The sequence below is a fragment of the Glandiceps talaboti genome, chromosome 14 (assembly GCF_964340395.1).
Source record: "Glandiceps talaboti chromosome 14, keGlaTala1.1, whole genome shotgun sequence".
NCBI classification, from domain to species: Eukaryota; Metazoa; Hemichordata; class Enteropneusta; family Spengelidae; genus Glandiceps; species Glandiceps talaboti.
The window spans coordinates 4,051,110-4,123,198 of record NC_135562.1 but is presented as its reverse complement, the minus strand read 5'-3'; the positions used below and the strand labels follow the sequence as shown (position 1 = coordinate 4,123,198).

The 72,089-nt window shown below is 34.4% G+C and overlaps 3 protein-coding genes across 3 annotated transcripts; 1 reads left to right on the top strand and 2 right to left on the bottom strand.

Annotated features, from left to right (window-relative positions):
• Nucleotides 1–15,263: 15,263 nt before the first annotated feature.
• On the bottom strand, nucleotides 15,264–20,962 carry LOC144445837 (ectonucleotide pyrophosphatase/phosphodiesterase family member 7-like). Its single transcript, XM_078135480.1, has 7 exons — nucleotides 20,924–20,962; nucleotides 19,857–19,934; nucleotides 19,307–19,478; nucleotides 17,712–18,319; nucleotides 17,008–17,148; nucleotides 16,715–16,837; nucleotides 15,264–15,452 (listed from the first exon to the last, which is right to left on the bottom strand). The coding sequence occupies exons 2-7, from the start codon at nucleotides 19,917–19,919 to the stop codon at nucleotides 15,264–15,266; spliced, it is 1,296 nt and encodes a 431-aa protein (XP_077991606.1). The 5' UTR covers nucleotides 19,920–19,934; nucleotides 20,924–20,962.
• A 5,132-nt stretch (nucleotides 20,963–26,094) lies between these two features.
• LOC144445836 (uncharacterized) lies at nucleotides 26,095–62,789 on the bottom strand. The gene is made up of 24 exons (XM_078135479.1): nucleotides 62,767–62,789; nucleotides 60,855–61,181; nucleotides 54,786–54,790; nucleotides 50,104–50,324; nucleotides 48,834–48,984; nucleotides 48,343–48,504; nucleotides 47,887–47,996; nucleotides 47,177–47,267; nucleotides 46,582–46,613; nucleotides 46,054–46,145; nucleotides 45,265–45,394; nucleotides 44,865–44,942; nucleotides 44,035–44,174; nucleotides 43,523–43,719; nucleotides 43,272–43,355; nucleotides 42,604–42,719; nucleotides 41,360–41,475; nucleotides 38,241–38,445; nucleotides 32,926–33,133; nucleotides 30,053–30,209; nucleotides 29,569–29,742; nucleotides 28,599–28,776; nucleotides 28,033–28,140; nucleotides 26,095–27,426 (listed from the first exon to the last, which is right to left on the bottom strand). The coding sequence occupies exons 2-24, from the start codon at nucleotides 61,157–61,159 to the stop codon at nucleotides 27,391–27,393; spliced, it is 3,096 nt and encodes a 1,031-aa protein (XP_077991605.1). The 5' UTR covers nucleotides 61,160–61,181; nucleotides 62,767–62,789; the 3' UTR covers nucleotides 26,095–27,390.
• Nucleotides 62,790–63,121: 332 nt separating this feature from the next.
• On the top strand, nucleotides 63,122–69,870 carry LOC144445953 (uncharacterized protein C6orf62 homolog). The gene is made up of 7 exons (XM_078135609.1): nucleotides 63,122–63,497; nucleotides 65,533–65,619; nucleotides 66,033–66,122; nucleotides 66,888–67,010; nucleotides 68,322–68,456; nucleotides 69,154–69,213; nucleotides 69,528–69,870. Exons 1-7 carry the CDS (start codon nucleotides 63,369–63,371, stop codon nucleotides 69,594–69,596), a joined length of 693 nt encoding a protein of 230 aa, XP_077991735.1. The 5' UTR covers nucleotides 63,122–63,368; the 3' UTR covers nucleotides 69,597–69,870.
• The last annotated feature ends 2,219 nt before the right edge of the window (nucleotides 69,871–72,089 follow it).

The window sequence follows — 72,089 nt, the reverse complement described above, 5'->3', positions numbered from 1 at the left end:
AATGTGGGCTCCATATGTTGCTACAACGTACATATAACCGCAAAGTTTATCTTTATAACTTTCGTTATGTAAGTCTCTAGTTCACAACTATTGCAAGATACGTAGAGCACAATATTCCAGCTCAATAATGCAAATTATTGTCACCATGGAAACAGGTCTAAATACAGCTTTAGGCTAAGAAAGAAAAAAGTATAGATTTTGGTTTTTAGTTTTCCGCCCCTGCAGGGACCCGGGACGACGCCACGCTGAGATAATCCATTTGCAGCTTGCCGTCCATAGTATGAAGATCTAACTTGTCTAGCCATTATGCCTGAAAGCTTCTAGGCAGACGCGATTATTGTCAGTATAATTTCATTAGCTATCTTCGTTGTTGACAACGCTTATGGGGAAATTATTAAATGTCATCAGAAAAGATAAACCGCACAGAATTTATCAATATTTCAAAAATGTATTACTCTTCTGGTGTTTACTGAATACGGATCCTATAATAATTATAAATTTGCAGCAGCTGAAAACTTATAAATATCAATATATTTAAAATTACAAAAAAAGAAATGTAATTTTCTATATTAATATTTTGGGATACCATTTACTCTTACTGTTGATCGACATCTGTTCAATTTCACACTTTCACGGAGGTACAACATGTCTCACTTAATGTGTTTGCTTGTCAGCTGGCCGATACCATATACATAAGAGGTGGTGCAAATTTGAATATATTTGAATATGTTTAGGACATAATTTTTGCTGCATATTCAAAAGGCACTCGTAGTATTCCACTTATACCTGAGCCTCGCCTTTTGCAATTGACTGAACTAAAACCTGGTATAACGATACGATGACGAATTTTTTATTCGGGTGTAAATAAAGTGTCGAGGAAATCCATTCTATGATCAATCAACTGTTGTAGCAATGCAATAAGACCATTGTACAGGCATTGAAGGTATGCATTGATGTAAAAATTATACTAGAATAGTTTAATTCAGGTTTTATATTTTAACTTGACTAAAAGGAAGTTGATAAAGTCAGCTTGTGCCACTTCAGTGGTTCGATTTATTTGAAGACATACTATGACAGCTTAACAGTATCAGATCATTACATACTGCCATTTCAAACAAATACTATTCACAAGTTAATGTTGTTATTTTGCATACCCTTTCTACATGGACCATTCAGTTGATTAGACGTATGCTACACAGAGGAAATGGTAGCACTACCGTGTCATACATACTACTGTATATTGCAGTTGAGTGCTAACTTTTCATTTAATCACAAATGCAAGTATCAAGATTAGATGCTGTAAGTTTCAATTGCCACTGATCCTAAAAGAGCGTTTGAAATTTTGACTTGTGTCTATTGACCGTTTTATCTTGTTCATTGAGTTCACGTTATTAATCCTACAGAGTGTCAAAAGTTCAATATAGATTTATACATACACGAGTCAGGGGTGACTAGGCCCCCCATTAGTCAACCCTGTACAACCGTTAACGTAGACAGACGAATGTTCGCACGTGTCAGACTTCAACGCGATGGAGTGTTAAAACTTACTGTGATGATGTCTGAAAAGCGTAAAATGGAAAATATCTCGCCACATCGACATGTTAATAGTTCAAGTAATTACTTTTGTGAAACTCATGATTCTTTAAATTCGATTAAAAGTTCAAGAGCGGTCAGACATGATTCGAGCGATGGTACAAAATGAACTTAGGCAGCCTTCATGCACCATTACCCTGTGTGGATTTCATTAACCCTTGGGATTTTGTAAATATAACATTTTGTTTGTCATCGGTATACGGAGTGACTGTATTATATTCATTGATGTAAAACTTATAACACACAATAACATTATAAAAATTAGAGAACATTCGTTATTGTTGGTGTCTCTGTATTTAAAAAAAAAATTGAGCTCGGTAACGTCATTACACCACCATTCTAGGTCCAAATTCGGACAACTTCTACATTTGGAAATCGACTTAAATCATCTATGTACAGTCTTTTGAGAGATTTTCGCTGTCATCATCGCGTATGCTTCACCGGGAACGGTCCAGCCTTTGGGGACCGTAGATAACATTATCAGCACACACATCCCTCTGAAATGTCAAACTTAAAACTTCACTACATTTGAGTGCAATGGGAGTTTAATAGACAGCGGTGTTTTCACTTTGCTGTTCGCCAGATTGAATTACAGTTAATGTAGATCTCACCTCAGGGTAACTCTACCGTGTGTGCTTTCTAAATGGAACACGTATATAGATCTGGGCATTCTCGGACCATATACATCTGATCGATAGTTAAATGGACATAGGCCAGACAGGACAACTGATTTATGTTGACTGATAATCATAAACATACATTTAATTTTCTCCAATATAACCCTTGGGAAATAAAATCCGCATCATTAAAAATTGAATTTGGTAGTAGATTGTGAACTTAGAAAAGTGAGATCGACTTATCTTATAGTTACTTGGAAAATTGCAATGGATAGGCAGGCTTTTATTTGGTTTCCTTAGTAATTAGAAGTAGTGCTACACTTACTCACGTCTCTAGTTTACAAGTGACTCTTCGTGATGAAAACCATGATAGGAATCCGTATAAGGGTCGTGGGTTTGTCTTTTAACATTTACGTTTTCATGGGAAAATGATGAGTAAAAGCTTATGAGTGAAAATGTACATATGTTGAAAGTATACGTATTCTTTCTTCATAAAGGGTATGATTGTATGTTATCTGATCTCAAGAAACACTTTGATAAGTTTTCTAGACAAAAACTAGCAAAAATGCTATGCAAGCATACATGCATACATACATACATACATACATACATACATACATACATACATACATACATACATACATACATACATACATGTATACATACATACATACATACATGCATGTACATGCATACAGGCAGACAGGCAGGCAGACAGAGAAACAGACAGACAGACAGACAGACAGACAGACAGACAGACGGACGGACGGACGGACGGACGGACAGACAGACAAACATTTAATTGGTGATAGCAGCTTTAAACAAATGTTTAAAACTCACACCTGCTAACTAAGCAATATCTCATTATAGTGTAATAATCTGTATAATCACTGAAGTGTTATCAATTTCCTCAATAATTGTTTCTAAACAACTAAATTAAACAACTTAAATTGTTATGAGAAAGTTTGCTTTTCTAAATCTGTTTAATTTTGTCTGTGTTATGCCTATGAGAAGGTTTGTTTTTCTAAATCTGTCTGTCTGTCTGTCTGTCTGTCTGTCTGTCTGTCTCTCTGTCTCTCTGTCTGTCTGTGTGTGTGTGTGTGTGTGTGTGTGTGTGTGTGTTTGTGTGAAAACCAGGTCACCTTTTGTAAGTGTAATTTGTAAAGTCAATTATTATTTGTCGATTGACGTAAATCATTTCATAACAGCAAAGATCTTTACTCCATAAGCAACGACTTCACTCTGAAGTATCTTGTTTTATTTATGCTACTAATGTATACATTGTATAGTACAGATATCTTCTAATTATTCACGCATCATTTATAAACGGTTGACTAGAGAAACGATTTCCGTTAGCTTTGGATTGTCGTTCATCAATTAGGAGGTAATGAGATTCTTGCCAATGGAGTAATCTGTGTCTAAATGACCAAAACGAGGCACGTCTTAAACTGTAGCCCGTTTTGTGGTCCAAATATGTTACATATGAGTGTCTAATGTACACCCCTCTTGTTCTGTATTTTACTAAATGATTATTCAGCCAATTAGTCTCAATGGTATTGTGCTCAAACTAGCCCTACAGGGCCACAGTGGATGTACCAGCTATGTGTAAAATTTTCCCGTAATAGCCCCGTAATAGCCCTGGCCTACACACAGCTGTAAGATACCTAGATTCAGGTGTGACTGGTATGCCAATGTCCATGCAACAGATGTGACAAACATAAATGCAATATATGTTTTTATACATTCATGCACAGGAGATTTTTCCCCACAGCCACGGTCAAGCTGTGTGAGCCTTGCTGATTGGATGCTCAGACCACTATATAGTCTATAGTGGTCTGAGTTAGATGTGAACAAAACGGCTGCCTCAGGGTATGCGTCCAATATAGCTGGTACATGGATGTGCACAACTGTGTGGTAAGTGTGCCGTTTACTTCTCCCGCAAGGGGGTGGGGGGGAGGTACTCCCATAGAAAAGTGTACGGTTATATGCCGCTCAATGGATCATTATAACCCAGGTTATGGACGACTAGAAAATTAACAGTGAGTAATCGTATAACGTATATATAATTGCCTTTAATACATTAAACATGTAAGGTTGGCAACACATTAAATATGCAACTAGGTTTATATTCTGTTTATCTTTGATCTGGGATTCAACAAGCTGAAAATGCTATAAAACATGCATTTCATTGTTAAATTGTTATTTTTGCTGCACCCATCAAAGAGGGGAAGAATCAATGAAGATAACTTTGAAGTTGATATTCAAGGTTCAAAGGTCAAGACATTTGAGATGGCAAGCCTAATTTGATATCCTGTTTGTGAATGCAATTTTCTTACTCAAACTTTCCACCCGCTCTTCCATCTTTAAAACAAGATTGATACATTGTTTATACCCAATGGACTTAGGCTGTCTCAAAGTCGTTTGAGGAATCAAAACTGGAATGAAAAGCAACTCCCTTAGGATCAGTTTATCTTTCCTACTCCTAACTATATGTATTGCAAAAAAGTTATTAGCATTCTGTCAACCTCAGGGTTATATGAAACCACTCTTATAGAAATGTATGTACCATCGCAGGATATGGAGGTGTGTGGTTTACAATAACCCATTGGCTATATCTCTCACCATTTGTTTGTTCATTTTTGTTACATATAATTGATTCATGACTGAACGAAGTGAACCCCCTAGGCTACTTAAATTATTGAAATTGCATGATCATGCTATTGTGTACTAAATGAGAAATCGATAAATTATTGAGAATTGTCGCTATAGGGATTTCTCAAATCACCATGTTTTATTGATGTCCTACATTTCATTAACCGCAAAATGTTTTAAAGATGTAAAAGGGATCTGATTTCAAATAAGCCCCTCAAAGACAATCTTGTACAGATAACGAAAGCTTGGCCCTAGGCACAGTAAATATAATCAAGTGTCTGTATACATGATGAAATTGTTACTGAAAAGTTAATGCAGCTATTTCCACTGGGAGAAAATACACAAACATGTTGGGAGCAATCAACGAAATTCAATTTGACACTTTTCAAGTAAATTTAATAACATTTAATGTATCTCGGAATTGTCGTTCACAATTTTATGATTTCTTTATTAGCATTGTTCATGTTTAATTGATCATTGGAGTTTATGGTCTTACTAGATAGCGGCAAAGATCCAAACATCTCATCAGATTAGATACATTGACTTCAAAAGATCAATTTTGAAAGAGGACAACGCATCGCTTTGCGGCTGTTTAACATATAAATTTCTTGTTTTAAAGCTGATTAAATGTATAGTAATAAGACAAAGCAATTTGTTGTGGCGGAATGAAAAAATGTCAGCGGATGTCATTAACATATTAACTGATAGCACCCTTTATATTGTGACTTACAATGTGCCTCTGTGACAAATTTCTCTGAAAATCGTCAATCGTCTCCAAACTTTGCCATACGAAGGTTTTTCAGGTGGTCATTTCAAAATAATAAATGAATAATGCCTACTCCTTTTCATTTTTTCTTCCGTAAGGAGGAGATATATTTATGGATGGAAGTCTGTGTCTCTGTGTGTCTGTGTCAGTCTGTCTGTCTGTCTGTCTGTCTGTCTGTGTCATCGTTTTCTCCATAAGGGCTTGCTCAATTCAAACGAAATTTTGAAGATGTATTTCTTAGGGTAATGGCAAGACGTGGTTAAGTTTTGGTAAAACTCCCGTGAATATTAATGAGCAATTTACGTACTCAATGATTTTAGGTATTTAGGCTATATCTCAAGAATGCACGCTTCAAATTCATTATAACTTGGTACACACATTTGCGAAACCAAAGCGCACCTGTCCTGAAAATATTACTAATGTAGCTTTTAGTTTTAATAAGTTATTGCCATATTTTCGATTTGCCACAAAAAGAAAAAAATAGTTTCTTGTCAGGAAATGTCGTCTAAAGTGGTGCGACTTTATCGCCATTTTCTAAAACATGACTGGCTCAATTCAAACGAAATTTATTGCATGTGTTCTGTAGGGTAGTGACAAGAAATGATTAGGTTTTGGTAAACATCCCAAGAATATTAACGAGAAATTTACATAATTAATGGTTTTCGGTAATTAGGCTATATCTCAAGAATGCACACTTCAAATTCAATATAATTTGATACATGCATTTGCGTTACCAAAGCACACTTGTTCTGAAAATATTATTGATGTAGGTTTTAGATTTAATAAATTATTGGCATATTTTTGTAGGCCACTAAAAAGGAAAAAATAGTTTTCATAGTTTCTCGTCAGGAAATGTTGTCTAAAGTGGTACGACGATGTGCTTATTTTTTTTTTTTTTTACATTCTCAACAAATGTCACAGTACATGTTGTGGTTGGCCAGGAGATCACTAACAGTAATGAGCAAATAGCAATCAATGAGAAAACATAACTTATTACATATGTTCTGTTGTATTCCAACAATTGTCTGTAGGAACGATAATCTCAAAACATTGCCCTTACGAAAGACATTCAGTTTACATCTGGTCATATATGAAGTATTACATGTTACAATAGGTTGGGTAAATGTGGGTAAATTGTACTTTTCGTGTAGTGTATAATAAGAATGCGACAGATACAGAATATCTCGAAACAAGAAAATGTTTAATATGATATCAAGTTAGTGTCCAGTCAAATGGTATAATTCTCGTTGATAAACAGCATACTTGGTACTTATCTAGTCCAATATATATATCATTCCCCATCATTTATCCTCCGTTCAGCCAAGGCCCTTAGTCACTACTAGCCAAACATGATCAGTGACAAAATCCTTAGGTCACGGAGAATGATGACGATTCTAAAGATTTTGATTCATATTTAACTGTTAGTACCTTACCTTATTGTAGAAAGACTACAGTATAATTTCCATAATTTATATTCGAACTTGCTTAACTTGCAAGCTTGGCTAGCATGTGATATAATGGCAATATATGTTTCTATATAAACTTTACTAAAATTTACAAAGCCATTTCCCAATACTCTCATCTTACATTAGGTTCACACTGATTCGTTTCAGGTATTCCTTTAATTTTGCATATACTTTTGTTGACAGTCTAGGGCAAATAATTACCAAAGTAAGAAGGCCAGTTAAGATTACAAAGAGATTACAATATTTGTCTGTGCATCAGATGCATTCTCAGCACGATTTCTTGGCCTCGATCTTTAATATGTCACTGCATGCTTCAAACTCTGTGTTATGCCATAAGGCACACATGTCAACACTAGCTAATAGCCACAATATGAAACAAACCTGATAAAAGATTTCAAGGAAATGCTAAAACTGAGTTGTTCTCTTGAAGATCTTACTACATTATTTCAGCTATGTCAGCTGAAAGAATATGACAAGTCGGGGTTTATATCAATATTTTACATCAATACTAAAATATACCTAGAGAATTACACAAAGACATAGACAATATTCGTTTTAGATCCATAACATTCCTTTTCTAAATATATAACCTGTATATGCTTTTAGGATTGGTAATGTTTTATGTTCTTCAGTATGTTTAGAATACATTGGGCAAGATTCCAGCAGAACCACAACGTCTAAAACATTATCTAAAAACCAAGTATATGAACAGCTCTGCTAAATCTTCAAATCTTTCCTCGATCTTAATGATTTATCCTATGTCTTGTTATGTGTCTTCTATAATCATACCCTGCCTACATGCTCCATGACTGTATCAAGGATTGTCCCCTCATCCTGACCAGACTGTTGTTTCCACTTATAATATGTACGTACACTTTTAACTGTGGCATGATCAGTCACCTATAGCTACATCGCTTATGTAATTGATAACGAGGCCCCATGCCTTTATTCTCATACTTAGCTGTATTTAGTAATGATGTAATAACACATGTATAATGTAATGAGGAAAAGATTATTGCACACGTTCAAGCCAAAAACCTTTTAGCCTCAGGGTAAAATACATTGTACAAACAATATTCTAATAACCTTAGGTTATTAGAATTGATACATTAATCCTAACTCGAGAGTACGTATAAGATTATATTGTAATCACTGATGCTATAAACACGATTACTTACATGGCTATGTTCCTGACAAGGAAACTACTCAACGATTGTTAAGGGATAATCTTGTCTTGAAGAATTATGCCAACGTGTCGTCAAGATGTTACAGCGCACCAACAATGGCGTCATAATTGACGCAAAGATTAGTCTACGTCTACGAGGGTCAAGTAGATGCCTCTATGGCATTTATAAGACCAACTTTAGGGCTTAAATATTTAAGGATGAGATGCTTGCATTCATTCCATTGATTGCAGTATGTCGCCGTTAATGCTAATAAACTTACCGCGAATTGTTGATTCAGTCTTGTATTGCTGTATGTAAAGCTAGTAACGATGAACCTAAAGCACGCAATTCAATGAGTGGAAGATTTGTTCCATTACTTGTTTCAAGTCCTTTACATCAAGATAGGGTTAAAATGGGTAAAACGATCTAAACGACATTTGAAATCGATTCCAATGAGTAGCTACTATTTTTATAAGACGCGAAATACATGTTTTCTTACATTACACACCGAGTTGTCATCTCTAAGATAATTTTCCTTGTGGTTTAGTTCTATCTATTGGGAATTTTACGTCTAGATGAAACAACAAGACGAATGCTGTCATTTGCTGTAATTTACTAAATAAGCCATGGCGACCAATTTCCATGGAAAACAAAGTGCTTCAAATAATGCCAAATTGTTGTTGTGCCACACATGTAAAAGCTCCTGGTCGTTTTTGAATAATTAAATACATTTGGAAGATCATCGTCTTGTTTTGAAAGAAATGGATAATGTTTATTTACTCATAGAGTTAACCTACAATATTCGTATGCCATATTACATTTTCTTTTCTTTTCCTTTTTTTCTCGATTTTCACTGGCAATGAATGGGTTTGACATTTCTTGAACACAGTAACAGCTCAAGTTTAAGATTTTTCTTACCATATGGCGCATACTCGTATTCCATTAAGGAAAAGAAACTAATGATAAGGGGGAGAACTCAAAAACGTGCTTGTTAGCTTCATTTGATTACTACTCTAACTAGTTTCCGAGGAACGTGAGTTCAAGCAAGGTTTACTTGACTAACTTACTCGTTCCCCAAATCCAATTCACCTCTTCTGGAGTCATGGCAACAGATATAGATGAATACAAAAGATTTTGTCTGACAGTAATTACTGACGAGAACTGTTCTATTTCGGAATACAAGTATTGGTAGAGATACACACTTTTTTCCTGTGTAAAATCGTTCACAACGTGTGTGCATTGAATACATTGAGGTGGCTTTGACACTTTAGATAAGTGGGCTTTATCAATTAGGCGATGAGTATGTATTAATGCAGGTCCTTACAGTGCAAAGATATACCATCAAATAGACGTGATTGCAATGCTGATATCATAACGTGGCACCATGACACCGAACACCTAGAGTGTAAAATGCTCACTAATGCATGCAAGCTGTGATCTGGCTTTCCAACTTCTTGTTTATCACACATAAATGTATAATTTACAATAATTTATCAAAAGATATTGAATTCCAGAGTTTGATGTAAGGTGTTAGATTGGTCTACTAGTCCATGCATGGCGACTACGATGGCATTAAAGGGGCTTTACGTAAGGCTGAACGCATAAACATACTTAGGGGGTTAATGTTATAAATGGCCTCACTGCATATTTTGAGCGATGCTATACATTTGACAGATTCTGATACCCTATTCTCTTACCTGTCATCTTACCAAATGTCAACCTCTAATGTTAAAGATAAACTTCCCAAAAATGGGGATAAAGTTGAAAATCAGGCTCGAAATTGCCAAACTTTCACTACGTAAAACTTAAATGCATGTTGTATATCTTTTTGTCGTGAAAATTTTCTCCTCTGAAGATTTGTAGACGAAACTACAGTAAAACTATAATGGAAGTTTACATAGCCATGTCTAGTCTAATGTTTATGTCTATATAACTATAAACTATAACAAAATATATTCCAACGTCTCCGAGTTCGTCAGTTTTGATGTATTTCATGCTGTTGTTGAAGAATTCGTAGACTTTAGTTTCGTCATATCGATAAACCTGTCTGTGTTGGACGCTAAAAGTAAAATAAATTAGTAAAACTGATGATAATCTTAATCCATGGACAAGTTCTTCGCTATAGGTTTATTTAGCAACAAGATAGAATAACTGTTACAGGGTAAACTCGTTTCCTTTCAAGTACAGAATCACGAGCAAGGCAGCATGCAGTGCTGACCATGGATTCACTAGACAAATCAACCTTGGAAAAATACCCGATACATGAGAGTTTACTGTGACGTCTTATATTGACTGCCATTAGTACATAAGACGCTACTAAAAGTCTTCGTGCTAGCCAATGATTGCTATAAAGCACTTAAGACGCTGCTTTGGGTATTCATGCTAGCCAGTTTTCTTGGGATGCTTAAAATCTAAGCTTAAGAACATTATAATGTTGAAAGAGAAGTCTGACACTGAGCAATTCAATAGGGTCTTCATTATTGTGTGTATACATGCGTATTGAAACCTTTCAGAGAGCGGACTTACGTGTATATGGTGCAAGAAGTTCAATTTGGCAACATGGGGCTTACAGAATGTCAAATACCTTCTTAGTTTGAGATATGAACCATTATGCAGAGAATCTAATGTTCCTTCAGAATCCTAAGATGATGAATACATATCTTAAATATAATATAATGAATTGTCAATAAAACTATGTAAGATTTGTGTTCATGGCGACTGGTTTCACGTATCGTCAAATCTGCTATGCACCTTCGAATAAAACTCTATTGTTAGTAGATGAAATGGAAGCACATTCTTCAATTCCCGACAACTACCCCAAATAATTGAATAAACAGATAAATAATCATATTATTAAATTAATTAATTATCTGTTATTGCCATCAAACAAAGGTACAATAAAAACTATGTGAATTAATACCACGTTGAGAGGAATGCGACTTGAATTGGTTTTAATGAGAGTATTTGTGTATATGGGCATACAAGAGATGGGCATTTTGTTGTATCATGAAAATCATTAAGTCATCGACACTAGGGGAAACGTAGTAGGAAATATAACCATGTACATATGTGCCGCAAAGTATTTCATTTATTTAGACACCAGATAGATACTAGAGAGATGTTGGATCAAAAGGCAGGCAAACTTTAAACCCGAGGGAATACACAGTCGAGCATTCATTCATTCAACAGTCTAACACTCTCAGTATTGATTCTCATTTTCACGCCTCCACCTCTCTTAACACCATCTTCTATATTTTGCCTTTCACATCTAAGCTTACCTATACATTGTTAATGTTGTTCTTACTTTTTCTGACCTGGTGATACGCTGCCAACGAGCGAAAGCTAGTCAAAGTAACCTTTTGAGGTGAATTTCCTTGAAATCATCCAGTTTCGTGCAGTTTGATTTATCTTCTGCAAATATCTGTACGACGAAATCCTTAATTCCATTATTTGATTGTATTAGACACAACTTGAAATTCTGTAGCGTACAATCAATACCAAAAGTGCATTAAGTCATTTTCCCCATACGCAGTCAACTTTGATAAATACTCGTAAGGTGGAAGTAACATATCTATCAAGATTTCGAAGGTATTAGTTACAGCCATAACGCTGTTAGGCAATCGAAGCATTGCAATTGATGAACTCGAAGTAATGACAGGCCTACAATAGATGACAACATGCCATGATCGATAATAATCGGAATTGAGTCAATTACACTGTACAGATTTTCCGGAAGACTTATATTCTCAGTACAAGTATTAAACAGAGCTACGATTGAACGTATTCCGATAATAGTCTGCAAAAGACCAGCCAAGAAATCAACTAAAAATGGTGAAGCGATGATGTCATTCGGACTTTAATTGCAAATTGATCAACCATGAACTGAACACGAAATAAACATTCAATAAAGAGTAATACCGGGGTCTGAACACTTTATATGTAAAGCAAATTGTAAGGAGTACGTTCACTTTTTGCAACCGGAGTTTAAGCTATATAAATGTACATGTATACACGGCTTATACTGCCACGACTATTGAAATATGTATAGAACAGGAATATGTTACACCCCCCCCCCTCTCTCTCTCTCTCTCTCTCTCTCGCTCGCTCGCTCTCTCTCTCTCTCTCTCTCTCTCTCTCTCTCTCTCTCTCTCTCTCTCTCTCTCTCTCTCTCTCTCTCTCTCTCTCTCTCTCTCTCTCTCTCTCTCTCTCTCTCTCTCTCTCTCTCTCTCTCTCTCGTTACAATACCTGGCATATGACCTAACAAACGTACAAAGTAAAATGTCCGTGAAGGGAACTATTCAAACCTCCAAATTGTATAAATCTGCTATTCTGTGATAATGAAAATGGATTCTTCATATCATAAAGTGTCAATTCTTAAAACCTATATCAACTTTTTGTATCATACTTACTACGTAAAACATGTTTTCCTTACATGCAGCAATTCAATCGTACAACTACTTTACCCTAAAACATATAGTTCTGTAGGTTTGGTAGTTTGTAAATATCAACTCTAATAGTATTGCCGATAGTTCTATTCATCTTGCTACACATGATTAATGCATGACTAAAATTTTAACAACACCTTGTTTATGTTTAATTTATTGTTTTCCAGCTGTACAAAATGTACACACTTTACGCAGTTCTACGAACATGTCATTTCTACAGAATAAACTCTACATCACATATGCTCTGAGCAGTGAAGTAATCCTACAAAATTGCATCTAGGTATTGTATTATTTATAGACTGTCGACAAATGGTGGGATTGTATATACGCGTAAGTTTACTATTATTGGGAGTCGAAGTCCCCATAGGTTACAGCATATATCCCTAGTGAATCCAATTCTGCTGTTGCCTGACAGGAGAAATTTACTACTATGACCCACAAACATACAACATTTATCAAAGGCATGAATGGCTTCATTTAACCATAACGCCGGATTACAACACAGTACTGGGGAAATCGTTAACACGTCATCAACTTTGAGCAAAAAGATTTTTCACATGAATTTTTCAATGCTCTCGTAAATGTGGAATATCTTGTAGAGTGACGAAGGATCAGATCAGACTATTAAAGAGAATTTTTTGATCCATTAAACCTGTAAATGTTTATTTATGTTTTTTGTAAGATTAGTTTTATTTCATGTATGAATAATTAGATTTTAAAGTAGATGTTTAGCCAAACGTAATGCAGGTACATCATAGAAATAGCATGGATTGCCAGATATGTATGTTTCATGACGACATTTACTGGTCCTAGCATATAGTGAATACTAATATAACATCATTTTTTCAATGCTAGGGTGGGGGTAAAGAGAAGACGTGTCTGACTTTTACTTTTAATCAAACCATTCAGATAACGCTCCAGTCCTATCTCCCACCAAATACTGTTTGTTTTTCTTCTTAATAACAACACCACAAACAGTAAACGTTAGAGCGTAATCTTAATACCACATACAGGGGATGATAAAACCATTATGTTTGTTTGTTTGTTTGTATGTATGTATGTATGTATGTATGTATGTGTGTGTGTGTGTGTGTGTGTGTGTGTGTCTGTCTGTCTGTCTGTCTGTCTGTCTGTCTGTCTGTCTGTCTGTCTGTCTGTCTGTCTGTCTGTCTGTCTGTCTGTCTGTCTGTCCGTCCGTCCGTCCGTCCGTCCGTCCGTCCGTCCGTCCGTCTGTCTGTCTGATTGACTCTGTATGTCTGTCTGGAAGTCTGTATGTCTGGAAGTCTGTCTGAATAAGATGGTCATTGACACCTGGAAAACAATCATTTTGAGCAAGAAGTGTAGGAAGGCATGACATATAACCGGGTATGTAATAAACCATCATTAAAGAGCGACGGAGGTCGATACAAAGTTCCAAGCACCGCATTTCTCCTTATTACGTTTATGTGTCCCTAAAGTGACGTGTTCTGAAAAGTGTGTCAAGTATTATTTATAATTGACTATTAAAGAATAAAAGCTCACTTTGATGAAATGGTTTACAGTCAAAATAATTGATTTTCATTTGCAGGAGACAGCTAGGGAACATTCCTTGGTTATAAACATGTAATAAAATGGTATTATTAAGAACTATATCAGATGTAGACTTCTTGGCAAATCCATATTTACTCAAAAAATACATAGTGAATAATAGTGTTATGAACTGCTTAGCAATACGTATTCATTTCGAAGCGGATAGTCTTCAGTACATCGTTATTGTAACATTATCCATAGTTTAAACTACCACCCTAACGGTCAAGGTCACAATCACCTTGAAAAAAATGTTTTGAATATATTTACCACTTATGTATTAATAATATAATATCAAATATTTATTGGCTACATATATGATTTATTTTATGTTATCACAAAAAGGTTAGTTCATAATTTGATGACAGTTTTACTTTGGTACGTTTGGTATTTTTATACATGAATTTCACAATACTGTGCAGCTTTTCTGTTTCCCACAACCATACAGAAACCAGCAAGAAACTGTTTATGCCACACTTCAAGAGCAAGATCGCATTTCTAGCTACATTTACTCTAAATGAAATAAACCATTTAAATATATTGCAACTCAATGCAGACATTCGCTCTAATATTGTTCTTAGTATCAAACACCCGGATGAAGAGCACATAAAATGCCCTTTGTGGTGTTCATTTGATGTCTGTATGGTGGCCTGTGTAGTTCATTTCACTTAGACAAAATGTAGCAAGAAACTGTAATGTAATGTACTCATGAATTCAATCTTGTTATCTTAAAGTGTAGCATGTCCAGATTCTTATTATTGGTTTCTGCATGGTTGTATCTAATAGAAAAGCTACACGGTATCATTGTGAAATTCATTTTATATCTGTAATTTCATAATAATATAGATTACATGTTAATTGGTTATCATGTGAGTCAGACTTTACCCTACTTTATTTTCATTTTCTTATAAAAATTTACCCACTGTGGATTACTTTAATCGTAGTATTCTCAACATAGTTCGTCGTACAAGTATTGGCACGTGATCTTATCATTACTGATGAGCGAGTTGTAACGCAGACGCTAACATAAGCAAAAAGCTCGTCGTTTCCACAGCAACTAGTCGTTGCCCGGATGTAACATATTTAACATATTGCACCAGATCTGAGACCACAGAGAGCGAACCATTATTGGGTAAGGGTTCAAGTCCCAGTAGCTCACACAGCAAGGGATAAATGCTGACCTGTGGAAATAATAAGTGAAAAGTAAATTAGAAAGAGATTATGGTGAAGTAATGATTTCATAGTTTGTATAACTCGGCTTGATGTTATCGATAATGACACTAACAAGTACATGACGTCATGCTGTGATCATTATTCATAAAATTAGTTTGACTGACAGCTATGCAGCATGAAAGACATTCTTTCAAATACTTGACTTGAAATTGTCTGTTCCATAGTAACCTTTCTAAGTTTGGTAAATGAAAATAATTTGTTAGTCGTCCGACCTTCTTGGCGCTTTCATAAATGTACAGGAGCGTTATCATTCTTATAATGTGTCATATTTCAACGTTGGGGGCGCAGGTCATACATTTTCTTAATTTTCAAATACGGTATTAAACCCTCTTATCATCGCTGCATCCCTTTTTTCCCTTTTCTAGGGGGTTTCAAGTCAGTGTTCGTATAAGTGGATTCACGCTGACAATTTCACGGATTTTTAAATGGCATATTCACAATCGTACCAACGTAATAAATAAACGTTGTAAATAAAATATCATATAATTACGTAATTGTCAAAAATAAGCATGATTCTCAAAACTAAAAACTACATAAACTACAACGATGAATATCGAATATAATAAAGTTGGCAAGTCATCTGAATCAACGATAAAACTGTAACGTTGAGATGGAATGTGTCTCGCGGATCAAATTACCCTGGAAATCAAAATCTCTCTAATCTTCAACCAGATAAAAACCTATTCCTGATCATTTTGACATAATACAAGCTATGTAGTCAAGCAATCAACATATTTTGTAATCAACAAACTTTTTTTATTTTTCCAAAGATTTAACAATGTGTTCATCGGCCATATTGGATTCTAAAATGGCGTCATTTTGATTTCTCTACTTCAAACACTTTTACCTGATTTTCTCTCTCTTGATTTTAGTATATTAAATTGCATTGCATAAAACAGTAAATGTTGTAAGATTAGTTTTATTTCATTTATGAGTCATTAAATTTCAAAGTAGATGTTTAGCCTGTTATTGTTATTATTACCGATATCGTGATTTAGCCTCAATGGCCAAGTTTGGTTTTATAGAACGCTAACAGAACAAATCACTATACCTGGCGAGCCAGATCGATAACTACTTCCACATGACATTAACTGAAGAAAACACATAGCCGCCACGCGGTCATGTGACTTTGTCACCAAGCAAAGAGAAAGGGATACACGCCTAGCAAACCTTATTTTTTATAACAGTACATGTATATTTGATGTCTTACCTCGTTGAATGGTTGAGCAATGTGTCCAGATTTAAAGCTTGGGCCCTGAGCATAGAAGATACTTCTCATTTCAGGCACAGTGTTAGGATAGCCATGCTGTGTAAACAGGGTACTTTGGTTGCCCTGGTGAAAGTAAACATACACGATATGATAACTCATGGATCATGGATATCCTATAAGGCATTGTGAGTTTATATTTTCTCATGTAGGGCGCCCTCTTGCGATACTTCTTTTGAAAAAACAGCAAGGTGTGCAACAGAAATAAAATGTAAATACATAGGATATCAACCTACCGTAATGATGACATAGGGAGGGTCAGCCATGACGAGAATTGGCAGAACTTTAACATTGTTAGCATAATGAAGGTCATTGGGAAACTCCTCCTTCTTATACACAGTAATATTTGGGTGTGCATTCTTCAGACTCTCATATATCTTTGAACGTGAAAGAAATGAACAAAATATGAAATAATTGTATCACAGTGACAAATTAACAACAAATAGATAGACGATAGAACTTGGAGTAAATAAATGACAAACAGCAATCGCGAAATGTTGTTTTTCAGTAATTGACGTTGGGGGCGCAATATAGTCTGGGGCAATGGTCGTGGGCATTTCAGATTTCAGGAAAATGTGTTGCTTGAAAATGTATCTGTAGGTATCACGTGTTTGAAGTTGGAGGATACTTTTTTGGTAAATTGACGGTAGTGAAAAAATGTCTTCTCAGCGAAATAATGATATTTTAACTTGCATATTATTTGCATAAATTACATATATTTGTACATCAAACTTACATTTCAACTCGGAGTAAACCCCTTTGAACAAAAGCCTCCTATGAAATCTGTAATCTGCTTTTTTCCAACTTTTCACCAGTGAAGATTAATATTAGCTAAGTCTTATATGTTTTGATTAGTGAACAACTACTGAATAATACCCGGTGTTTTCCTAAAATTAAAACTGACTTTTGTGAAAATTAAATTAGATTAGAACTGAAATACCGTTTCCTCCTTCCCATCTTTAGGCAGTATCGGTACAAATGGATAGGTAGACGATGGAACAAGTTCAACGTCATCAGCGTCGATATAATCAAACAACTTCAGTTGTTCAGCAACTTCAAGATGTCCATGGTCAGCTGTCACTATCACATTGGTCGTGTTCAGCAGCTTATTTTCTTTTAATTTCTCAAACAGATAATCGATTCCTTCATCGACTTCCCGAATCTTTGCGGACATTGCCGGAGAACCGATTCCGCCAGCATAATGCAGTGCAAAGTCAAGAGGTATATAATGCAGAAACACGAGGTCCAGGTCATCTTCCGTCAACCACAACATAATGTCGTCAACTCGTTCATTAAAAGAAGTATTCTTCGTTTGTAAAGTTATGTCGAGATTCTTCGACGGAGAAACTCCTTTCACCGGCACACCCCCTCCTGGAAACTGGTACAGCCCAGTCTTTAAACCGTTGCGCTGCGCAGTTACCCATATTGGCTCTACACCGGTGTCATAAAAGGCTGGAATTTTCGCAGTTGAGAAAGGGTCTGAAGTATGTCCACTTTCAATGTCATAGAAGACGTTATACACTGCACCGTGGCTTTCGACATACAGACCTGAAATGCAGAGATTTTTTTTTGATATCAGCAAAATAACCCAGATGGTTGTTTGATACAATATGCGCTTTGGAAATAAAAATATTCAACTTGTGTAGTTTCTTTGTTCAGGAAATTTACTGTCAAATCCAACGATAAAAAAATGAAAGTTCGCGGTCTTGTGTCTGCGGAAGGCGAAAATCGTTTATTTTTGAGGAAATTAACACAAGAACACGTTTTCCTATAGAAAACAAGTTAACTTTGATTTTAAGGGAATTTGATTCTTGAACGTGGCTGCACGTTATACTTAAAGTGTATGATCTATGTTTAACTTATTGTAAGATGGTTCAATTAATTTCACCAGAAAATGTTTTTGTTTAAAGCTTAGCAGTTACGCGATGTCAATGTAATTCATACCAATGTCATGATCATTGGTGTGAACCCAGGCACACCTCAATAGAGTAAGGGGTCCCGATAACAACGATCTTCTAAAGAAATACCTACGGTCGTCAGAAGATCATGTGGTAATGGACTCAGTTTAGTCCGATAGCAGCAGTTCAAATTTTATTATTAAGGAAATGACCGGGATAGATGAGTCTACATCCGTCTATTCAGACCAGTCTCATTTAAGTTGTTTTCCTGCGATGTTCAATACATTTTACTAAAACTACCAGTGGTAAACATTGTAAGTAATGATTCGCACAGTTTATAAAATATTAGCTTAAAAGAGATTTCGAGGAATAGAATTTCAATGTCAATATGACTGTTAGCAATAGTCAGTATCATCAGGCAGTATTATTTTGTGAAAGTGTGCCTGACATGAGATGTAATGCTGTGACTGTGTGTGTATGTATGTATGTATGTATGTATGTATGTATGTGTGTGTGTGTGTGTGTGTGTGTGTGTGTGTGTGTGTGTGTGTGTGTGTGTGTGTGTATGTATGTATGTATGTATGTATGTATGTATGTATGTATGTAATTGACAAGTATGAAATAGTCATTGTCTTACCTGTGGCTATAGAATACATGCTAGGTAATGACAATGAAGGAAAGACTGGGTTGATATATTCTGCCTTTACTCCCTTTATAGCCATACTGTCTAGACTGGACATTGTTGTATTAAATAAATCATAGCGTAGACCATCAATCAAAACCAGGATAACTCTCTGCTTGGTTGCTGCCTACAACATAATAGTGTATTAAATTTGGTGACACAGGCCAACCAACCAACCAGTCAGTCAGTTAGTCAGTCAGTCAGTCAGTCAGTCAGTCAGTCAGCCAACCAACCAACCAACCAACCAACCCCCCCCCCACACACACACACATACATACATACATACATACATACATACATACATACATACATACATACATACATACAAACAAGCAAGCAACCAGCAAATCAACAGACCGACCGACCGACCGACCTACTGATTAATCACCACTAGTGGTATCTAATTTTACAATATTTGATTAACCTTGTCGTCATTGTCTAGGATTTAACAAGTCATTTGCTCAGTGTAATGAATATGTTTATTTCAAACGAGATACAGACATACCTTAGTCTCTGCAATAAGTAATACAGTAATAACCAAGGCAACGCATTTCATCAAACCAGACATTGTGGATCCCAATACCTGTGAAAATTAAAACGCCAAGCAATGATATGCTACCACCAAATTAAATAAACGAATGTCTGACAATTTCGTCCTTTCATTGTTCCTCGTTGAGCAACAAGAACTGAAACAGTTTTTTGGAAAACAAACCAAGTGGTAAATTATCTGTCACGTTAGCCTGACATGATGTGCCATGGTGACCAGTTTAGGTCCCCGTAGCCAATCACAATGAGATTGCCTAGGATCTGTTATATGAATATTAACACCAAAGGCATGACACGATGTCAAAAGTGTATTTTAGAATCGAAATCTCGAACAGTAGCTTCAAAGAGTCTCGGTTCACAATATCTTCTACGTGTGAAGTAGTAATAGATTAATGTTTGTAACATCATTGTTGTTTGAGATTTCAAGGACGAGACATAATACAATGAATGACCTTGTTGAGGTACCTTTTATTTACCAACATAGCATATTATTCCGATACTCACTGGCATTGAATGCATAAGTACTCGCATTGGTCCCAATATGCAACTCAATTGACAATATAGATATACGTAGAGAGATAAGACCCTTGGGGGAGGAGTGACTCTATAGCATGGGGAGGATCCGCGCAGACATCCAAGTAAACCCCAAAATGTTGTCAAACCAGACAAAGAAAGAAACCAGCTGGCTCATAGTAAAACCTAACGTCTGGTAGTATTTTGACGTAGTCATTAAATTTGTTGTTCCATTGGCTGCCTTAGTGTCAGAAACCATTGGCATATAACAATCAAGACTTCACGTATAAGGGAAGAGAGACAGACTGATTCTAATAAATATCATTCAAATAACATTTCTAGTATTCAATACAGATTTTCGAGTTTAGAATCCTGACATGGAGTTCGGCTTGGGTGGTTCTTAAAAACACTTGCATGGATATATGTCACTACATATAAACACGTATCCTGTCATTGTACACTAAAGTCCTTTCCTCTTAGCAATTGACGTCATAATACCAATAGTTACTTTACCTTTGCAGACTTTTGCTGGAGTTCATGAAGCGAAATGTATTATATAAAAGTCTGCATCGCTCTCGCCACACCTTCACGTGGCCTCTCATAAACTTACAAGGAGCGGCATGATTTACGTGCAATGAAAGAGAATCTTTCACAACATGGGGGTAGTCAAACGTACTATATACTCCAAACTCTCATAAATACAAATTTCAAATACAACGAATAACGTGTTTCTTTGAATACATTTTTGTGCAACCATAAAACATATGAAGATTTGACACCAGATAGTAAACATTCACAAAGTTCAAGCCTACCTGTAAGTCACCAGTATAACATGATATGAAATGACACAGTGACGTCAAAGGTGTTCGACCCTCAGAAACACTGTATAGTATGTCTTACCCTGACACTGTTAATAAAGAAAAGCTTGAACTTTGCTAACAGAGGTCTACTCATTCATTGAATCGTAGGTACAAGACGTCTTGTTATGCACTGTGTACATTGTATATAGAGCTAAACACACATTGTTATGTAGTACCACTATGCCAGGTTGCAAGACACACATGTTCACATCTCGAGGAGACCTACTTTTAATCTGAAATATTTCCAAATGTTATAGGATGTACCAATATATATTTTCACATGTATCCATTGATTAAATGAAGTTGGTAACGTGTAACATTGTCACAAAAGAAAAACAAACACTTCCCCATAGCTGAACACCTGTAAAATGTATAAGGCGCCTTGGAAATAAGCTTATAACTCTACTTTCAAGAAAACTCATATTCTTTGTTAAAACCAATTAAAAAACTCAACAGTACCATTTTTTTAAATAGAGGTCAACACGATATCAAAATTAAGTCATTTTAGAATCCAATATGGCCGTCATCCAATATGGCCACCATCCAATATGGCTGCTGAATACTGTGTTAATTCTATGGGAATTAAACAAATTCAAAATTTCCTTGAAAGCAAGAAGATAACCCCATCATTTCAAAAGGACCAGGAAAAAGCTGTCATATGGCTAAAGTTGGAGAGAATTGAAGAAATTTGATTTTCAGTGATTTTTTGTCTCTGCAGCACGTTCAACCATAAGTGTAAGATTTCATGTATTTTGGGGAAATTGCCAATATTACATTTCTTTTCGGAGAAGCTTGGCCAAGCACTTTCAAGATCAATGAGCCTGATCGCAAGGTTTCATATTGAGATACACACAATCATCATATACACAATGTGAACCATTTATTTAGTTATGATATGGACAGTAACTACATGAAAGAAACAGCTCAGTTGGGTGTTGACCATGGATTTTGTTTGACTTCAAGAAATTATACCTCATATCTATTATAATTGTAGTTGAGTGCATGCTGTTAACTGAATAAACAGTTGACACTGTGTAAATGATGTTTCTGTTTTAACTTTATGGTGTCTATCTCAACATGAAACTTTGTGATCAGTCTCACTGTGACTGATCTTGATAGTTTTTTTTTTTTTTTTTTTTTTTTTGGGGGGGGGGGGCAAGCTTCTTCGGAAGAGTCGTAACTTCCTACCATATCTCGAGATCTCATTCCCTCATTAAACTTCATACATGTTTCAACTTGTCTCCCAAACCTACCAAACTCCAACCCTATCAACCTCCTATCGATCATGACACTCCGGTTCAGAGGTCACAGACTCCTTACTTCCCCAATTTGTCTCTAACTGGCTCCGATCCATTATATCTCCAAAAGTCATCTCTTGCCTCCATTGCACCATATTTCATATCAACCCTACTCCTGTCATTGACCACATGAGTGCTGCCCGCAGAAGATTTTACACCTTGTTCATCCATTTATCTAAGAGTCATTCAGATATAAAATACTGAACACTTGTATTATGATAGCTTCATTCACTTTATTTCCCATTTCTCTACATTTATACAAAATCTTGACAATAGTTCTATTTCAATAAAGCATTATTCTGTGTACTTATTTCTCTATCTATACAATATCGCTTAAAATATACATTACAATGGGTCAAAATATATCACTTTACACACTTCAAAATCACTATGTACAATTTTAAAAATATTTACCATCTTGAGTATCTAAGCAAAATTGTCTTTACATCTCAACATCTTCCCTTTTATTTGTGTGATCCTATTCTAATCACTTTATCAAGTAGTGTTCACATGATTCATATCTTAACCAATCAAAATACTTATACATCATGTGACAATCACATGTTGACATGAGTTTAACCAATGAAATTAGTCATTAATCATGTTATGGTCATATGGTACAGACATTAATAAAATCCACCACACAAGGGACATCAGTTAATACATCATGTGATAATCATATGCTTCAACAGTTTTGACCAATGAAATTGCTCAATTACGTGATGGTCATATATATGTGCACAAATACAATATACACCTGATTATTTGCTTTTGATAATTAACAAATCAAAATACTGATACATCATGTGACAATCACATGCTTCAATAATTTTGACCAATGAAAATGCTTACAAATCATGCGATGGTCAATGGTGCAAAATAACAAACCTGTACCTAAGTATCTACTTGTCCAATGTAGCACACACAAAATATAGTCACTACCATAAAGAACTCTTGGAGTGTTTCACTTAATATGCAAATCACTAAAGAATTCAATGTTTAAAAATGAGAAAAAATAAGAAGAAACTATGGAAAACACTAAAAACCCGCAAGAAAACATTTTACAATGTATAGATAAAGTTAACATATACAAAAAAGTGAAAAGAAATCAAATCAGTAAGTAAATATAGCAAAACACATGTGAAATAATACTTAGATGGCTTATAAAATAGTAAACATAAACTGATGAAGAAATATTCAGTAATGCTAGAATGTTAGTAAACTCCAAATTATTATCTGAAGAATAGATATATATATATCACAGATAGTAAAAAGGAATGCTATCGTTCCCTTTTTGATATCCAAATGGTAAACCAAACATATGAAAACTGTAAAACATTCTTTGGAAATCCTTGAGTTAGTACGCAGCCTAGCCAAGTCATATCAATTTTAGTAAATATGCTATGAAAATATTAATTTCATTCAGTGATTTTTGGCAAGTTATCTTCATATGAAAAGATGATATCGTTTTGAATTATAATGTACGATTCTTCGTATCACTACCATTTACTGCTAAAAAAGATTACTTTGTAACATTCTCAGTGTTTGCATTTTGGATAAGCTTTCTCTATTTCCTGTTAAGTTTTTATAACAGTTAGCAACATTTACTTTTCAGTTGCACAGTTGAAATAAAGCTACAAACCAAATAGTCTTTTGTGAGTATATTAGAGCTGTTTATATACATGTAGTCAGTTGTTTGGAAAAATGTACGTACAATACGTGTGTGTGTGTGTGTGTGTGTATGTAAGTATGCATGTATGTGTGTGTGTGTGTATGTATGTATGTATGTACGTACGTACATACTATGTACGTCTGTCTGTATGCATGCATGCATAGATGTATGTGCACGCACACACACACACACACACACACACACACACACACACACACACACACACACACATGCATAGAATGATGACGGACATACATATGCACATATGTATATATATATTTTTGTGTGTGTGTGTATGTTACTTGTATTACTAAAAGATATTATACATGTAAGCACTTTGTTGTAACACAGACCACTACACGCATTAATCAACAACATGTATGAAGTTTTCAAAACTTAAAAACAAGTTACCTAACTAAAATTCACTGCATACTGATATCCTCCAACTAAGTAAAATTTACACATCCATACGAGTAATGTTGAAAATGGAAAAGTTGACTTGATGTTGTTACATCACTTCCTAAGTAATTTGCTTTAAAACTATTATTTCCTCAAAATATTACAAATTTATCAAATTTGGTATCAAAATATTTACAATATACAGTATGAATATACAAAATGCAGTCACCGAAAAATGTGTAACGTAAAATTTGGCATAATGAGACTTTGTATATTTATTGTACTTCTACATTTCTCCTACAATACTAAAGTTCAAGTTTACAAATTTCCAGTCATTGTAAAAGTACACTTCATATTACCATGAGTTGGAAAAAAGTGTTAAAGTATTGACCTAACATGACATATTACACTATTGTTGATGTTTACTTGCAAAGTAAACTATTATTTCACTATTAGCCAGAAATCTAGTTACAACTGTAAGTTGAGCCTTTGGTTTACTAAGATAGATACAAACTAAATCTATTGTTCTTCAATGTAGTAGATTACACAAGTGGATGATAGCGGTTCCTCTGTTGTGTGATTCTAATCACCCTGTGATCAACACAGTGTAAACATTGGAAGTCCCAAAACAGTACACTAAAAGTTCTCTGAGGATGCCTCCCTACTGAGACTATAATTAAACCAATGTCCATTCAATAGCTTATCACTATTGTATCAACATGTTGTGACAATAGTTTTAGTCTGTGTCTATCTTAATAGTAAACTGAAGGCTCAATTACCAGGGTAATACCTCTTGAGCTTCTCTAATTATGTTATCTTTCCTTTTTATAAAGCTGATTGTGTGTTGTGTTCATTTATTACTATCAAAATTTAACTCTCTTTGCACATCAGCTGGACACCTTGAAAAGCAAATAATCCAATTACTAATTCTTCATCATATGAAGCTCTTAAATGCATTTATAAAATCATTCCTATCCTTGCTATTTACATTAAATTCTTTTTACACTGTTGAGTAATTCTGGGGTAAATAATTTTATGTTCACGAAAAAACTGATTTCAGATGGTCACTTATGAATACAAAATATACATATAGTCTTCAATTATTTACAATTGCCATTATTCTACACAATATGCAAATGTGTTAGTTATTCAAAAATAAAGAATTTGTTAACATTTGAATATTTTAATCTTGATTCTGTTTTGGCAAATCACAATCATAGCCATACTGATTGCAGTGCAATATCCTAAATACATTTATCATTATCTATGAACAATTCTGTTTTTGTCAGCTTGGAAGTAGAATTTAATCTTGAATTCAACAAAGATGTGGAATTTTCAATTGCATTGATTTTATTCATAAAATCAAATGACACTGATTTACTAATTTATGCAAATGTCATTGATTTGTACTAATTTGAGCATTGACAATGATTCTACTAATTTATGCAAAATGATGATTCTACTAATTTATGCAAAATGCCATTTATTCCACTAATTTATGCAATGATTCAACTAATTTATGCAAAATGGCAATGATTCTAAATATTTATGCAAATGTCATTGATTTTACTACTTTATGCAAATGAGAATATTTTCTTTACTACCCTGGTAATTGTGAACAATTTTTATCAATAAATAGTAATCCATATGATCTGATAAGACTTGTAAATTGACAAATTCTCTTTTCTGTACAACTTTACTTGTGAATGGGTACATTCTTTGTAAAATAACAGCCTGGATTAGGACTTGTAAGTCTACATATTATCAAGATTCTTTTCTATACAACATTATTTGTGGAGGGATATACTTCCTGTAAAATAACAGACTGGACGGCCATGTGTAAATACTTATTGCCAACACATAATCTAAGGTATTTTGAAGTCTTTCTACATGCATACCTTATTAGTTAGATGGTCTCATTTAGTCTCAAATTTCATCTACATGTACATAACATATTTCCTACACTAAAAAATATGTTACCAGGGGTATCCTTCTCATCCTCTCGCAAATATTTTTGTGGAAAAGGATGATAAGAGCTAAGAAGCCTATTCTGAAGAAGTTCTCTTAGCTCAAAGTTCATTTAAACTTTAACATGGACAATCACTTCTCTGTAGAAATGAGGCTTATTATTCAGTTCTTATGAAATACTATTTATTTATCTACATTTGTATTTCATCAGAGTGGTCCTTAAGTACATTACAATTAATGTTACAGTAGTACTTCTTAAATTCCTATGTTTCAATCCCGGGTCATTCCATTAATATTATATAAAGATTACATGATTCTTTTCTTAGGGACCATTTCTGGACCAGCCCTACCAAACAGCCAGTTTTCACACCTAGATTTCAATACTAATCCTAAGTGGGCCTTTAAAATAAGTACAATTTTAAGATTTTATACCTACGGTATAAAGCACGAGCCAGGTTCAACAAAAAATATGACATACATACTCTGGTCGTTCTACGTCACGACAACATGAGTTTCTGTCATGAAAATGCAATCTGAGTCAAAATGCTTAAAAATGCCATTACTTTCCTCGATCTTTTAAAAACATTACTGGCGATAGTATCATTATATTATTTCCCCAATATATTTCTTCATTCAGCTGGAAAATACTTGTGACTTAAGTGTTGTCACTACAAGTCGCAAGACGAAGGCCCTTAGGTCACTCATATTTTCCTTGGATAAACAAAAACAAATATTGGAGAGTAACATCTATTAGTACTGGACAGATCTTCTCCATTTTCATATCTAGGCTTCTGATGTATCTGGAGTCTCATCTGATAACTGTAATAAACAGAATAAGACAAGAAATATTACTGTTAGTTTTTAATTTCACGTCCTTGTATAAGTCACTCTTAAATGTCCAGTACTCATATGTCTTGGGCTAACTTCATTCAGTTAGTACTTATCATAACATTAGTGTCACACTCACCAAAGATCGGTCATACATGAATATGTATCCTGACATTCACAGGTAACATTGAAGGTAAATGAAAATAACTATGCATAATCTGAATAAATTGTTCCTTACATCAATAATATTGGGTGACATCAGCAATTAATTTGACAAAATAGTGTCAGAAGCCTAGTATGGGGTTTTCAAAAATGACAAATTCACACACCATAAAAATGTTCTACATTTCAGCGTGTGTGATTTTTTATATAAATACCAGATATATACTGTTAAAAATGCCATCAGCATATATTTCTGTCTTATTCTACTGTGTTTATATCTTGTAAATGTATCCTATATATGTTAACAACATCTATTTTCAGTTGCCCATTTTAGAAATCTACAAATCAAGTAGATGGTACCTTGTGAATATATTAGAGTTGTTTATATACATGTAGTCACTTGTCGTGCCGTATAAACATTTTGCCATTACTTACCAATACATTGGGTTTCACAATAATAGATGATGCTAAGTTTTCCCTTGGAGATGATGTACCCATCTCACTCATATGTATTACAAGTTCATCTTGGTCAGTGTATTGTTCCTATGTACAGACACAAATAGACAACCATACAGATTATTACATCACTTCACATGTATACATGCAAACTACCGAAACTGGTGACACAACATATATTCATGTATTGAGGATAAGATATCCCAAATACTGGTACTCTAAAATTATTAATTTTATAGCATGGACAAGCCAAGTTGCATGAGTTCGAACAGAAAATACAGGGTTTATACCTTATTAGTCGTTCTATGCATCTAAGTCATAAGTTTTGCATTTAATACTCAATATGTGTGTGTCAAAGTTTGAATCACCAATAATTCACCAATTTCTAAGGAACACATGACTGTTTGACCTATAATATTCAGTTCCACTAAAATTAGTTATCACAGGTATGCATAGATTGGCCACTGGGGGGCTCTGTTTTGCACTTTGACCTTGCGCTGCCCTACTAAGATTAGATATCAAACATGATATATGCTCAGACTCACCACTGGGGGCTCTGTCCTGTACCTAGTACCATCCTGATCTGAAATGACGCCAGGAAGTTCCATACTTGTCAATCCAGTTATTGGTCTACCTCCTTCTTCTTGTTTACTCTTTAAATATTCCTCTTGACCTCGTCGCTTCTTTCTCTTTATTTCACTATCCTGTCTGTATTTAACCAGTCTGTAAATGAGGTAAAACAAAAACCAATCAGTTCTACTGAATTCTATTCATTCTCTGTAACATCTATGTTTCCTCAGCCTAAGCATTCATTCATAGACAATTAAACAGTACTGTCCAAATTTCAGACTGTGTAAAAACCACTGGATAATTTATTACCCCTGAGATAATTGTACACTCTTTTATACTTTGATCCTTAATTTCTTGGGAGAATGTACACTGTGACGACATTAATATGACAAAACACCATAAACATGAGTGCATGTGTGGTATACTCAGGGTATTTGCATCAGTGACTGTAGTGTTCTCTGTAGCAGAACATTGCAATCATAATGCAAATACCCCTGAATATCCACACTGGCAATCAGGCTTGAAGTGTTTTCTGCTGCACTTTCACTCCATTGCAATCATTCATTCAATACCCTGAGTATGCCCCACTTGTACTCTCATGTCATGGGGTCCTGTCATCTTATTAACATACACATGCAGTCACATTCAAACAAAACCACAGTAGTCAATAGGGAACTTGCAAACCAGACTGAGCATGCTCAGATGCAAAGGACTATGGGATCATCTGTGGTTATTGTAATACCTAATCTGGAGCTACTGATAAAATTAACCTCTCACAATTGTCAGGGTAACTATGAATTGATTATTTATGGTTACAATCAATGTATCAACATTGTTTACAATACTAATTGATTACTATTTATTATCACATTTCCCAACATTCAACATGGTGGGTTTGCAAGTTCCCTATTGTCCGGATTAAGATGGTATAAAACTAATACTCACTGGTCTTTGTAGTCCCCTTCATTAAATGTAGATTTCTTTAATGTACCTGGTCTAGGTGGGGCTTGTGGTGGGAATCCAGCTGTGGCTGTGTAGTCATAATTTGGAGGTATTCCTGTATCCAACAACGGTTGGGAAGCCATCTTGTGTCCTTTACCTTTTCCTCTTACTCTAGAACTACACAGAACCAATAACATATGACAACAACCAAAAACATTGTTTCCTTAATTTATTCTGAAATAATATTTTGTATTAATTCTGAACACAGAGCATAAATAATTACTCTGACTGTATATTTTGGCTAAATCACTTGGCCTTCTTCACTTCAGCAACGCCCGTCACTTAACAGAGACAAGGAGCTGGTATACAATGAGATGGATACTGACAGTGATAGTTTACAAACACAACAACACCTGAATAACCATGCTGACTATTACTAAAAATACATCATTTACTAGTTTGAAATGATATTGTATAAGTAACACACCTGTCAGCCTCCTGAGCAAGTAATAATGCAGTGTAGTCTCTCTGTAAATTAATATCATCTAGTGTCTGTGTAGTCATTGGATATTGACCACCACTATCATCATCAGGGTCATTGCCATGGCCACGACCTAGTTTTCCCCAATTTCCTCCTCTGCCACCTAAAATCAAGAAATTAAAAAATAATAAAAATAAGTAATAAATCTTAGAATTACATAATAATAAATACATTTACAATAGGAATTGTTTGCGAGAAGACTGTACAGAACATAAAGCCGATCATTTGGCAAGTTGAGTTCGTTATTATATTTGCTAGTTACAAGTACTTTTACTGCTTGAACACAGCAGGATTCTGATTGGGAAAACAGTTTTGTTTACGTTAATCTAGCTTTTTAGACCCCCTCAAAAATAACAACCATACTGTGTAAAAGTAGACAGTCAAAGTGCTGGTATATTTCAAGTAAAACAAAATAACTTGCAAATAATCAAGTTTGATGGGAATGCAAACGGTGCTATATAGTTTGTTTTTTTTGGCGAACGCTACCAATTTTAGATAAAATATCTAATATATAATATATTCAAAATAGCATTTTTTTCTGAAAACTGTACCAGATAGAGAGATTACGATTATAAAATATTACAAGCTGTCTATCAATCATTTACTTGCCATTTATTTAGTGTATTGCAGTTGATTAAAAAATCCGGCATACTGAAACCTAATTATGCAGAATTCAGCCTATATTATATTACTAATGATAGACATATTATTAAGATGTATTGTCATTGAATACAACATGAAATACAAACATTAAATTTAGTCAATTTTAATCAATGTAAAATGAGATAAAATTTCACTATAAACTATATGACATTAATGTGACGCCTAATTAAGCAGACAGCAGAATTCAAAATATATTATGATATTGCTAATGATAGGCATATTACGATGCATTGTCAGTGAACACAACAGGAACTAACAACATTTAATTCTGCCAATGTTATCTATCTAATGGTATATGTGTATGCTAATTTCACTAACTAACAAATTGGACATTGACACTAATTAATGAAACAGATCTGATATAAATGCATCATATCAATTTAATGTTATTTTGCTTAACAGCATATGTACATTTCATGAACTAACAAGTTGATAAATTCAAGCCTCATTATGCAGAATTCACTATGTTACAACTGATAGTCAATTAGATGCATCAGTGAACACGTCAGGAAATAAAAAAATATTCAAATTCAACGACTGGTTACCAATTTACAGTATATCAAAATGAAATTTAAAGGAACAGAATTACCTACTTGGAAAGACAGACAACCTGAACTTGACATCTGGAATAACTATTTTGAACTCATCTGAAGATTTCATGATGTTCTGACTACAATAATGCACTACATGTACATGTACAAAACTATCCGTCTACATTGAAATACATCATAGGTTTGAAAATAACATAAAGCTAAGGAGCAAATAAAATACACAGTAGGTCAACAGAGGTTCACATGACAGGGGCAAAGGTCATTAGGGCTGGCGTCAGCTATCTTTTGCGAGGTCATTCTAGACTGTCAGTTTACATGTAGATACACTCTACTGTAGTAGGGAATAGCCTTTATTTTAATTAGGAGAGCCGAAAATATCACTGACCCAACTGCTTGGATTATTGCCATTGGCCCCCTTAACCTACGCACTGTGGACACTACACCACCTACAATGTTTTGTTTAGTTGCTAAGCAACTAGTTAATCTTTATTAAGTACATGCACACCGTAGCTGACACAATAGCTTGCTACATAGATATTGTTTTGCATTATGAATATAGGACAAATATTAAAATTAACATTATAAATAATAAATTGACATGGAATGAGATATTTACTTGGTCTAACAGTCACCTTGCCATAGTAAAGATATGCAGTAATAGTATTGATCACACATTTAACTCAAAATAGTTATTGTATTGTTTTAAAATTGTCATAACCTGGAATTATTTTAAAATGACATTGCATGAGATATTTACTTGATCTAACAGTCACCTTGCCATAGTAAAGATATGTAGTATTGATCACACATTTAACTCAAAATAGTTATTGTATTGTTTTAAAATTGTCATAACCTGGAATTATTTTAAAATGACATTGCATGAGATATTTACTTGGTCTAACAGTCACCTTGCCATAGTAAAGTTATGTAGTACTGATTACAGATATAACTCAAAATGGTTATTGTATTGTTTTAAAACTTGAAATTATAATTAAAATTGACATTGCATGAGATATTTTCTCGGTCTAACAGTCACCATACAACAGATATGAAGTATTGATTACACATATACGTTATAACTGAGCACAATAGTCTACTACATCAATCAAAGCTTCAAGCGATATTGTTTTGTACTAAAATTGTCATAACCAGGTATTCAAATTAAAGTTGACGGTACATGACATATTTACCAAGACTAATTAAGACAGTGAAAACATTGCCCCTTGCAAAAGACATAACTATTTTTTAATTTTATAACATCAATGTTAATGATATCATTTTTCTAGCATCTAATTAATATTTTATTATAAATCATTTTTGAATATCTTATACTCTGTCAGTTGAAGTAAAAGTTTTCATTCGTAAAAAATGTTCTGTTAATGTGTTCCTGGTAAAGTTTCCCGCATATATATAATGAGTCAATGTGATTGGTGTATTAGGTTCACACACAATGTAGTTACACATATAATCATTCATAAAACAAGCTGTGAAATAATAAATGACTTTATGTCAATCGCATGACAGAAAGTGTCTTGATGTCGAATATTTAATGAGCACTACCAGATACAAATGAGAACTTGATCTTTATTTAACCTGTTGTCTTACCTTTGCCTTGTCTTTTTAACATAATTTGTAACAAACTGATCACATTGCCAAAGTCTCGTCTAATGTCTTCAAATGCTTTGTCTTGAGTAGATTTGATCTTATCTATTTCATGTCTAAGACTGTCCATTTCATCTCTAATATTGGATTCTGTTCCACTTGATGTGATTCTACTAGATTTCAAAGCTGCATTCATTTCATCAAGTTCATCCTGAAAACCACGAAAAAGAAATTGGTGAGTTTGAAACTTGGCACTGGTTAAAAGTCAGTATACAACTTTCAATGAACATTTATTCATCAATTCTCATAATCTGAAATAGAGTTTTACCACCTAGGTATGTCACCAAATACCAACAAGTCAATTTTTTTTGGTTGACATCATGACTTCTTCAACATGTGTCCTACACATGCATTATAAGCAAATGTGAAAACAAGTTGGTAATTAGCCCCTTTTGTTTGAGGTAAAATGCTATTCCAGGAAACAAGAATTTAAACAAAACATAACATTGTTATAAAGTGACTTATTAAAACAGAAACAGAGAAACAAACACACAGAAAGAAGAACACAAAGCACTACAAGATAAAGAGATCTGAAAGAGAAGAGAATTTCTCTGTTTAAAGAAAAGGTAGGAAAACGAAATTAATAACATACATGTAGATTGAAGATAACACAGGGTTTCCTCGAGTTATTGAAGTCTGATAAAAACATAAATTAGATTTTGTATGTGACAGGAAGGAGGTCAAACAGTGAATTCATTGTTGGACGTTGATTTTGTTACAGTTGCATGACTGTGGTAGTGTAATGTATGGTGGGGTTATTTCTACACTTTAGCGAGGGCCTTACAATTTGATTCAATCTTAGCAACTGAAAATAATGGTGGTTTTTTTTGTGAAGGACCAGTGAAAAAATGATAAAAATATGAGCAACTGTGTATCCTTTTTATGATCGAGATGAATTTTCTGAAAGTGTTGATCTTGTGTAAGGGGGGTGGGGGTGGGGGGTGGGGGGGGTGGGTGTTTGTCTGAGCCTAGTTGTAATAGTTTACATTTTCAATCAGACTTTGATAGCTTAAGAATACCCATAAAGCTCTACTATCTTGGTTAGTGTGTTTATGCATAAAGTATATGTACATTGAACGAATACTAGAAAAAGTACCAGAAAAGAGTCACAAACAACCTTATTCACTGTTTGAAAATACAGGGACATACACTATATTCCAAAGGTACAAATATGGTTAAATACAGTTTAGTAATTCTTGACATAAAACCATACTACATAACAATCTATGTTAACCTGTAACCACACATTAAATCCATGTTAGTTGTTTGCCTGCATGCATACATCTGTGTATTGTGTAAATTACCTCTGCAAGTGGATATTTTCTTGGCTGGTGTATATAAAATTCAAGTGATTGAAATAATAAGATTGAAAATAGAAAATTGAATTTATAGTAATTAATATAGTGAGCTGCAGATTTAGAATTCTACATATTTTTACATATATCAAGTCAAATATGCCATATTCAATTTTCAGGAAAGACAAAAGATTTTATAGTTTGGCCACTAGGGGTGCAGTTCATTAGCCATTTTCTGAGGCCAGAAGTGAGTCAGAATAGTTGGGTATTGTAGCATAAACACATCTGACATGAAGTAAACATTATTTTTTTGTGTTGTTCCTGCTGTACATACTGTTTATTAGTGACTACCAATAATCAACCCACTACTGTAATGCTCTTTATAAGAACACACAGTTTCTTTACTCATATTTTATTAACTGCTTCATGCACTGCTATCAGCAGCATAATAAAAAGTTTGGCCCTAAATTTTGCCAAACCTTGGGTGCCCTCTTGTGATGTTTATCCATGAAATGGTCGCAATTTTGGTAATAAACAGAATATGGCATGTTCAGGGGATATACATATACAGTACAATAATAGGGTTGAATAACAGACAATCCCAGTGTTGTTTGTTCGAAAATCTAATTTTTGTCTCTTTCACTTTGTTCAGTAATTAAGCTATTTGCACATACCACAACAACCAAAATGGTAGATTGTAAGATACATCATCTCTCATGTCATACTGCCCTCAATGGTGAGTGATGGTAGACTGAGGTGTGAGGGCACCCTGACATGACGTATCTTAACGACTACTTTGAATGTGGTTATGAGAAAATTAACGGCGATCAAACAGTCATGATTTTAGTGTTTTTGTTGTGTTTTATAAACACTATCTGTTATTACCCTATTATTCATACATGTATGTGGTGGTCTACCTGGCTATAATGGATTGTTTTGAAGTGCCCTGTTTGTAAGAGTCTGACATATTGTGATTAATAGTAGAGTTTTCACTCTATTAGAAAGTGCTCATGCATGCATCACCAGGAGAACTCAGCATAGTATCAAGGCAAATGTCACTACAGCCAAAAATTGTCAGATACTGACATGGTTTTAATCAACATGTGCAGAAATTGTTTAATTTGTAACATGCAGTAATGACTAGTGTCATTACTTTGATTGCAAATTTTAGTGAGTTCCCTCATAGTGAGTACACTAGAGCATTGATGGTTTACGGCCAAAACAGTGAGTGTTTGCCAGAAGACTGTACATAACATATACATTTAATGATCACAGCTGACCATTTGGCAAGTTGAGATTGAACACTTTTAATACTGAACACAGCAGGATTGTGATTGAAGAGAGCAGTTTGTTTACGCTCATTCAACTCTACATTCCCCTCAATAACAATCATGCCATGTTCAGCAGTAAAAGTGTTGGTTGTTATCTATCAAGTAAAAACAACAACCAAAAACTTCAAATGATAAACTCTGATTGTAAATATATATGTTACATATAGCCTGGCCTTAAGGCAAACATTGCCTGTTTTCGCTGTAAATACAACAGCTAATACAGTGTCTGTGTTATTATGGCAAGTGTGTCCAGACAATTCATAGCAACCCATTGTACAGCAATCTGTTAGGAGAAATACTACATTACATTGAGTATACTGTGGTGATGATATGCATAGTGCAATGCAAATGTTATGGTGCATGACAAGCTTGCTCTACATGAAGTTTGCAATTGTGTGGTGAGTAGAGAAATGATTTGGCACATATACAAACATACAAGTTAATAACAATTACATTAGTTCAATTCTTCACAATAACACTACATGGTACACATTACACACGTTTGCTGGCTGTAACAGTGTAACTTCCAATATTTAAACAAGCACTACAGTATGTATGGTTGAGGTATAAATCTGCTAAATTTTGGGGGCATAAATTTGGAAATTTTTGAAAACTGAAAACATTATTGACATTTCTACTTTAAATTTTGTATAGAAAAGAATGACAGGTTAAGAGGCAAAACACAAATAAACAGCGCCATCAAGTGTTCAAAATATTGTCTGCTGCAAATACAAAGTAAGGTGATACTGATACTATTTTGGCTGATGGTGCTATTTGAAAGGCGATCACCATTATGTCTACAGCAGACTTTCATTCTTACACTGTGACTTCACATATGGAAAAAAAGGGGAACTATGGAATGTTAATAACATAGGGTTGAACATTATACATCTGACACTGAACAGCATCATGGATTAATAATCACATGTTGTCATAGCAACACCAACAACTAACCCTGGATCTGCTAACTCCTAAATGGTCATAGAGCTCTATCTTCATTTCATCAAGTTGTTCCTATTCAGAAAAAAATAACAACAACAAAAGCATATGGATGGTGACAAAAATGATAGCTTTTTAATGATAATGCCTGCTATTTACTTATATAATTACACCGATTACTAAAATGTAGTGTTATCTGATGATAACGCATGTCCAACAAGAGCTCTGTTCAACAGATTAAGTACTCAAAGACAGTGATAGTTAATGATCTGTTTAACTTGTTTGCTTTAAAAAATAACAGTGGGTGTGTAAATCCTCGTTGCTAAAAAAAACATAGCTGTAAAACCATAAGCGTCTTTACAGAAAAGTTTAACAGATGTCCCCGCAAGGCTTAAGCCAGATTATTATTTTTCGTTGTGTCAGCAGAAAATTGACATGTACTTTCACTTGTGAGACTGTAACAACAATACTGATGGTAAAATTCAAATCTCAGCTTAGCCTTAATATCTTTAACGTTCAGCTTTCACTGACCCATCTCAGTTTACTACCTAAGATGTGAACAGGTGCCATCTGTCACTGTTTTTGTCAAAACATATCAAATAGTAAAATAACAACACATTTATTGCAATTGGTGTAATTACAGGTGACTGATCTGTTTATCAAAGAACATATATTTGATTGTATCATTGTAGGATATAATTAACTGATTTAAATGTAATCTGCAAATCACATTGAAATCAGCAATGTCATGATTGATTGATTGATTGATTGATTGATTGATTACTTCATTGATTGACTGACTGACTGATTGATTGATTGGTTGGTTGGTTCATTGATTGATTGATTGATTGATTGACTGGTTCATTGATTGATTGATTGATTGATTGGTTCATTCACAAATCAAAATTCATTTATGACAAATGTGTAAACACTGACACATCTGTACATGTTAAAAAAGAATTTCCAACAATATAATTTGGTTTTAATTGATACTATTGAACCATGGCTAACTCAATGAAACAGATTGTGTATGTATGAAAATGTTCAAATCTGAGACACTGCTATGAAAACACACAAGTGACGATTTAAGCAATGAAGCATTGGTATGTTAGATACAATGTTGTATGTATATGATTATGAGATTTCACAGTGGGCTGAAATATTCATTTGTGATGATAAGAACTGTAAATGTCAAATGTTGACAATTATATCATAGAGAGAATGTCTCTATTGAAAGTATATTCTTAGACTAGATTTTAAGTGTATTCTCACAAGGAATATTCCATTGTTATGGTAGACATAAGGAGATTTCTAACAGACTATTCCATTATCATGGTAGACATACAGATATTTCTAACATGGACTATTCCATTGTCATGGTACATGTAGGGATATTTGTAACAGACCCAATCTGATTAAAATCCGATGTAGATGTCGGCTAATCGTGCATTGCTATCTTACCATCGTTATTTAGCTTGAATTGACCTTCGTAGTACATGTTTACATTTTTTAGCGTGTAGAGGAGGCGATCAGACTAAAAAATGTAAACATGTACTACGAAGGTCAATTCAAGCTAAATAACGATGGTAAGATAGCAATGCACGATTAGCCGACATCTACATCGGATTTTAATCAGATTGTAACAGATCATACCATTACATGGTACACACAGGGGGACGTTTTTTAATCTTACTTTGATCTGGATAGTAACTTTCTTCAGATCTTCTTCTCCTCCTGGGCTAGTTAAGTCATCATCATAGTATAGTTCTTCTGGTGCACAACGTGTCCATATAAAGGTTTGGAATTTACGTCTTTTCTTCTCACCCAAGCCGTCCTCTACACCTAGGATAATAGCAGCTTGTTGCATTGCAGCATTAGATTGGGCATTGTCATACACTCTGAAATAAAACAACATATCACATTATGTTATTTACAAATGTCCTCAAGCTGACATTTCATCACATCCCTTAGGGAAATGGTCTATAGTATTCTTATAGGATTCCTATAAGACCTATAATATTCGAATAGGACGGATCATTCCTACAGGACTGTCCTAAAAGATTCCTTTAGGACTATTCTACAAGATTACTAATTCCTATAGGAATTGTAAAGTATTCCTTTAAGAAAGGGGCCAAAATACTATAAGATCTTATAGGAATAATCTTTTAGGAACTTTCCGTAAGGGATGATATGCTTGTCACATTTCTCAAACATTTTTAATCAATTTCTTTCCAGTGATGGTTTTACTACATTAACAGGAGACTTGTAACATCAAGGCCTTGTCGGAGTTACAATGGTTTGCTCAATAGTATGAAGACTTTGCTGAGTCACATACATATTTTTGTAAGTGAGACAACATTAGAAGTAATTGGTCCTTATCAAATCTGACCAGTCATCTCCACTGAGTGACACAATGGCAGTACACACACAGTCAGGTACTAAGTCATACACAGAGCAACTGAAGTTTTGATGAAGATACACACAGTTTTACTCAACATCTAAATCTGTGTTTATCTTAGTACCTGACTCTGTGTGTGTGTGTGTGTGTGTGTGTGTGTGTGTGTGTGTGTGTGTGTGTGTGCTGCTATTGTGTCACTCAGTGCACACAACTGGTCAGCTTTTGATAAGGATCTCATATCCAATTACTTCTAATGTTGCCTTTCTCATTAAAAACATATTATGTCCCCAGCAATGTGTTCATACTATTTTATTTTGGCAAACCGTTGTAAGAATCCGTGTTTTAGGCAGACTATATTCTAAAATAAAAAAGCTAAAAAGCAATAATATTACTCTTGTTTTCATGTGTTTTATTTTTGACTATTTACACAGAAATAGTGGAGGTGAAGCAAATAAACAACAATCCTGCTTTGCATAGTATTACACATATGTGCAAAAATAACACAATGGTTACGTCAAACATGTGCTTATGAATTTGCCTTTTCAGCCATTTACATGAATTCCATTTTCAAATGACAATGGATAATTTCTGAAAATGATCCACTTTCAGCAGTGTTTTAAAATTGTTGGGTTTTCATATGAATTTTTGGTGTCAAGATCTTCTTGTTCATGGTAGGTGCAAAAAGTAACAAATTAATTGTGTTATTTATTTGAAAACACCGTCCTGTAAATGTAGCCCTACGGTACACGTTCTAACTCTATTTCTATCCCAAATCTGACTCCCTAGTTTAGTTACAATTATGTATCTACATGCATTGTGAAATCAGTTCACTACAGTTCAACAGCATCGTAAACCACATCCTCTTTTATAGCACTGTCCAAGATGCACCGCCATTCTGCAGTGTCACAGAAGAAATAACAGCTCCGGTTTACAAGAATGAAGTTCTACAGTTCCCTGCAGTTCTACAGCGATGCAAAATGATCTTTCTAAGCTCTAAATAACCAGGGTTTGCAAAAAGACCTAATGGCGGTGATTCCCTACAAAAACTAACAAAAATCTTTCATTTATAACTGCATAAAAAAAGAGAAAAAGAAACAAAGATGTACTTTGAATTGACAAATGTTAAGAAGTTTATAGAGTTAAAATATACATGTACAGTGAATAAGCCTTCATTATTTACAGACTTATTTAGTACTTGATACTGGTTACTTACACACATAATGGTACTACATTGTTAAATATGAATTGAAACACAAAATCTCATTTGATATATACTTCTGTGGCATGGAACAGAATATCAATGTAATGTAGAGGTGGAGAGCCTGACAAGGGGTGGGGATGGGGTGGGGGTGGGGTGGTTATCCCCATTTAATTATAGATAATAAACTATAAACCAGGAAGTGAAAACTCTAATTCACAATTCACCACAATCCCAGTATCTTTGGATTTCATTCATGTCAGTATATACTAAATATTGCTAAGTCTAAATTCACTGATTTTAATCTGACAATATTATTATTACAAGTTTCCCTGATTCTTGCAACAATATTTTTTTATATTGACAGGTTAATATGGTGGTCTGACCGTGTCAATATTGAGATTAGTAGTTACTGTGCACTGCACTCACTACAGATCACAATTTGGCTTTGCTTCTAATTAGACATTTTACCTGTAGTGGCCGTTTGACAATTTTGCTGATACCGACATTTGACGACTTATCACTCTATAAAAATAAAATAGTTCTGACAATAAAGTACTTTCTGTACAAGATATTAACTACAAAAATGTGCAGGGTTTATGTTGCCAAACATCAAATACAACCATTGTGCAGAGATTAGTGAAATTATTATGATACAAGGGATTATGCAAACAAAATAACGAATGCCTGTCACAGGCAAAATGTTATCATTAGAAGCAAATGGTGTAAGCACCCTTAATTCACATTTAAAATCGACATTCTACAATTAGCCACAATTTACACTGTACCATAGGACTGTATGGTGTTTATTTAGATCGACTGAACTTTATCACAGGACGACTATATGGATTCTAGTTCATTTAGCAACATTGTAATACACCACAGTAATGTATCCAGGGTTCTAATTCATTTAGCTAGGCATTACTGTAGCATAGGACTGTATGGTGTTTATTTAGACTAACTGAACTTTATCACAGGATGACTATATGGATTCTAGTTCATTTAGCCACATTGTAATACACTACAGGAAGGTATGGGTTCTAATTCATTAAGCTAGTCATTACTGTAGCACAGGACTGTACATGTAGAATTTCATTTAGTCAGGCATTACTGTACCACACATCTGTACAGGTACGATTTCATTTAGCCAGACATTACCTTATCACAGGATTGCATGGCTTGCCTTGTTGTTCAATAATACAGTACCTGTACTTACCTCTGGAAGGTGTCAGAGAGTAATGCAATCATCAAGTTTAGACATAGAATTGCTGACACAGCAAGAAATGTACCACACAAGATGTCTGCCATAATAGGATCTATCTCTTTCATTCCCTGGAGGAGACAGAGACAAAGAAATATGAGAATATGTCGATGTCTAATTTTGATCTATATATATACATATATATATATATATATATGTCTTTATATATATATATTTAAATATATATGTCTTATATATTACTCGGTGAGTATCAATCTGCTAAGACAGATATATACATATATATATATATATATAATTATTTTATATATATATATATATATATATATATATATATATATATATATATATATATATATATATATATATATATATATATATATATATATATATATATATGTCTTTTTGTCTGTGATTTCTTTCTTGCTGTCCATTCATCTATCTATTTAGGTATGTGGAGTGGGGGGGTTGGATGGGTGGGTAGGGTAGGTTAGGTAGAGTTGGGTAAGGTAGGTAGGTGGGTAGCAATGTGCCCTTTAAGCTAATTTGACATGCCACTGATGCACACCATTTCTAGTGACATACCAAAATTTGGTGTTCCCCTATTTCTTACTGTGTGGTGATTTACATGAAATGCCAGGGTTTTTTTTTTTCATTTTGACTCAGAACAATACAATTTGGCTATCATTAGAGGGCACTACAGTGGGTAAGTATATATGCGTGTACATGTTGGGACATACCCATACTAGTAAATATCTACCAACCCATATGCATGAGGCTCCCTGTCTGTCTGTCAGATAAGGAATTGATCAATTTGACAAATTGTCTATCAGTAAATTAATAAACCAGTAAGTCAATTAGTAACCACCATCATTTTGATTTAAATGATATTTCTATCAGTAAAGATGCAAAATTCCAGTTTCAAACTACATTGTAACAAGATATTTAATATAAATGTGTCTATAGACATGATCCAGTGTTTCTGTTGAGGTTGGGAAACCCAGGTATTAACAGAAACGGAGAAAGGGGTAGAAATGGCAGTGTTTCCTCATAGAGTCTGTGATAATTTTGTTTGGAAACCCAAGTAAAATGACATTGGAACCCCGGTAGATTTTACCTACTTACCGTCATTAGCAAAAACACTGTGATCTATTACATATAGTATCTTATCAACATAAAAAATAACCTGAAATACACCCTAAATTTTGCCATTTTTTTTAATTTTCTAACGCCATACTTACATCATAGTCATATTCATCAACTAATGTAATACGGAATAAACTGTATGCCACACCATAGAATGTTTCCATGCCTTTCACTTCTCCAGTTACACCAAATATCATCCAGAATGCACAGCCTACAGAAGTAACAATATCAACTGATATCAACAAAATATGTTCCTGGCATTGAAAACAACATACTTCTTTGCAGTCGTGGTAAAACATGTGAGAGTGTGGGCTTTGAACAACACTATGAATGCAAGAAATGTGATGAGAAACCATAAGAAGGTAATGTATCTTAATTTCTCTTAAAGTGGCCATGTGGATGAGAATTGGGTATTCATTTTGGATTCTCTTTTATTAAATAATTTTATCATGGCTTCCTACTTGGTAAATCATATGCCAAGTCTCTCAATAAATTGCAAATGAGTGTGTAAAGTGTTTGTTATTGTATGTACATTAACAAACTTTTTTTTTTTTTTTTTTTTTTTTTTTACAAATTTTTACCTTTTTCACAATGTATTGAGTTACAAACCAGGACTTGGTCTGTGTTGTTTCACATGGATTTCAAGTATGAAGCTATGATAATAAAAAGGTTTTATAAATGAAAAATCCAAAATAAATACCCAATCCTCATCAATATGGCCACTTTAAGTTTAGCATGTATTTAATAATATCATGATACTTACAATATGGCACCCAGAATTCCAAGTACAAGTAGCCAAATCTTACAACATCCATCATAATTTTACCCAACATTACAATGAATGGTCCTGTAATATCAAATGAAAAGAAAGGTCATATTAAGATTTAATATACAAATCACATGGGGAACTTTGTATCTATTTGTATATACTTGGAAACACATGAAAGGGTGTACTAACTAAAATCTTGACTGAACACTAGAGGGTGCACTAACTTAAAACTTGAACCTACTTACCTAAAGACTGGAATGCACGACAGGTTTTCATCAGCCTTAGCCAGAGAAAGATAATAGTGATAGCAAAGAGTCTGTGTACAACTTTACTTAGTAAGTCTTCTCCTGTTGCATCATCATCTGAATCAACAGCAATGTCTATTACATGTAGCAGTGTACAGGACAACAGCAGAATATACACAAACCAGTCAAAATAATTCCTGTAGAGAAAGTGCACAGGAAATTAGTAAATTGGTGATGTGATGTGATGTGATATGATGTGATGTGATGTGATGTGATGTGATATGATGTGAGTTGATGTGACATTGTGATATGATGTGATGTGATGTGGTCTGATGTGACATGATATGATATATGATGTGATATGATGTGATGAAATGTGATGTGACAACATTTTATGTTGTGATGTGATCAGACATGTTATGTTGTGGCACACATCATAACATGACCTGACCTGACCTGACATAACCTGACCTGACCTGACCTGACCTGACCTGATATAATATATCACTTACCAACTATCACTGAAATAGTTAGGTGCCATTTCATCCATTTCTTTAATCTCTCTTTCTAAATATATCCTTTCTTGTGGCCACCTTGGATGGCAATATTCAAGATCTCTCTCCAACTCAGCAGTTCTCCAGTCTTTCCATCGCTATATGAAGACATGCCAAAAGTAAAGGTTAATGTTGAACATATTCCTATAGGATGAACTATTTGAAATTAGATATTTTACTCTACAAAAAATAAATTCACATAAGCTTAAGTTTCATATAAAATATAATGTAATGTAGATGTCTTGTCACCAAGTTACACCACATTACTTCCCATTGCACTGCATCGCATCATAACACATCACATTGCGTCACATCACATCACATTACATCACATCACATCGTGTCACATCGTATCACATCACATCACATCACATCACATCGCATTGCATAACATCATATCACATCACATCACACCGTATCACATCACATTGCATCGCATCACATTGCATTACTTCACATCGCATCGCATTGCATCGCATAACATCACATCACATCATATCACATCACATCACATTGCATCACATCACATCTCACAAGCAAGCAAGCAAGCAAGCATAAAACAGGTACCACAAGGTCAATATGTGTTGGTAAAATTTGAGTATCTACATGAAATAGCCATACACCTCAAATCTCAATCAGACTGACAAGTAGCTATAACTCTGCAACAATGGTATCTCAATCCTGTATTTTCTATTCGAATGTGTGCAATTGGTGGCTTGTACTTGGTAGAAAAGGTAAATACCAGTAGATATATAATTATATAAATAGCTGTTAATAATTTTACTTACATTGAAAGTCTTCTTGGAACCAAAGAATTCTTGCAACTCTTGTATGATTTGCCACAGGGTGAATGCAACTGCAATTGACTATGAAAAAAGAGGCACAAGATAACAAGTCATTTAGATGTAACATTTTCATCTCTCCTGATGAAAACTTACTCTCTGATAATGTTTTTCTTGATTTATATCAATTCTTTAATGTAATTAATCAAAGTCCATAATAGACGGATCAAAATGACGCATTCATTTCCAATTTACAGTTCCAGAGTAACTATATTGTAATGTCTAATTAACTTTTGAATTAGAAATAGCAATACAGTGCATAACAGTCTAAGGTTCTATGATCATACAGTCAAACATATACAAGACATTCTAATGGCACAAAAGTAGTGTTATGAGGGTAAATTACCGATAAAACAACTCTCCAGATATCCGCCGGGAAGTCATAGTTGTCACTGTCAACTGGTAATGTAGTACCTATCACTGTCCATAGCATGATGAATATAAAATTTAATATTGTCTGTTTCCATGCACCAAACCTGAAAGTAAACACAGGGTGAATGATTGTTTAGCAACAACCCACACCTCAATACAGGAATATATATTATGGGTAAACCCTAAGGTAGAAATAATGAAATTAGGGATCAATTTCCCTGAAATCAGATATTTAGAAATCACTCTAAACTTTAAAAATCACTCCAAACTTTACCATATGAAAGCTTATTCATGGTCCATTTTAACATAGCCCCCCCCCCCCCCCCCCTCCCCCCACAGTGGCGGGTCTAGCTAAGACTATGGTTTGATTTGAAATAATAATAGAATTTTGGGGTTCACTGTTTTGTTTTTAGGGAACTGGACAACCTTTCTTTTCCTAAAGAGTTAGTTGGCGGCCATATTAGATTCTAAAAGAGCTTAATTTTTATACCATTTGGATATCTAACACAGACATGCGTACGGTGACCCCTGTTTTGTTTTTTTTCATTTAACTGAAAATGGGTCAGAGTTTTATTGAACAAAGTAAAAGCAAAGGTTTAAGATTTATATTTCTGAAGTACAAACTACTTCAAATCAGACATATTGTGTTACACCACACCGATTGAAATATCTATATATACTCAGTGAACTACCTTCAATATTTCTGTCAGAGATGTATTGTCTTACATCCCACCCATTTTATATCTACAGTGAACTAACCTACCTTCCATATTTCAACCACTTGATTCGAATCAATTCCTGGAAGACTGGGTGAATTATCAACTCTAGTTGTTTGTACTGCACAACAACTTGCATCTGAAAAACAACAACACATCATGTTAAGTTATAATAATGAAATTAGAATTATACAGATAAGAAAACCTACAGTAAAGGCATATGAAAATGGATGAAATTCTTGGTACCTGTAATAACATTTTACCTCATGCAAGAGGGTCAAAATAGAACAAGAAGGTTGACTTATTCTCATGTGTGCCTATAGCAATGCATGTGAAGTATGTGGAGTGGAAGTTATGGTGTCGACCAAGAAATTGAATGTTTGTTATTTTTATGATGTGCCTAGGCAGTAATACTGGATTTCAGGTACTGAGAATTCCTAACTACTACAGTCATTTATATTGAGGCTAGAATTTTACAATATGTAAATATCGGTCTTAAAATAAGAGAGAAAAATTAACATTTAGCCTAAGTCTTAGTTTTTTGAGAAATGCACAGATAAGTAAAATTGACTTACAGGTGTTCTGACTGCTTTCTTTTCTGGTTCATCTGTGGAAAAAAATAGTAAATAAAATGAAGTATTGGAACATAGAATTCATGAGTCATTTTATCAGAATTCACATCAGCCAGTGGTTTTTGATGAGGGTAGTAAGTAGATACAAACTACCATAGTTACTGAGTAATTCGATCAAGGTTCCTTGCCAGTGTATTTTGTTAAGGGTGGTAAGTAAGTAAAATCTATGTAACTTTACGAGTCATTTTACCATTGTTTCCTCCAAGTGTTTTTGTGAAGGGTGGTAAGAAGATACTATTTTCCAAAGTTCCCCAGTCAACTACCAGGGTACCCTATCAGTGTTTTCAGGGTGGTAAGTAGGTAAAATCTATCTGAGTTCCCCAATCACTTAATACCTGGGTTCTGTACCAGTGTTTTTGTTAAGAGTGGTAAGTAGGTAAAACCTATCCAAGCTACCCAATCATTTCACAAGTTCACAATATTTTCCTCAAACACTATATACTATTGTAAATGAACATTACATTTGATAAATTCTACTGTCCTCCCCAACTCCCATCTGGGCCCCTTCCCTGAAATGTGTATACTTGGAGTATCTTACCTGGTTTGGATGGTTCCAGACAATGTAAATCATAAAACTGTTTTCTATTGGCCCTGTCTGTTCTGTGGTACTGATCAAGTGCTTCTTTGGCCTAATAACAAAACAAAAACAACAATAACAACAACAATAACATCAATATTTGCCAGAATATAAATAATTTTACTCAAAATTATTTCCTTGTTTGTCATTCAATATTCACTCCCAATAACATACAAGACTAAATTATACCATACACAAGCCAAGTTATTATCTTTGAACAGAAAATATGGGTTATATACCTTGGTCGTCCTATATCATGACAACTCGTATCTACATGTACGTCACTGGTTTTGCAGTACTCAAAATATGACTCACAACATTCAAAATCACCAATATCTTTCCTGATTTTTCCCGATGCATGAGGAGGTATGATAATACTATTCCCAAATATTTTTCTTCATTCAGCTGGAAAATACTTATGATCAAAGGGTTTTGTCACTACTCATCTAGTGACTTATAATGACAGGGCCCCTTAGGTCACTCATATTGTCCTTGACTAAATAAAGAAAAATATTTGGGAATAACATATCCAAGTATTTCTTTGCTCAAATGAAAAATTCTACCTCAGTGTACAACATTTATTTCGATGAATTATTTACAAATTTCCCTGGATGAATACAATCCTATCTAAATAAACGAACATAGATATATTAATAGATATATTCACTTACCACAGGTGGCATTTTAGTGATCATTAGCACCAAAGCAAGTTGTCCTGTCTCATCTGTATCTGAAGCATTGGCACCATGTTCCAGTAAAACTCTAGCTGTCTCACTACGATCTGAAAAAAAGAATGAATAGTACATATCATTATGTGTTACCTATTGCTAACTAACAAGTTCAGTATATGGTATTCAAATACAAACAAAAAGTTTTCTATCACACCTTTGAAGGAACTCTTTACTATAGCATGCGTTGAAGCAACAGGTGTCTTAAAAACAAAAAATCAAATATTATACCTGTGAGGGCGCTCTTTATCGCGCTATCATGACTTGACGCAACAAGTGTCTCATTAATTGATTTTTGCTAATTATTAAATATACACATAGTTTATTGACACATACTAACTAGACAACTGGCTGTTCATATTATTTGTTGATGTAAACAAAACTAATAAACATACAAACCTCCTTCAGCAGCTATTTGTAGAGGTGTTCTTAATTTGTAATCTTTAGCATGTATCTCAGCATCTCTTTTGATCAGAGCTCTCAGAGATTGGACGGCATCATTCTTACCAGCATAGTGGAGTGGCGTTTGTTTTTCTCCTTTAGTTAAAGCTTCAATATCAGCTGTACAGTAAATCAAATTACAAAACAGCATTAGATACATTTAGATGATAAGATCTTAGGAAAAAAGAACATGAAGTATAAAGAGATGAATAGATGTGTACAATTGGTCTAAATAATGTTGTAATCAAAAATGATTTAGGATATATGTATAATAATTTATATTATATTACATCGCTTTGAGTCAATTTTGATACTATTGCCAAATAAGTCAAATCAAATGTATGAATATTCATATATGTAAATGTGAAAATTTTTAAACCAATCAAATCATAGTGTGTCATGATAGTACTTTTGATTGGTGGAAAATGGAGTCATGTGACAATTCTTACCACCATGGTCCAATAAACAGTTGACCATATCAGGGTAATCTACAGCTGCAGCAATGTGTAATGGAGTTCTTCCAAAGTCATCGCCTTGATTCACATCAGCACCTTTCTCTATCAGGAAGGCAGCAACATCAGTCTCCCATACTCTGGCAACCTATTAAGACAAAGGAAAATAGTATAACACAGATTTATTAGTGTTTTTGCTAAGGGTAGTAAGTAGGTAAAATCTACCTGATTTCCCTGTCATTTTACCAGCATTCCCTACCAGTGTTTTTGCTAAGGTAAGTAGGTAAAATCTACCTGAGTCACCCAGTCATTTTACCAGCATTCCCTACCAGTGTTTTTGCTAAGGTAAGTAGGTAAAATCTACCTGATTTCCCTGTCATTTTACCAGCGTTCCCTACCAGTGTTTTTGATAAGGTAAGTAGGTAAAATCTACCTGATTTCCCTGTCATTTTACCAGCGTTCCCTACCAGTGTTTTTGATAAGGTAAGTAGGTAAAATCTACCTGCGTTCCCCAGTCATTTTACCAGCGTTCCCTACCAGAGTTTTTACTAAGGGTGTTTAGTAATTAAAATCTACCTGAGTCACGCCGTCATTTTACCAGGGTTACCACCAAAAGTGTGGTATATTTGTATGGAAATCTATGTACATACAAGTTACACCTGATTAAGATTTATCAATTCTGTTACCATGGATCTATAACCATAGCAAAAAAGTATGGATCAAAGCCAGAGAAATTGTTGCTGAGCTACAACATTTTTGTACAGCAGTTGTTGAACTGACATGAACTCAATCCATATGCAGTCAGGTGACAATCACATGACATCATAATATTTCAGTTGGACATTAGTTGATTACTTCACGTCAAAATCTCATGAATATTTACTAAATTCATGATAAATTCTGTCAGATGTTTTATTTTTATCTGATGTAATGTACATTTTCACTGTGTATCTAAATGTTCACATTTAAGTGGTCATATGGATGAGGATTGGGTATCTATTTTGGATTTTTAATTTATAAAGCAAATTTTTTCAAGGCTTCCTGCTTTAAAAATCAATGTGAAACAACATGACGAGTAGTATTTAGTAACTCAATAAATTGCAGAAGATTAATAAATATGTGAAAAGTTTGATATTGTCCATAAATGTACAAAAACACACAATTTACACATTTACAAGCTTTTTGTAATATATTGAGTTACAAACATGAACCTGGGAGAGTTTGAGAAATCTCACAAAGAAATATTCTGTTTTGTTGATGATCTTACCTCATGTAGAATACTTTGTCCATGTTTATCAGTAGCATTGATATCAGCATGATTATCCACCATACTTTCAACAAACTCCAAATCAATCAAATCCTCCTCTCTATCAGATTTTGCCAACGCCGCAAAATATGAGATGAGAGCTCTGTTGGCATTACATTTAGCGTTGTAATCAGTTGGTACATATTCATCTATCTGGCCTTTGGCTCCTTTACCATTTTTCCCTATAGTAGGATAAATGTAAACAAGTGAATGATCTACTCCTGCCATCAAAATATCCATGTTAAATCAAATCTGGATCCCTACATTGCATCAGTCAATACTTCCTGAAAATGATTGTTTAAATTGATGGTATCACAGTTGTATAAGTCAATAAATTTTCTGAATAAACACACAAATTATATAATTTCACGACCTAATGACATGCATTGGTTAATATACATATCATTGTAAATGTACTTCAAAGGGACACAGTCCAGAAATTTGAAAACAAATATCCCATAACTTCAGAGTCTCATTACACTCAGCTATTTGACTTTTTAGCATAAATGCTTGTGCACTCACAATCAATATGAATTTTTTTTTTCAAAATGATGTATTATAAGCATGCTTCAATTATTCATAAGACACTGGAATAACAAAATAATTTGTGGACCATGTCTATTTACCCTCCACGTCCTCAAAGCTAATAGAAATGGAGATAAAAGGACTAAAAAACTATGTCATTACATAATTTCTAATTATAATCAACCTGCCGCCATTAACTTTTAATAACCCAATTACTAACGATGGTAATTATATGGTATAATTGCACAGATTAACAACTCCATTGTCAGTGGAGATATTAGCATAAAACTCATAAGAATTATACCATCCATGCAATTATTTTATGATTTTCAACACTAAAAGAAATCGATAATTGAGTAGTAATTGAAATAAATATTTCATAATTTCACTACTGTAAGAAAGTCATTTTTGTTTTCCAACTAACAACATATATAACCTTTATTAAATACTCTTAAATAAAGAAAGTTGACATCAAATATGATTATCAAAAAGTTTATACCTGTACAAGTTGCTACACATGCATTACACAGACACAGCTAGAATGTTACTATCTGTTATTACAACTTGTAACAATCAAGTAAAGTAAAACACATGCATAATTTGCCACACTCATTTGTAGCATCCATATCAAGTGTAAAGGTATACCATTCCATTTGCTTTAACCATCAGCCCATGATGTGACATGTCTCTAGTGTAATCAATGTCAATGTTTATAATTAAAGCATTTGAAAGAGTCTACTTTACACTTGATATAAATGAGTGTTGCAAATACAGAAAGTGCTTTACTTCAGTGTTATGAGTTGTAACTCAAGACATGTTTCAAATACAACACATAGCTTCCCCAAGTTATCCTCTTCAAATTTCTGTATTATGGAACTACACAGTATAGACTCTCTCACCAGCCTCGGGAGCATTGCTATTAGCTGTTTTGCATGTACCAATATCTACTGAATAATTGTACTAGAATATCCTTGTACTGTGAGCCCTCAAATACATACGGCTAATCATTTGTTAACATGTTACTGCAACTCTGTGTTATTGCGATGCCCGAGGCATCACGATAACACATCAATAAATGATTAGCCCCCATGTAGTCAATGAGACCCCAGCATACAATTATGCAGCAAATATCGGTACATACCGTACAAAATAGCGCTTTTAGTGATGCTATGCTCCGAGGACTGTGAGAGAGTCTAATGAAAGTAGTGAAACACGTTACCACCCAACCTGTCACTGTCAACATGATGGACATAACATATACACAACCATTCCACATAATGCCTCTACAAATATAAATGTAAGTATAGCAACACCTTACAACCCAAAGCTGTGTCTGTTAACATGACAGACATAACAGATACAAAGCCACCCCACACAATGTCGCTACACAAGTACATGAGTACATAACGGATGGTAAAAAAAAATTCTGATTTTTTTTTTTAATCAATCCATCACTTTTAGTTTTCTCTACTATATCCATGGCCAGGGTAATGAAAACATATGAATAAAAGTGATATGTACCAAACAATTATCTGATGTAGTTCTTTAAAGTTTCCACATATAATATCATGTTGAAAAATTAATATCAAACATGTACAAAATGCAATGTACATATCAATTCATCTATTTGGAGAATATGACAGTGGGACTGCTGTGTGTCATTTGTACTACCTCCCCCCTCCCCCTCCCTTCCTGGTAGGCTCCCCTCCCCCTCCCTTCCTGGTAAGAATGGGGAATTACAAATATAGTAAGGTATAGATAAGCAAAGTATTAATACAATGGGTAAATTACATGTCTCAAAATTGGAAGCAGAAAGTTGGATCTTACAAAACTAAGCGACACTGATGGTGGCCGTTCTTAATGTCTATATAAACAACCACCTGTTAATGTACACCACAGTTATATGCAAATTAAACTTTGGAAACTACAATGATTTAAATACTTACATTATATGGATGTTTGGTACATGGTGCGGAGATAGGTCAAAGGTCAAGGATTGGTAAAGATTGAAGTAACGCAAGGACAGAAAAAAAGTATGAATATTCAAGGTGGTCCTCCACGAATATTTTTATAACTGGTGTGCGGAATTTTGTTAAAGGGTTTAGCAAAGCTGTGCAAACTCTGCAAGCATTTACAATTGTGATATTGTTAAAAAGCTATTGGTAATTTATTTAGGCAAGCATTTTATTATTTTGAATTAATTCAAATCCCTCCGTTCACTTTATTTCACTTCACTCTCCCAAAATCTCAAATGTGTTAGAATTGAAATACTTCTGACAGTGAGAGTACAAACACTACAGGTCAGTCAATGCACCTTCTGTTTCTAGCTGCAAGTTGCTTCTGATATCAAACTGGGGTAGTTTTCTCATTGTTTTACTGAAAGTTTGTTTTAGAATATACAATGCTTTATTGCATCTGTAGATAAATCTATACACAGTTTGAATTAAATCTCTATGTTTGTTTGTCAGATATAACCAAGTGAACAGATTCAGCTACAGTTTTCTATAATCTTTATCTATACTGGGTAGTTCTTTAGTTTGTAAACACTTATCTCCCAAGAAGTCCACTGAGGACCAATATCCCTCATGGCATCACTATTGATTTCCATTGGTCTAACAGACAACCACATTTATAAATGTGGTAGTCTAGATACAAATTTAGAAGTCTCTATGCCCTGGAATACTGGTAACTTGGTAGTCTAGATACGATGTTAGAAGTCTATATGCCCTGGACTACGGCTAATTTGGTAGTCTAGATATGATTTTAGAAGTCTGTATGCCCTGGACTACGACTAATTTTGAGTCCTGACACAGTTTACAGAAACTGCTAGTACTGCAATATTCAGACCTACATCATGTATAGTGATTCATGAAGGAACACTAACTGACCCTGGAGTAGTTGAACCCTCAACATCACAAGATATCAAAAAATATAATATCATTTGTATAATTCAATTATTGCAATATGTATGTATGTATGTATGTATGTATGTATGTATGTATGTGTGTGTGTGTGTGCATGCGTGCGTGCTATATAATATATATATGTGTGTGTGTGTGTGTGTGTGTGTGTGTTAGACAATTTTCATAGTACCATACACAATGGAAACTGTCTTTGGTAGTACAGACATTGCTGTACGACTCCTTGCCCAGAGACTTGGCTATCTGGCTTAACAAAGACATATGTTGAGCCATACATGTACATGTAGGTCTTGAGGGTCCTCTCCAAGATCATGGACAAAGTCATATGTTGAACCATAGGTCTTGGAGGGTACCTCCTCTCCAAGATCATGGACAAAGTCATATGTTGAACCATAGGTCTTGGAGAGTACCTCCTCTCCAAGATCATGGACAAAGTCATATGTTGAACCATAGGTCTTGGAGGGTACCTCCTCTCCAAGATCATGGACAAAGTCATATGTTGAACCATAGGTCTTGGAGAGTCCTCTTCAAGATGTATGGACAAAGTCGTATGTGAGCCATAGGTCTTGGAGGGTACGTCCTCTCCAAGATCATGGACAAAGTCATATGTTGAGCCATAGGTCTTGGAGGGTACATGTACGTCCTTTCCAAGATCATGGACAAAGTCATATGTTGAGCCATAGGTCTTGGAGGTACATCCTCTCCAAGATGTATGGACAAAGTCATATGTTGAGCCATAGAGGTCTTGGAGGGTACGTCCTCTCCAAGATCATGGACAAAGTCATATGTTGAGCCATAGGTCTTGGAGGGTACGTCATCTCCAAGATCATGGACAAAGTCATATGTTGAACCATAGGTCTTGGAGAGTCCTCTTCAAGATCATGGCCAAAGTCATATGTTGAGCCATAGGTCTTGGAAATTCCTCTTCAAGATCATGGCCAAAGTCATATGTTGAGCCATACATTGTAGGTCTTGGAGAGTCCTCTTCAAGATCATGGCCAAAGTCATATGTTGAACCATAGGTCTTGGAGAGTCCTCTTCAAGATCATGGACAAAGTCATATGTTGAGCCATAGGTCTTGGAGAGTCCTCTTCAAGATTATGGACAAAGTCATATGTTGAACCATAGGTCTTGGAGAGTCCTCTTCAAGATTATGGACAAAGTCATATGTTGAACTCCATAGGTCTTGGAGGGTACGTCCTCTCCAAGATCTATGGACAAAGTCATATGTTGAACTCCATAGGTCTTGGAGGGTCCTCTTCAAGATCTATAGTTGAGCCAGATAGCCCAGTCTCTATGATTTTTTTATTTCACACACATTCACCTTATCAAATCCCATGTATCCCATTATGGTATACATAATAATACAAAATATGTAATGATTAAATTTAGTTTGGACTTGATAGCTTGAGATAGAAAGACTAAAATATCAAGTTCATACTAAATTTGTAATCAAATGACCTGGTTAAATGTGTCGCCATGCTATTAATAATAATAATGTTAGTTTTTACATAGTACTTTCACACACAGTATTCAAAGCACTTTACAATTATTACCCCTGTGAAAGAGCTAATAAACGTCAGTATATGAATTAAATTGTCACTATCATTTCTAAAATACTGTTCCCAATTGACTATCTTTCATTATCTAATTGATTTCTGGAAACATGAATAATATATTTTCCATACTTCTGCTAGGGTTCAGCAATAACATTATGTAAATTTACCAATTTCAAGAGTTGAACACATTTTGACCCATTTTAATTAGTCAGCGTTAAAGTCTCCAAACACTATTGTGTGATCAAGGTCAATAGGAGACATATTAAAATGTCACATTCGTTTCTAATTTACCATTCAAAAAATGACTATATTTCATAGTCTATCGATTCTCGGAACCATTTTCCATTTATTAATTGTCATGATGTATATGGACAAAATAGTACACAATGTATATGTACATAATATATCAATTGTCCAAAACAATGAAACTGAGTCAAACTGAATTTAAAACATGTCAATATTATCATGATTATTGAACAATTGGAAAGTAGTCTTAGGTCAAAGGTCAACTTTCATTGACTGCAGGCTTATTGTTATTTATTCTGACATTATTAGAAAACTAAAAGGGTATAATTCTATCACTCATCATGTTTTTGAAAGTTCCATTTGACACAACACTGGTGCATGGAAATTTATTGTGACAAAAACCAGACTTTGATTTTGCCCTTTTCCTGTTACATTGTATTTGAGGACTGACAAGAAAACCCATTTTTGGCATCCTCACCTACTTTTGTACGAAAAAAGTTTTAGTTTACTCTATGGATTATTTGAAATTAATGGTGCACGAAAACAAAAATGGCAACAACAAAAATGTGAGTTCATGCTCATTTGGGTTAACCATGCATGAATTATAGTGCAAGTAAAAATTTGGTTAATTAGTGGTTTATGATTTTTAGAAAATTGAAAATGAAACAATAACATGCTGTATCTACCTGATCCATCTCCTGGTACCAGTATACATGTATTGCAACATAAAACAGTTGAATAACACAGTGAACATGCAATGGAAGAAAGGTTGGAAAAAAATAACATGAATATGTGTATTGGTAGAGTTAAACTGTAAGGTACGTCATGCCGCTCCGCCCTCACCAACCTCCTGAGGGGTTGACCAATGTGTGAGGGCGCCCCGTCACAGCATACCTTACAGACTACATGTATTGGTAGAGTTAAACTGTAAGGTACGTCATGACGTTCCACCCTCACCAACCTCCTGAGGGGTTGACCGGTGTGTGAGGGCGCCCCGTCACAGCATACCTTACAGACTAGGGTAGAGTCTGGTAGAATCTAATAATAATTTGGATACATTTTGTAACATGTACATTTACTCAGATGGAAGGAATGGTTGCAATTAAATTGTAAGAAAATTAAACATGATAATTACTCTAAATAATTAAATAACGAAAAAAGCAGACATCGCCAATCTAAAATCTAATAAACATACAAACAATAAATAGTGACTCAGACGTCGTGAACAGTTGCAATTTCATAAGCAAATTGAAATATAACAAATTAAAAGTGGGTTTTTAAACAAAAATATCAAAAAGATAGACGATGGCAATCTAATAATGATCTATTATCGTTATAACATGAACACAGATGGAATGAATACTTGCAAGTCATTATAAACCTGAAACATGAACATACTTGTTTGAAGAAAAACAACGAAAATGGTTGAAGGTGCAATAATGTTATATGGGACTGAGTAGTGGAATGTATGAAATAAGTGATAACCACATAGGTTCTTATAGTCCATCATATAGGTCACAAAAATGGTCATCAGCTCGGTAGATCAAATGACATGTTATAATATAAATTACAAGCAGTTCAAAGTTCTTCTATCATTGAGCTATCAATCTAGCTGTCTTGGTCGACAATCTGCATCAGAATGAGACCATTCTCGTAAAACAAAGATGACGTTCCTTCCATGATACTGCAATATAGCTTGGCGTTGCGTCTTGTACGGTACCATAAACAAGAGGCTTTGGTTTATGATGATACAAATGAAAAATTCCATAGTTACAGTTGACCATCTTACAGCTGTGTGATACTATATAAAATGTTGTATTTCTACAACAGGGTAGGCATAGTATTCTACGGCATTAGGCATCTAAATCTAATATTGTGTCCATGCCTGTGATGTTAGCCATATGGTATTTTAGCATAGCATAGCAGTGCATGAATTCATATAATATGGTAATCTACAGAACCAGACTAGCACTGACATGACTGCATGAAGCAGTGAATCCAGGCAGTGTATACCCACCAAGCAGTAATGACATCATGCTACAGTGATGAAACAGTGATACAAACATAGCCACCTATCAAAATTGTTTGATTAAATATTGGATAAACACGGTTTGCATTTTCTAAGTTCTTCTACATAATAACAACACATTACTATTAAATGACTGTATGTGCCAAAGTATCAACAATTGCTTCAAATTTAGAAAATTAGCCTGCATAAAATATAATATCACCCATAAGTTTGTGATTTTATTTGTGAGCAAACATCTTATAATATACATACTGTACATAGGCTTATAATATAAATGTAGTTTGCATTCATTATATTCACAGGTAAAATCACAAAAGTGTGATTAACCAAATTCTATAAATTCCAAGATGTGTACACCATGATCAAATGACTCAGATCCCCAAAGTATCCACCCTGCCCTTGATTTATTGAAAACAATATATATGGTAGTTAGAAACTACAAACAGTTTGATATATAAAATATTTATCATGCCTGTGTCACTTTGCTGAAGTGAGAACACAGTAAGTGAAATGCAGGCCATGGTTACTTGGTCCAAAGTAATGTTAGCTACCGCGATAATCCTTACAGCATTTCCTATATCAACATACCAAGAACACCAAAGAAATTTTAATTTGTACAACTTAAGGATAATAATTGAACAAATGACGCATATCGTGGGAAAGAAAATTTGCCAATATGTATAAAAATATTCTTCATTTAATGATACATTTGGTGACCTCTAGCATTTATTAGTAACATACAGTAATAAAGTTTTAGTAGCAATGCTGTCTGTCCTCCAATGCTTTACGTAGGAATTTTTACACCAACAGTTTTTGGTGATTTGACTATTTAGTTTAATGAGTTTCTAAAATGTCACTGTAAACTCTACAGGAGAAACACATTGTGTATGCCATCTAAATAATACAGACACAGTTTGTATTTAGTAAATTTTATATCATCAAATTTTTTTTTATAGTTATATATTATGTTACTATTAGCAACTGTGTATTTTTATGAGGAAAGTATACATAAAAAGTTTTAGTACCACTTGTGAGTGGATTGTTGTGTCAATAGTTATCAACATTACAAAATTTATGGGTTTACAACACTGTAGACAAGGAGCCAAATAAAGTGTCACAATATTGTATCATTTCATATGGGGTAAGATTTTAAGAGTTTCATCAAGTACAAATCTTAACCTTCAAAAGTTTCAGTCAACTCCAAGTCTGTCAAGTAAAAATACCAGATAAATATACAGCCTGTAAAATGTAATGACATCGTTGTTATATTACTACGCATAAGCCAAATTATACACATTCTAACAGAAAATATTGATTTATACCCAGGTTTTTCTACATTACAATAATATATGTTTATGTCATTGGTTTTGTGATGCTTGAAATATGAATCAAAATGTTTGGTCACCATTACTCTTCCTGATTTTACATAAATCATGATAGCCCAGGTACATATTCCTCCAATATTTTGTTTCATTAGCCAAAACATACTCATGACATACAAGTTTTGTCATTATTTTGTTTGATTCCTCTTGACAAGGTCCCTTAGATCACTTGTATTTTCTTTGGTTGAATGAAGTAAAATATGTAGTACAACCCTAATGATGATGTGTCACGTTAGTGAAAACTTGGGATTAGCAAATTTTTTTGACTCAACAGCTGTCACAGTGAGTAGAAATTTTCATATAAGTATGAACCCAGAGTCCATGAATTAACATACAATTTGTACATGTACATTCTCACAAGAAAAATATTGGCATAAGCTTTATTAGAACTGAAGAGTTGACCTAGAATTGTGAAGACAATAAATATTTGTAGAATTGGTGTCTTTCAATGTATTTGGTTTTGTCAATGTAGCGTATATTCACCAATCCAATTTAAAGTAACTAAAACAGGATAAAAGGAGCTGTGCACAGAAATACTAAGTAAGTTATTAACAGCCTCCTTGTCCACTTTTCTTTATGGTTGCTATACTTGGGAATACAAAGGAAATTTTAGTACAATACATGTACATTGTATAAATCCCCTCATACATTTCACAGACAAAACACAGACTGTATTACTACAAGACACTTACTGTCAGCCTCCATTATGGACATCTACTGGAATACTACAAAGATATCATTTCTGATACGACAAGCTGTCACCAAGTAACTGTTCCACATTCAATTTTTCAACACTTTCAGACTACATATCTGTGTTAAGACACTTCTAAAACTGCTACAAATACTAGATGCCTGGTCAACAACAGTTGTTGTTGTTGGAAACGCACTGGTGGTTATGAACCAGTCGCTTGTAAATCACAGTAACTGTTCATTAGGCCATAATCCATGATCAATCTTAAATCACTGAACCATTGGAGGCGGGCTTTACCTGGTGACCTTACCTTGGTGAATGTACCGACCTTTTCACCTTCAAGGTCATCTATTGTTCAGTTTTATTTATCATTTATTATTCTCAGGTTTATGGATTCTGTTGATTTCGTTAACATATTTCACATTGAATTTTCAATAAAAGTCACTTTCTCTATACACATAATACACAGATGTTTAGCATACCACACAGTAAAAGTTTAAGTGGCACAAGGAAAGGTAACACTGGTCCAAGAATGCTATAGCTTGTAAGAATCTTACAAAGATAAATCATGTTATAGTGCCGTGCCCTCAAGCACTGCCAAACTCTCTCAAGTGGCTCATAAGACTGATGAGGATGGAATGACATGACATACATGGCATGTATCTTACAGTCTACATAAGGACACACAATTTCACGATGCAATAATTAATACATGTATTTTGACAGACATTGCATCCAAAATTACTTTGGATCATGTGCAGCCCTTGGACCAGCACAGCACTGATTGTAAATGTACATGTACAGTGGATTTCAAAATACCATTCAGCTACTCTGTTTGTTACAAGCACACAGAAATCACTAAGGAACTGCATACATGTACATGTATGCTGCGATTTAAAAGTAAGATCATAATTTATTCTACATTTAGTGTTAATGAAATAAACCATTTAAACCAACATACTGCGACAAGACACAGACATGTGGGTATCAATGCTTTGACGTCTGCGTTTGATGTCTGCATGGTGATGCATTAGTACCTTTCATTTCAACAAAATGTTTCATGAAACTGTATTCATTTCATCTTCTTATTACTTTGTGTTAGACTATAAGATACGTCATGCCGTTCCACCCTCACAGGCCTCCTCTGGGAGGCGTTGACTGATGTGTGAGGGTGCCCCATCACGGCATACCTTACAGACTAAGTTTGTGTGTGATTGTATCAAACAGAGTCGTTGAACAGTCTTTTGATATCCGCAGTATAATTATGGATAATGATACATACTAAACTGAACCTAGTTTGTAATGTCAGAGCTGTAACTTTGAAAATGTTACATCAATAAGATGCGCAAAAATAATAACTTACCGTCACCATGGAAATCTTTCCTTCTACTTGTTCTAAGATCCTTAAATTTTTCAGTTGCTTTCTTGACATTATTCAAAAGCATAACAGCGTCCCCAACATTTTGACCTGCTGCAATATCAGGATTATCTGGTTTAAATTTGCTAGACTCAGTCAGCCATAGTTCATTTTTAGTTTGTCTTTTTTCTTCCAGTTCATAACTGTGTGATGGTGTATCATCACTGTCCATGACTCCTACTTTATCTGGATGGACCTTCTTTCTCCTGGACTTTTTCTTGTCATTTTTCTTATCTGATGAACTCATTGTGTGTGTTTATGTGATGAACCTGTAATGGTACAAAGTATACCATGCACAAGCCAAGTTATTGTCTTTGAACAGAAAATATGGATAGTATACCCTGGTCATTCTGTCATGAAAACCCACATCTACATCACAGATATGAACAACAACATTCCAAATTGCTATCATTTTTCCCCCGATTTTTCACAAACTATACTGGACGAGGTATAATTATATCATTCCCAATCTATCCCCATTCTGCCAAAAAATATATATAGACTCCTGACCTAAGGCCTTGTCACTACTCATCTAACAATTCATAGTGACAAGGCCCCTTAGGTCACCTCTATTTTCCATGGCTGAACAATGAAAAACATTTGAGAAATTATCATATGAGCAAGCAAAGTAATAATTAGTTTTTGCATCAGGTGAAACCATAGACAGTGGAGGGAGAACCCTTGGTCATGATATAGGAACTAATTTATATGTTAAATATTTTTATACAACTAATCTGGGATGTATTTATCAAGTTTATTTTTATCTGTGCAGTGAAAAAATTGCTGAATCTCAATATATAAATGTACTTTGTCAGATTTATGCATGTCTATTTTTGCCACAATTCTGCAGTCAATGGAAATTATTGAATGTGTCCAGAAATTTAGACAACACCAGTACATTCTTGACGTCTCTCTCACACTCAAGCTATTGATAGAAAGAAGACCATGGATGCAAAAAAATATGTCACCAAATCATTTTTTCACTCTGGGATTTTGTATTGAGTTTAAATATGCTCAAACACAAAAACAACAACAACAACAACAACAACAACAACAACAACAAAACTCAAATTCAAAACTAATGCTACAATTATTGCAGCTAAACAATCCATAATTACAGCACTAGATCTAGCATACCATATGCATTTCCATTTGAAACGCAAATACCAGTGTTTTACTACTGTTATCACAGAAAGTATTCATATAGGTCATGGATTTATTATTATCAATAATCATAAGATCCATGCATAGGTGTAATATCTGACTTTATTTGGTGGGACAACACGCCATAACTTGAGCTGCCGAAGACTCTGGCATCACTAATGCATCCACGATTCCGATACGTTGCTAACGCATGTGTACAGTTGTAGTGCATGATACCATGGATGTATTAGTGATACTAAGTTAGTACATGTACGATAGCAAACACCTGTTATCTCCATGATTGTTGACAAATCACGACTTTAAAGTTTAAGTAGACCGTAATATACAAATATGGACAATGTTTACACACCTTGAAATTCAAAAAGTAAACATCAACACTCTTCTATATACAGACTAACACTACTATGTACAATCGTTATTACAGCGTTTCATTCTGGCGAAAATAGCACTTCAACTTGGCATCGATCGACAGCACAGGCAACTGACGTTGACGAGCATATACGTGTAATAGTGGATACAAGCCGGACTCCTAAACTGACAATCATGACGGCATATTTGCGATAAATTTCAACTGTCTTCGTTAATATTAACGTTCCTGATAGTAAGATCTGTAAGATCTGAACTCTCACTAAATATTACACCAATTTTTGGCATCTATCTGACTAAAATCGTTAAGTTTGCAGCACATACCTTGAAAACAGTTGGCTCAGTTCGTCCCTCATGTATGCAAATGAGACTAATTTGCATCGTTGCCATACACACGTAAATAAATGTAAAGAATGACCACTTCAGAACATTTGATAATTTTTACCCAGCAAAGCCGACGTGCACGTATTTAAAACATAAAAAAATAATGGGTTTTACGGAAATAAATCAATGATCTTGCGGAAATCATGCAAAAATCAACTGGTACATGTTCGGCATTGACCGGATATTCTCGGGAAAGACCGAATAAGTAAATGGGCCTGCGCACAGCTGGCCTCTGACGTCACTATTCGCCATGTTGGATTTCCTCATGTTATGAACTTTCAGGGGTTGACCTGTTTTGTAGGTTGAGGTATTTTATCTCACTATTACCCCGTGTTTTAGATTTTCCCAGGTAGCACGTTGGTCGCATAGCAAGGTATGGAAAACTCAACAAGGACATTTTCCAAAATTGGAAGTTCTTGTTTGCTATTCTTAAATAACAAAAGCAGAGTAATAAGGTGGAAGTGTTATTGTTAATATTTTCGACACCTGCGACGACCGACCGTATTGCACTGCGGAAGGAAATATTTGCAGTTTTCGTCAGTATGGGAGATCCGAACACAAGAAAAAAGACTCAGCTGGCACGGCTAAGGGACCAATTAAGGAAGAAGAGGGAAGCTCTTGCGGACCAATTTGACTTCAAAATGTATATAGTTTTTACATTTAAAGACAAGGTGAGATTATTTTAAGTGATGATAGTGTATGCAGTATTTTAACAGGGTTGGTGTTCAAAGGCCACTTTTTGGCTTGTAAATTATACAGGTACCTTTGATCGCGACACAAACAGAGCAAACTATGCGCATGCACAACTTTGAGACCGATAAATTGTTCAATACGCACGTATAGATAAGTTATGATCCATCAACAACATATTGGACGTACATGTATTGAAATTTTGTTTCGATACGACACTTCCGCATTTGTATTTGTACTGTAGGACATCACTTCTCAGTTCTGCAAGTATTGAGGTCGTATCATATACCATGTTGAAAGTAAACTTTGACAAATTTTGCTTTTGTGCCCATTTTCAGTCAGATTAGACATTCCTAAGCAGACTTTAAAATAATACTCTCCACTTCATGATACACTCCTTAACACACACACACATACACACTGCTTTCATTTCATTTTTCATCTTTTTGATTTTTTAATTAAGTTTGTCAGAATATTACAATTATCATACACAATAAATATTAGATGTTACATAACAGTAATTATGCATTACATGATGGGCAGATTGAATAATATAATTTTAGTAATGCATTTTTAGTGTATAAAGGGTCTATAATATTGTTGTATATAAGTGAATGCGTCAATTTGAAGAAAAAAATTGCTGCTCTTCTGTTTTATATACGGATATTAAGCCATTTGGGATTATGAATTGTAATACACAATGTAGCTGCCAAAATGAGTGTAATTGTATATGACTATGTTACATGTGCAATTACTGATAAGACTTAAAACACACAATAGGAAATGGACATATTGCAGACTTACACAGCAATATCAATTTAAATTGCATTAAATTCTAAATGTGTATCATAAAATAAATTGATATACATGTATCATACACATGATATATACATATATATGTAGTATATATATATCATGTTGTGTGTGTTTGTGTTTTTTGTACAGTTTGTATATTATGCGTACTACAACTTGCACATTACATTATGACATAATAGGAGAACTACATGTACTAGGTAGGATGTTTTGATTTTGTCGAGATTCCATAGCCATTTCTCAGGTCTCCTTTTGAATCTTAATCTCGAAATCCAGTTTAATCATCTCTCTGTAATTGGTTTACTTTATATAAACTAAAAATTCAAAAAAAAAAAATAATATAAGCTAAACATTCCAAATGTACAAAAAAAATGTATCAAAGCTTTCAATAACATGTTGTGGAATGGAATGAACAGTTATATGTAAATGAGATGTTACATGTATGCACTTGTTTAAGTTGCTATTACTACATATATACCAGAGATTACTTGCACTGGTGCACACATACATACATACATACATACATACATACATACATATGCATGCATGCATGCACGTATGCATGCACGCACGCACGCACACACACACACACACACACACACACACACACATATACATACATACATACATACATACATACATACATACATACATACAAATGTACTAGTGGTGTTTTGACTGCAGTGCAATGCTGAGAACATGATATGCAAATGAGGACACGATCGTTTGTTCTACACAAAATGATCGTATTGTGTCATTTTTCTGGAAATTTGATGTTTCGAATAAACATACAACGTATGTAATAATAACCGAACTCCATGCCATGTGAGTGCCATTGTGGGTACTCAGGGGTATTTGCACTCGTGCTTGCACTGTTTTCTGCTGCATTTTCATTTCACTCATTATGCTCGTGAAGGTACGGGTGCAGAGAACACTGCAAGCACTTGTGCAAATACCCCAAGTATGCCCTGTACTCGAGGTCATTGAGTTCTGTCATATTAGTTATACTATTCATTTTAAAATATGGTATAACTAAGCTAATAGATTTCCATATGTTTTACCTTAATTTTGGTTTTCAACCCCGGTAAAATATGACTCATAGAATATCTAGAGAACTCAAAGTACAATTTTACACCAACCTGAATACTGCCCTGAAAGTGAACACAATGTTTCAAAAGTTTGTTTTCATTCTTTTTCAATCAGAAGAAAAGTCCAGCTGTTTTTGAGGCAGCTGAAGTAGTACCTGTGATGACCAATAATTATGAAGAGAGTATACTTAAAGGTGTCAAAGTAAGTAATGATAAATAATATGATTATTTTTTGTGGTGAAATAAAACTTTTTTTCATGTGATATTGATCAATTGACATTGATCTTTTTGGTGAGGCCTAATAAAAAAAATTGTGTGGTTCCGATTATACTCAGGTTTTGATAACATTGTTTGAAATATGAATTGTACACTTACATATCAAATGAATATTTAAGATATAAAAGTAAAATGTTGTCTGTGCCTGTGGTAGTAACATGTAAATATAAAGTGTTTTTATTAAGTCTTTGATAATGCCTTGTGAAGACTAACATTTTCATTATTATTAATATTATGATTTTTTTTTAACCTTTTAGTTAACTTTTCATAAACACTTCAGACTTAATGTATAGGGTTTAATAAAACTGTCTTGACTTGCACATTGTGTTATTCTTATAGGATGATGCTTATTCGTTGGAAAGTTCCAAAGAACTTTTACAGAGGGATGTAGTGCAATTACATGCACCAAGGTATCAACCAATGAGAAAGGTAAAGTACAATATTTTGTATGTCCTAATGTTGGTACATAGATTTTAAAGGCCAAAGATTCAATCTCAAGTTATTCCCATAGAGGTATCTAATGTGTCAAGGCAAATGGATTTCAGTAGTTGTACTGTGGTGTCATTTCTCACAAAATGTTCATAGTACAAATCCATGCAGGAAATCTCCAAATCACACAACATATCTCAGTGCAGTATTGAGTAGGGCTTCTTTTTCTTTCTTTTTTTTACAAGATTTCAAAGTTTAGTATGTTACCAAGAAGATACTCTCTTATCACTTCAAATCATATTTAAGTTGATATCAGTTACTACTACAAAATGTAGTAAAGGGGAAGACCACTCTTGATCATAAAGGTATTTTCATAAACTGGGGTTCTGTAGAGTCATTTCAGAATTTCACATCACATAATTTTCACTCAGTTGCCAAGAAACACCAAATTGAAACTTTTTTTCACCTGTATTGTTCTAGCCATGGCACTCTGATGCCTCATGGGTCTTAGTGTACATGAATATGTATTAGATAAACTTTTGAATATTCAGGAGTGCTTATTACCTTCAGATAAATAGTCACAAATGTTATGAAAATACCTTCCTGGCTAGAACAATAGAGGTGGAAAAGAGTTTCAATTTGGTGTTTCTTAATGAAATGTATGTGATGTGAAATTATGAAATGACTCCAGAATCCACAGTTTATGAAGAAATTATACAAATAGGTTTGTTTTTTATTGTTTTCTTCATGATATTGTTCATATAGGATGTAATAGGTTGCACACAAGAAATGGATTTCTTTTTATGGCCACGGAATGACTTGGAAAAGATGGAATGTATGTTGTTTTCAAGGTGGAAAGGAGAGGAGGACAACTTCAAACCAACACAGGTATAGACATTGTAAATTGTTTAATGTATATATGTAAATGTAAATTGACTGGTCACCAGGACAACAGCATGTGTCAGTTTCCTAGAGTCACTGTGGGTCACTTGACACTTTGTTACTGAAGGGCAGAGCCTGGGGGAAACAGACCTGTTGACTGGTCATGAGGGCAACATCATGCATCTATTTTCTTGAGTGACTGTTTGTCACTCAAGCATGGTTTGTTTAAAAAGGGAGAGCCTGGGGGAAACGGACCCTATGTGACCCATGGAGCCAAGAATAGCTGATGTACCGGTACAGTGATAGCTGAGTAAGACTATTCATCATGTGTTTTGTAAAAGTAACACCCCCTGTCCATTTCGTGCATTACATCTGGTTATGAAGGTGACATCATACATCTTTTTCCTTGAGTGACTGTTGATCACCCCAATACTGTTTTTTATCAAAGGAATGAAAAGCCTGGAAGAAACAGACTCCATTAGGTGTGACCCATGGACTGAAATAATTATATAAGATGATAGCTGAGTAAGACTGTTTGTGTGTTTTGTAACAATAACACCCCATGTCCATTCCCCACATTGACATAGGAAGGTGACATCAGCTGTCAATTTCCTTGAGTGTCTGTGGGTAACCCCATGCATCATTATCTGTTTCCTGAGGCTGGAGTATAGAGAAACAGACTACATATATGTTTGCATAACCCACTGGCCTGAAGGAAACTCATGTATGATATTCCTTGTTATAACTTATAAGACCAATCATCATGTGTTTTATTTGTAACATGCCACATTCATTACCTACCTCAAAGTTATGCAGGAATTTGCATATTTTCATAGAGGATTCTCCTCAACAACATTCAGGGTTGTCCTGAAAGTAATAAGTATTTGTCAAACCTTACTTCATTAATAATTACCAATTTATCATTTACAAAGGTGACAGCAGCAAGTCCTAACAAATCGTCGCATCAGTGCAGTAAGGTTGTATCTGCCTATACAATTGCATAGCAGATATGACCTTACTGACATGACAAAATATACTTTCAGACCAAATTTTAAAGGTACACATGTAACTATACTTCTGATTGTGACTTACTACAATGATAGACAACATGTAACCATTTTGTAATTTACACATGAAAAAGAACATCATGTATTTAAAAAACAGTAAGTCTCAATATTCGGTGGTATCTGGTTCTTCTTTATCTAAGTTTACCAGTCTACATGTATCTACCTAGACATCCCTTCAAGTCGGCAAATCCTGGCTTCTCTACCCACCTCTTATTAATTATAGTTAACAATTTTGTGTCTATATTTCTAGGCCAAGTTTGAGTTCCTGACGTCAGACTATGAGAAGCAGTTGATGAGATTGATTAGTAGGAAAGATAAAACAGGTCTTATCATCAACAACCCATCACAGTCGTTGTTTCTATTTGTTGACAGACAGTTTTTACAGGTAAGTTAACAATTGGACAAGTAGACAAAACACTTAAGACCGTATTCCAAGAATGGAAAGTAGGTGGTTTGAAATATCAAACTATTTTAAACTATGAATATCTACTGCAAGTACACAGTGTTTTCACAAGCATACATAACATAGAACTAGTGATTCTACTGTGTCCAGAGTAGTGATGGAAGTCAGGGGAGGGGAGTCAGGCTAACTGAAACTGCATTCCCCCCACACTCTCTAGTAGTGATGGAAGTCTGGGAAGTCTGGGTAACTGAAACTGCATTCCCCACACTCTCTGGTGATGTTGAAGGTCAGAGGCATCTGGGAAATTGAGACTGCGCCCCCCCCCCCCCCCCCCCCCACACACACACACACACGCTGGTAGCGATGGAAGTCAGAGGTGTCTGGGTAATTGAGACTGCATTCCCCCACACTCTCTGATGATGTTGGAAGTCAAGGGTGTCTTGGTAACCATTTCCTGTGTGAAATGGCAAAGTAAATTTACTTGGATTGAATACAAAAAAGTTACCAAAACTAAATCCTTTACACTTCAGTTGATTTACTGTGTGACAGTATTCAATAATTGCTGTTTAATAATTTGTCAATTCTTTGCCATATCCCGTCTTGTGACTGGAATAGTTGCCAAGACAAGTATTGAATATTCTTATTTGGATATTTATATCTTTGCATTGTTTATTTTCAGACACCAAAGAGAAGAGTTCTTGTATTCAAGTTGTCTAGCGTTTGTCTTTATCTACCACAGGTAAGTTGTCTGCTGTTAGGTTGTCTAGCGTTTGTCTTTATCAACCACAGGTTAGTTGTGTAGCATAAGTTGTCTAGCGTTTGTCTTTATCAACCACAGATAAGTCAATTGGCAGAGTAAATGTTGCTTCAGCTCCTAGAAAGTTCAGAGACAGCAACTTGTATACCAACAGACGTTTACAACATATTTACATTATCAACTAAAGTATTTCTACTGAAATATTAATCTGAATGTTGGTACTTTTACCGGTAAATGCATCAAGTTTATTCTTTGAGTGGTGTACATGTCTTGATTCTCTATACCTTGTTTTACAGGATCAGCTGACACATTGGGGTCCAGGTACAATGGATGAAATCATGGCCCCTTATCTAGAAGGTACATGACACCACACAAACTGTACAGAGATGAGATATATATAATTTATATGTAAACAAGATATAATGTAGGTGTCAGCAAACTATACAAGTCAAGGAATAGAATGGTGATCACTTGTCAGAAATACTTTGGATTATATGGAAATGAAAACATGTCTGTCATTACTTGTTCAAAGAATTCGCTATCACGCACAATTTTAACTTTACTTATGTTTTAATCTTACTTGTGATATATATATGTTATATTTCATATTTCTTGTAAAATATTTATTCATAACCAGAGAGAGAGAGAGAGTACAACCCAGTGGCTACACCCACGCTTACCTGGGCTACAAAATACACTGAGTTGTCACAAGTGTCAGCTTTCAAAGTTAATTCCTGAACCAAACATTTAACTTAAGCTAAGCAGCCACAATACACATAGCTACAATGACACAGTATCTTAAAGAGGAGTGCCACGCCAGGAAATAGAGACATTTTCATAAACTATGGGTGCTGGAAAGACGTTTCATGATGTTACATCACCTATAATTACTTGCAATATCAGAGAATCCTCAGGTTGATCTTGTTCCTTTTTATAAGTTTTTTTTTACTATGGGTCACATTGCATGATGGGAGTTAGCAGAAGTGTATTCATGGTTTAACAATATGACCCACAGTTAGTATAACATATAAAGACACAAGCTCAACTTGACATTTCTCTGAAATCGCAAGACAGTAATTGTAGGTGATGTACAATCATGAAATGACTCTCCAGAACGCATAGTTTATGAAAGGGCCTTTATTTCTGTGAGAGACATTCCCTTTATAAAGTAAATTGTTCAAGTTACAACTATTTAGGTATAATCGTGGTTTCATTAAATGTGAACCATATTAGTTTATGAATTTAAACCATATCTGGTGTGTATACTGATATGATATTTAGATTTTTTTTCAAGGGGTTGAATATCTCACAATTCGATAATAACCAGTATGCTACTTACTTTATTCATATATATTATATTTTTGGTTTTTAAGAGCATCAATGTGTTAACAAGACATAGGCAGCTAAATATTAGTATTTTAACCATTCAATATAAATTGGAACTTTTCACCCCAGTTATTGTCACCATGGTATCAATATCAACGTTACAAAGTCAATTACTTAAACCACTATTAATTAGACCGTAAACATAGATGTTATCAAAAACCGGCTACATCTCACTGAGAGCTAAATAAAATCACAGCTGTAGCTCTCTCATTACATAGAATCAAAGCTGTAGCACTATCATTACACAGCAATCGCTAGCTTTTAGTCAGCTGACATCATTGTGTACAAATTGACTATGTCTGAAAGTCTACATACCAGCATGACAGTATTTAGTGATTACGAGATCGCTTTGTGCAACACATACACACATGCAAGATTCTCGCCAGATACTCGCCATACATGTATATCCCATTTTCACGATAGGTGGCTTTCTGCCGTTTACGTAATTAAAGCAATTGAAACAGTGTACGTGTTACAGAAATGCTTTAAAAAAAAGTGTGGCACACAGTCGAATCACTTTTACTTGGGTGTTATGGTTTGTAAATGAGTGTGACACACAGTGGAATCACTTTACTTGGATCATGGAAGTACCACCTGTACTTCCATACTTAGATATTATGGTTTGCAAATAAGTGTGGCACACAGTTGAATCCCTTTACTTGGGTGTTATGGATTGTACATGAGTGTGACATACAGCTGAATCACTTTACTTGGTATATTACGGATTGTAAATGAGTGTAGCACAAAGTGGAATTACTTCACTTGGGTGTTATGGGTTATACATGGAGATATTGAATAAAAGCAATATGCATATAATATATATATTCCATATAATCCAAAGTATTTGGTAAGTATTTTTTAAACCAAAGTATAGCAATTCTTGTATGACTTCAAAAAACAAATCTTTTGTACAGTCTACATTTATCTAGACATATAGAAAAGAGAGTATTTTTACAATAACTTTTATATGAAATGGAAAATCTGTAACTGGAAAGGACAACAAATCAAAGCTAGCAAAATGCTAGACTGTTTCAAAAATGTTCAATTTGCAAGTTGTGTGATGTATTTTCAACTTCTTAAAAAAAAACCGGACCAAACTTACACCAAGATGGTTATTATAAAAAATATTTGTATATGTTTTTCAATGAATATGCAGATTAGATTTCATATGTAAATTTTTTGGAGTCTTTGTATGAGGCAACTCAACAGCATTATTAAGAAAGAATATTTTGATGAAAAAAAATGAATGATTATTAATATTATAACTATATCATTTTAACCTTTTCCAAAAAGGTAATTGCAATTGTTTGTATAAAGTTTTGACTTTTTTGAGAGGCTTTAAAGAGATATATCGTTGCATTGAAGTAAAATGTTGGATTTGAAAAATAAAATATATACACATGTACTAAAGGCAGAAATAGTTTAAAGTGGCTATATTGATACGGATTCGGTAATTATTTTAGATTTTTAAT

Coding starts and splice junctions, on each gene's coding strand:
- LOC144445953 (XM_078135609.1), top strand. CDS start 63,369: ATGGGAGATCCGAACACAAGAAAAAAGACTCAGCTGGCACGGCTAAGG. Junction 67,011..68,321: donor ACAACTTCAAACCAACACAG/GTATAGACATTG, acceptor CTATATTTCTAG/GCCAAGTTTGAGTTCCTGAC. Junction 69,214..69,527: donor TTTGTCTTTATCTACCACAG/GTAAGTTGTCTG, acceptor CTTGTTTTACAG/GATCAGCTGACACATTGGGG.
- LOC144445837 (XM_078135480.1), bottom strand. CDS start 19,919: ATGTCTGGTTTGATGAAATGCGTTGCCTTGGTTATTACTGTATTACTT. Junction 17,149..17,711: donor AAGATGGGAAGGAGGAAACG/GTATTTCAGTTC, acceptor TCACGTTCAAAG/ATATATGAGAGTCTGAAGAA. Junction 16,838..17,007: donor CTCCCTATGTCATCATTACG/GTAGGTTGATAT, acceptor TACTTTCACCAG/GGCAACCAAAGTACCCTGTT.
- LOC144445836 (XM_078135479.1), bottom strand. CDS start 61,159: ATGAGTTCATCAGATAAGAAAAATGACAAGAAAAAGTCCAGGAGAAAG. Junction 47,997..48,342: donor ACAAATAGCTGCTGAAGGAG/GTTTGTATGTTT, acceptor TCTTTTTTTCAG/ATCGTAGTGAGACAGCTAGA. Junction 44,943..45,264: donor TCTGGAGAGTTGTTTTATCG/GTAATTTACCCT, acceptor CTTTTTTCATAG/TCAATTGCAGTTGCATTCAC.